Source organism: Myotis lucifugus, unplaced genomic scaffold (genome assembly GCF_000147115.1).
Source record: "Myotis lucifugus unplaced genomic scaffold, Myoluc2.0 scaffold_689, whole genome shotgun sequence".
NCBI classification, from domain to species: domain Eukaryota; kingdom Metazoa; phylum Chordata; class Mammalia; order Chiroptera; family Vespertilionidae; genus Myotis; species Myotis lucifugus.
In genome coordinates, this window is record NW_005871737.1 from 127,313 (window position 1) to 199,401 (window position 72,089).

The 72,089-nt window shown below is 44.8% G+C and overlaps 1 protein-coding gene across 1 annotated transcript; it reads left to right on the forward strand.

The window, feature by feature from the left end:
- Nucleotides 1-22,029: 22,029 nt before the first annotated feature.
- On the forward strand, nucleotides 22,030-54,715 carry TOX3 (TOX high mobility group box family member 3; the record flags this gene model as incomplete). Its single annotated transcript, XM_023746520.1, is given in 7 exon segments — nucleotides 22,030-22,095; nucleotides 26,965-27,216; nucleotides 40,946-41,215; nucleotides 45,528-45,755; nucleotides 48,276-48,356; nucleotides 52,726-52,866; nucleotides 52,869-54,715. Coding segments are annotated over 7 exon segments (1,644 nt in total), but the record flags the coding sequence as incomplete, so codon positions are not given.
- Between the last annotated feature and the right edge of the window lie 17,374 nt (nucleotides 54,716-72,089).

Consider the following 72,089-nt stretch of genomic DNA (forward strand, 5'->3'; position numbering starts at 1 on the left):
CCAAATGGAGAATCGAGTAACCATAATAGTGGCGTATTTCTTGTTCACCTGTTCAGCTTCAGGTTGGTCTTGTTGGTGAACTCAGGCTGATGGAGGCCCTGTTGTCATCTTGAGGTGCCAACAACCATCTTTACATGCCAACTATAGAAGGTGGGGTGCAGGGAATAGGAGGTGGAGAAGCCACACTTGGGTCTCTGCTTTGGCCCCACAGCGACACACATCTTTTCTGCTCAGGTTGCCTTGGTGAGAACTAGTCATATGGCCCCACCAAGATGCAAGGGGGTTAGAAACAGCCAGTCCCTCTCTCTCCCATGGAAAGAGGAGTGTGACTTTCAGAACATAATTAGCTGTCGCTGCCTCAAAAGACAGAGCAGGTCTGTCTGCCAATATTCAAGGATTCTTTGGGGAGTTGGAAGAACAGGTTATAAAATTCTTCTTAAAGAGTTTGGGTGGAAGGGTTAGAGGGCGTCTTGGATCATCAGTCAGGACATATCTGCTCTCCTAAGATAGAAAACTCAAGTCTCTCCATATGGGCGAAGATAAATGTTTGAAGAGCACATGCCTGCAGGGAGAGGTATACACACTGGGAAGGCATCTGAAGTGTTGGCATTGAGGGTGAGAAGTGTGCCAACGACTGAAGAGCCGTCTGGGTAATTATGCGCTTAAACAGATAGAAGTTTGGGAAATAATTACCACCATTCTTCCAAACAAAGGGCAGGATTTTGTAGGAAAACTGGGCTTTCGAGAGGGGGAAGCAAAGGCCTGGGGCGTTTAAATGAAGAAGTCACATCACAAGCTCTAAACAAGGCACCGTGTCTAAGATTCCGAGATGGATGGGGATGAAAATAAAGAAGATGTTGAGGACATTTTCTTGTCATGAGAGGGGTTGGGAAGGACAAAAGGGTGTTCAGGGTTGTCAAATATTTATAACCGATTGTCTGCCTTTATTCTTGCTGGTAATTCTCTTCAGATGATATTTGGTATACACTGTGCTTTATGGCTTTTCATCGTCCTGGAGTTTACTTATACATCTATTTTTTTAATCTCTCCAAGGAACTCACCATTACTACTTTCATTTTACGGTCCAATTTATGGCTACGCTGCACTTCAATAAAGAGTGTTGCTCTCCACGTGTCCAACGAGCTGGGTTCTGAGAGGAAGAGGGTTGGCGGACTTGTGGGCGTATGAGTGTGGCTGGCTGGGCGTGTGAGTGTGTGTCCAAGGTTAAATATTTCTTAACGCTGCCTTCCATTGACGTCTCCCTCTCACGTGATGCTGCACAAGCCCTTTGGAGTCCTGCTCCCTTTGCCCCAGTTATGTCACTGGTTTCAGATGCCTATTTTGTAGGACAGGAGTCCTCAGCAGGGGTGAGGATGGAGCAGGCGGAGGGAAGCGCCGTTCTGTCCACGGGCCCTGTGCTCAGTGGAAGCACAAAGTACATGTTTGTTCCACGTGTAAGTAGAAAGGGGGAAACCCCACCTGTTTTGCCTTCAGAAATATCCTTTTGATCTCAGAACAAAAGCCAGCGTGGGCTATTTTGTTTTTTTGGTGTTTTTTTTTTCCCCCAGTTGGGTTGTCTGATGTACCTTGTGCCTCTCATGAAAACAGAATTGGGAGTTGAAAGAGTCTACACTTGAGGGGGAGGAGGGGAAAGCAAAGATGCTTTTCATCATCTTGCAAATCCGAAGCAAAGATAAGGCCTTTCATTTTTCTTGTCATACCCGACAGCACCGGTAATACGAGGGGCCCTGACTGGGTTGGGAAGGGGGAAAGCGACTTAGTTTTGATTGGCCGTCTGTCTCAGGTCCCCGATACAGTACGTGGAAATTCAGTTTCTCCTGAATGTTCCACATCCTAATGTGAAGGATTTTTATAGATTTAAAAGTGATGGACAGCAAGTGCTCCATTCCAAAGTTTTCAAAATATTGTCCAAGTCATTTGATACCTAAATTCATCCTACAGGTCCATTTTGAGAACTAAATCTAATTTACAAAGCTAGGAGTGAGTGAGGGAGTAACATTTCAGAGTCAGCCTTTGTCATGTCATGGGGGCCTAGCAGAGCTGTTGGGGTTGGTGTCCTTCAAAAGCCAAAATTCCTACCGCCCCAGGCTGCGTGGCCTATGGCCCTGAGCGTGGTGTGACATATGGCTGCGGGCCCTTTTTTTTTTTTTTTTTTCACGAGAGACAAGAAACCTTGATAAAACTTACTACAGGGCATTGAAAAGTACTGACAATGTCATCTTCTGATTACTTTTTTTAATCCTTACCTGAGGGTATGTTTTGATATTTTTAGAGAGAGACAAAAGGAGAGGGAGAGAGAGAGAGAAGCATTGATGTGAGAGAGAAACATCCATCAGTTGCTTCCGATATGCACCCTGACTAGGGATCAAACCTGCAACCTGGGCATGTGCCCTGACTGGGAATAGAACCGCAACCTTTTGGTGTATGGGATGGTGTTCCAACCCACTGAACAACCCAGCCAGGGCATGATCTTCTGATTTTTGATGTGAAACACCAACCAAAGTGCTTGTGCTCCAGTCTCCACTCTCAGAAGGCGGAGCTAATACTGTCATTGACCTCACAGGGTCATTTATTCATTTACGCAGGAAGACTTATTTAGTGCCTGCCCCCTCCCACAGAGCGCGTTCAGTACTCAGAACGAAATAGTGAGCAAAAAGAGATGCAATTCCATTGTGACATTTACAGTCCGAGGGGCTGGCAAACACGTCAATCAAATGATTCCCCAAATACATGAAAGTTGTAACCAAAGCTCCAACATCATACGTGGCACATACTTAGTATTTAATGAATGTGAGCTCTTGTTTGCAAGTAGTATGCAGTAAGTCCTAAACTGGCAACGCACCCAAATAAAAACCATTGTTTTAATTTATTTGACACAAATTTGAAAGGCTGCTCTGAGTCTTTTTTAAAAAATGTTATTTTCCATTACAGTTGACATTCAGTATTTGTATTAGTTTCAGGTGTACAGCATAGTGGTCAGACAGTCCTATACTTTACAATGTTCCCCTCGATTTTTTTCAGTACCCACCTGGCACCATACAGAGTTATCACAGTATTAACGACGGTATTCCCTGTGCCATGTTTTAGATCCCCATGCCTGTTCTGTAGCTAGCAACGCGTACTTCTCAAACCCTCACCCTTTCCACTCGATACCCCAACCCCCCTCCCGTCTGCAACCATCCGTCTGCTCTCTGAGTCTCTTTCGATTCGGTTTATTTATTTTGTTGTTTGGATTCCACATAGAAATGAAATCATATGGTATTTTGTCTTTTTCTGACTTAGTTTCACTTAGCAGATGACACTCTAGGTCGGGGTCCTCAAACTTTTTAAACAGGGGGCCAGTTCACTGTCCCTCAGACCGCTGGAGGGCCGGACTATAGTTTAAAAAAAAAAAGAACTATGAACAAATTCCTATGCACACTGCACATATCTTATTTTGAAGTAAAAAAACAAAACGGGAACAAATACAATATTTGTATTTGCATGTGGCCCGCGGGCCGTAGTTTGAGGACCCCTGCTCTAGGTCCATCCGTGTTGCATGAGTGGTAAGATGTCCTTCACTTTTTTATGACCGAGGAATATTCCGAGGCTTTCGATGTGGCGTGTCTCCCGGAGGGGCTCACGGGGGACTGAGGGAGGAGGAGGAAGGAACCGGGCACATGCAGGGTGTGAGACAGCGTGGGCATCCCCGCAGCACGGGGCAGGGAGAACCAAGGCATGAATGATGGGGGGCGCCAGAGGCCTGAGGTTGACAGCTGAAGAGGAAGGAAAGGAATGAGGCTGGAGGGATGCGGGGTGTGGACTGGTGTCTGTTTTCCCTGCTGAAGAAAGGACTTGGTAATCAGTAAGCTGTGGGCATCGCAGGAGGACTCCAAGCCTGACAGGAACATGCTTCATCAGATTTCCATTTTGCGAGGCTGACCCCACTGAGGCCCGAGGAAGTCAGTCATGCTCTCCACGCCTTGGCAGACTGTGTGACTATGAGAAACCCCATCTTAGAAAGTGATGGCGAGGAAAATGGTGGGGGAGTATCTTTTTCCATTTAAAAAGTGTGTTAAATGTATATACTTAAAAAAATAATGTACTGAAAATGTTACCTAGCAGATCACTGGAAAGAATAACTGCAGACACAGTATGGAGGGTGGAGGAGAGGGGAGAAAGTGGAATCTGAGGGTTGGCTAGGATGGGCGGTGCCCTGAGAAGTGATGGGAAAGGTATGTGTAGTTGGAAAAGCTGAATGACCTTACGTGGAGGATGAGAGAGGATCAAAGGGGATGTTTGGGTGGGAACCCTACCAGATAGTCCTGGGTTCCTGGAGGGAGCACGTTGGAGGTCGGTAGAGATCAGGCCTGCAGCGGGGTGTGTGGGATGTGAGCGGTTGGCGAGGCACCCCTGCACATGCAGCAGGAGCTGGGAATTGGGAGCTCACTACCGGACAGATGTTTGGACTGGAGAGTGTTGGTGGTGGCTGAGGCACCCCACGTGAGGAATGATCGGAGCACATGTTAAGAAACTGAGAAGTCTTCCGGGGGCTGAAAGCGACTATTTCCGAATGAAAATACTCTTTCAAAACAGGGACTGGCTGAGCGTGTCAGAGGAGAGAGACTCCGGGGAACTGCCTGTGGGATTTGGAAATGACGCGTCTACGGTAGACATAAGGACAGCGGATGATTACATAGAGGGAGACAGCTAGCAGGAGGGTTAGGAGAGAATGAGAGAGCAAGGTGTGGAGATGGGAACTGGGTTAGTGGGATGAGGGGCGAGATTAATTTGAGAGGGGCTCTGTGGTCTGGGCTTCCCCCCCCCCCCGCCCCCGCCCCGAGGATGAATGGGATTTGAACATTTTCGTAAGTTGAGGGAGGAAGCAGTGGAGTGGGAAAAGTTAGAGATCCCATGAGAGGTGAATTGATGAAGCCAAGTCTAGAGGGGAACAGGATTTCGAGTAGAGGGTGGGAAGGGGTGACAGTTGAAGAATTCCTTGCCTGATGGTCCTTTTTCTTGGTAAGGCACACATTTCTTTTTTTTTTTATATATTTTATTGATTTTTTACAGGGAGGAGGGAAGAGGGATAGAGAATTAGAAACATTGATGAGAGAGAAACATCGATCAGCCGCCTCCTGCACACTCCCTACTGGGGATGTGCCCGCAACCAAGGTACGTGCCCTTGACCGGAATCGAACCTGGGACCCTTGAGTCCTCAGGCCGACGCTCTATCCACTGAGCCAAACCGGTTAGGGCAAGGCACACATTTCTTTAGTGGAGGGGTGACTGAGGATTGGAGCAGAGAACTGATGAGAGGGGCAGGGGTTCACAGAACTGCTGTGGGAAATGGATAGGAAGAGTTACAAGGGATTGCTGAGATCCGAAACCTAATTATGAAGACATCGTGCCTATTGGTGGAAGGCGGGTGAGATAGGGGAAGGGGCTTAAGAGGCACAAACTTCCAGTTATAACATACCTAAGCTTGGGGCCTATAGTCAATAATAATTACGTTGTATGGTGACAGGTGGTAACTAGACTTAAACTGTGGTGATCAGTTTGTAATGTAAATATCCAATCACTGTGATGTCCACCTGAAATTAATAGGATGTTGTATGCCAGTTGTATTTTAATTAAAAAATCATGGATATTGGGATATACATATTTTGGTGTTCATGTATCCAAGGTTTATTAATCCTTTGTGTGTGTGTGTGTGTGTGTGTGTGTCTATATATATGTGCATGTGTATGTGTATTCCATAATGAAGGCTCCTGCACATCTGTTGCATAAATGAGTTGTAGATTTTTGCAGGCAATTGTTTTTTGGGGGGCGTTGATTTTCTGGGATGCAAGTAATATAATGTCAAGATTTGAATCCCTTTTCCTGTGTCTTACTTACTTTTGTAAGACCTTTTTCCCCCCTCTTCAGTGGATGTTTCCTCTTCCACCAAAAAATAAAATTCGTGTGAGCCCAACCGGCCTGGTTCAGTGTTTGAGTGTCGACACGTATGAACCAGGAGGTCATGGCTTGATGCCCAGTCAGGGCACATACCCAGGTTGTGGGCTTGATCCCCAGTGGGGGCTGTGCAGGAGGCATCCAGTCAATGATTCTCTCTCATCATTGATGTTTCTCTCTCTTCCTCTCTGAAATAAAAAAATATTTTTAAAAATATTTTAAAAATAGTTCATGTGACAATGAAAAATTAAACCCAAATGATTACTGTGTTCCTTCCATGGATAAAGCGTTGCACACAGCTAACCCTGCAAAAGCCGATTAATCATTCATTTGATTTTTGTTTCCCCAAATTGCAGACTCGTAGGAATTCCCATGGCTCCGTAGACAAATCTGCCCATTGAAAAGTGCCCCAACCTCAACATTTATGAAGACCAAATTGCTTTTTCGAGAAATGGTTCCCGATTTTCTTAGAATTTTCCCGTTCATATTTCATGCATGACCTTGAAGTATAAAATCTACTGGGATTCTCTTGTTTTATTTAAAAACAGTATTGAGGGACCATGGTAGTTTCAGGCTCATCGCTTCTTCTTGTCAAGGTCATTTTCTTCTGAACACATCTGGATAATTCCTCACACTTACAGGGTGTGGGTCAATAAAATTGGAGACAGGAGGTATTTCTTGCTCAATGCATGTATGTTTAATCTTGAACCATCCCTCCTTGCATGTTAAAATTAAGTCTTGAGGTGAAATCAGTCTATAGCACCTTTAAATATATGACATTTCCTAGCAGGGAAAGGGCATTGGCAAAGCTCATTTTCCCCCCGTGTCACACGAATGATGAAGGCGATGTCTCTTTTTCTTTTTTGTCACTTGTGACTCAGCTGCTTCCTTGGCTCTAGAGCTGATGGTGATGGGCATGGACTGGCCCTGTGCTTATCACCGCCAGAGCCACAGTTTATGGGGCATCTGGTGCTTATCATTCATTGGCAAATGAGGCCTTCTCACCAAGTAATGCACCTTGTACTTTATTATAAGAGAGTCCCTTTCATTCATTTGTTCTAAGGAATTCTGCTTTATGGAAATCTTCGGACCCTGCTTATCTATTGAGGGATAACCATTTCTTCGGACCCTGCGTATCTTTTGAGGGCTTACTGTTTTTCTCCCATGTTAACCAAGACCACAGGATGGGTGTTCACTGCGTTTTTTTTCTGTGTGTAGTTCTTCCTTAGCGCAGCCTTCTCTCTTCCTCCTCCACGTCTCTCCTCCCACCTACACTGGAGCTGAGTACTTGAGTTTCTCTGGGTGTGGTTCTGAGTCGGCGCTTGTCTGTCCGACTTGTCTTCACAGCTCCTTGAGGGCAGCTGGTACCCTCCCTGCCTTGTGTCTGGAGGCTGTGCCTGATCCCTCTCTCTTACTGAGGTCCCCTGTTGACGCCAGGAATGTCACTCTTTCCAGGCTGCCCTTCTAAAACTCTTGCCAGCCATTCACAGGCTACATGATGGGATCAGTGTCCCTGTCATTCAACAATGGAGTTTCTCAAGGTCCTACTATAGGTCATCCTTCCGGTTCTCCCTTCCCAAATCTCCTTCACGTTGATGGCTTTATTGAACATCCGCACCCATGCATCTGACAAAAAGAGTCTCCCTATTCCAGACCTTTCACGTAAACCATAGACATCACTTGGTGCGTCAGTCCCAGTACATTTAAAATGCACCCACGTTCAGCCCACCGCCCATCCCCAAGACTGATTCTGTTCAACTTCCCCCGTGCCCATGAATGGCATTGCCACCTATTCAGTTGCACCAGCCCCAGACCTAGCCGACCTCCTCGGCAGCCCCCGCTCCCTCACCTCTCTGAACCCATCATTGCCCTGGAATCACCCACTTCTCAGCTTTCCCCATCTTCACTCCCCACCTGCCATTGCCACCCTCGTTCATGCTACTGTCACCTCTCATCTGCTCTGCTGCGTATTTTCCTTCTCTACCAGCACTTATTCTCATTCATTCTCTACCCTACGCCCTTCTCCATGGCATACTTTGCAGGTGAAGTTTCACCATGTTGCTATAATCATTTGATTGCTCCCTGATTTCCCTGCCCTAGACTATATGCTCTATGAAGAAATATATATATTTGGCTCATGGTCCAATACCATTGGCTCAGGGTCCAATTTTACGTATTCTCAGTATTTTAGCATACAGCATGGAACATAGATGCTATCAGATGTATTTGTTGTAAGAATGAGTAAATGAATGAACAGTAAACATTGATTATTGCTGTTTTGTTTATTTCCTGGATTTTTATTTACTTATTTGCTGTTAGAGATTAAGGAAATACTTGTTGACACATGTTCCATTGCAAACATTGGTTTGCCTGATTGCAGAACTAGTAGGTGCTAATTTTAGAAAGCATAGAAACATTAAAAAAAATTTTATCCTACTGTCTGTGGTTCTGAATCATGGTTTTTCTATGATCCCATGACCATTTTCCTGTGTCAATAAAACCACTTCAGAATTTTCATAAATAAAAGGGACAAATCTGAAGCACACAGCCTTTCTGGAATGTGTCTATCTGATGCAGTGAGACACCTGGGAAGACCTCGTTTAGTTAATGACATTGCTCTACACCAGCGGTTCTCAACCTGTGGGTCGAGACCCCTTTGGGGGGGTCGAACGACCCTTTCACAGGGGTCGCCTAAGACCATCGGAAAACACATATAGAATTACATACTGTTTTTGTGATTAATAACTATGCTTTAATTATGTTCAGTTTGTCACGATGAAAATACATCCTGCATATCAGATATTTACATGACGATTCATAACAGTAGCAACATGACAGTTATGAAGTAGCAACGAAAATAATGTTATGGTTGGGGGTCACCACAACATGAGGAACTGTATTAAAGAGTCTCGGCGTTAGGAAGGTTGAGAACCACTGCTCTACACTATTGGAGTCCACAAGGTTTGATGAACGTTAGGATCTGTTGAAAAATATATTACACTGTGCTTAGTGTCAGAGGTGGCTTCTGCTTCGTGCTGCTACTTCGTGAAATTCCATGTTATCACCTGGACCTGCCCACGTTCAGATTTCCCAAGAGCAGGGTGAGGATTCCTTGGTCGGCATTTGTCACAAAGCGACCCTTGACCTTCCCCGTGACCACACCAGGCAGCAACTCCAGGCTCTGCCCTGAGAAGTGGAACCTCCTCTCGTTGGTAAAGTTACTTTACTTTGTATTAAAAACTGCCCTGGCTGGTCCAGGAGGCAACCTTCAACATTTCCGCCCAGCGGTGCGTGGGGAGGCCCGGGAGGGTTCCTTCCAGCTCTTGGGCTCAGAGGGGAGTGGGTCCCTGCTCAGTGCTGGGGTGAGGTGAGCTCTTGTTTTCTCAGCTCTTCTCTTCTGATCAGTGGCTAGGGGTCAAGACCTTCGGCAAAATATCTGCTGTTATCGCTCATGGATTTATTTTCTCACGGAGGAATCTGATCTTTTATACTGCGAGTGTTCCTTGTATATGAACCTTTATTTTTTGTTTTTTTTCCAGTTGAGCCGGAAGATGTTCAGGTTTCCATCTTTATGATCATATTAACATCATTAAACACGAAAGAGAGAGGTTGGGTGACATGGTCGTGCTGGAGGGCTCGGTCTCCTGGGAGCTCCTAGTTTGGGGAGGGAGTGTTCAGAGGGAACAGTGGGGAAGGGAGCGGCCTGCGGCCCGTGCCAGATGGCCATCCCTCACGGAATCTGTTACTTGTCCCCGGGGCCCTGTTATCCCCGGTTTATTTTCAATATTAATCTTGATATGAAGGCAGCTGCAGTTCTTAAAAAAATTCATACCTCGAACGTATTTTTATTATGGCCAAAGTAATTTATAGATAGGCTTTCTGATGGATCTTACTCAGTTATTAACCAGCACTGCGGGATGTGGGGTAATTTTTCCTTTGTGCCATATATATTCTTCCGCTGGTAGCAATGAGTAAAGAAAAGCTCTTTCTAGGAAAAGATGGAGTCAGTATAGGTTGGTAATATGTGCATCTTATATGAGTCCTTGTAAATAAGGTGCTAACATTTTACTTTAAAGCCAGGCAAATAGTTTGCTTTTTTTTTTATGTTTCTAAGCCAATCCCCGCCCCCCCCCTCCCCCCTTAACTGGCATGTGGAGAAGGTTAGTGAGTTTTTAGATTGTATTCACATACTGTCTTTAGCTTAAAATGCAGCCTCACCGATGTCCTTTTGTGGTTCTTTTAAGGTTTTTGCATCTGTTTTACTGCCTTTTCGGTCACTTTTGCATTTACACCTCGATATAATTTGCCTTCATATAGTTGAGTCGCTCTTCTGCAGTAGAATTTGTTTTTTGCTGGAGTGTGTGAAAGTTGATATATGATTTAAGAGTAGCTGCTTACAAGTGGCTGTCTATAATCACATCTTCTAAAATTCACGTCAGGGAATGCTAAGGTCATCTTGAGTGTATTAGTATACAATGGCTGTTTGGGATTCTAAGAATAAAATGCTTCTCTAATTTAGGAACTAGAGGCCCGCTGCACAAAATTCATGCAAGAGTAGGCCTTCCTTCCCCCGGCTGCTGGCACCGGCTTCCCTCCGGCCCTGGCTTCGTCCAGAATGACGTCCAGTCTAATTAGCATATTACCCTTTTATTATTATAGATACTTAAATTCATGGTTATTTTATATAAAATGCTATGATATGTTTGAGTTGTACACCAGATTAGGGTTGACATCTTGACTGAATGCTACCGTTTGCCTTTAGGATGAAAGCCAAGGGCCCTTACTTTGAAGAGATTTTATTTTATGGTTACGATTAAGAAAACATTAGCCTCAAACTAATTAAAATATAGGTCTGGGGGGACCGCTCTTTTTAAATAAATATAAGATATAAATTCTTAAGTTACAAATTTCTGTATAGTGGGTTGGGAGGAATGTGATTTCTCTCCCTCTTGCCCCAAGACCTTATCCGAAGTGGGATTTCATCTCCTGTGATCCTTTCCTAGCAAAAGACTTTAGATAAACAAATGAACATAACGGGTAAGAGACAGAGAAGTAATGAAAGCTATGCAATCACCCATCTGGTGAAAAGTTGTCCCTACAGAGTTCAAGCCATCATAAAATCGCAGAAAAATGTCTGTAATCAAGATATTCTTGCAGTGTGAGCAGAAGCCCTCTGGCCCTGGCATGTTTCAGTGGCCAGACCAGCGCCAGTATTCTCAGGTCTTAAGTCTCATAATTCCTTATCAAGTATCAGAGACTTGCTCGTAAATGTTTGGAATGGAAAGCTATGGCTTAATAGACATGAATAGACCTCATGTGCGATCCTGTTTGATTGAAATGATTACATATTCTGTGTGCTTAGGAGCTTCTTACCATTGATGATTTTTGAGTTAAGCAGGTTTCCAGTATTGGGTTACCCAAAATGATGGAGGCTGATAGGGAATACAGTTCATAATATTGTAGTAATGACGTACAGTGCCAGGTAAATACTAGACTTATTGGGGGATCACTTTGTAAATTTTATAAATGTCTAACCGCCGTGTTGTACATCTGAAACTAATATAAAATAATATTGAATGTCAACTGTAATTAAAAAAGGAAAAAAAGCAACTAAATAAAAATAATTGAGGCTTGAAAATAAGCACATTAAGTCACTCAATCCTTCAGAGAGAATTTATAGTTTATTGATCTTCTTAAAATGTTAGCCTGAGAAAAACATGTTCATCTATTTCTGTTTCTGGACTTACTCACAGCAGGGGGGAAAAAGTACAACTGACTATTTATGGAAATGGGAAGCTTCCTAGCTGACACCAACTAGTGATACATGTTGGAAATTCATTTATATGGATAAAAGCCTAATATGCAAAGTGTCCCCTTGGGAGTTCAACCAACCATGAGTTGATCACTCGCTTGCTATGACGTGTGCTGACCACCAGGGGGCGGTGCGGAATGAAGGAAGGCCCTGGCTGGCAGCCGGCAGCTGCTAGGGACCCTACCTGCACAAATGTCGAGCACTGGGCCTCTAGTTTAACATAATTCTTGATTGCACTCAATGATCTTACCAATAGATCTAGCCAAAGTCTGCAGAATGCCCACTTGAAGAAGGAATGCCAATTGCGTTTGGATCTAGTAGAAGCGATAATCCTGTAATGTTTTTGTTAAAACATTTTATCTTTTGTTTCTGTTTAATGTATGGATTGATCTAGATTAGAGTGTCTCAGCCTCAGTGCTATTGACATTTTAGGCAGGGTAATTCTTTGTTGTGGGAGCCGCTCTGTGCCTTGTAGGGTGTTTAGCAATATCCCTGGCCTGAGTCATTGACAGTGAAATCCTTAGACATTTTCAAATGTCCCCATGGGGCAGAAAAATTGCCCCTAGTTGAGAATACCTGTTCTATACACCTATCCTATATAATAAAAGGCTAATATGCAAATCGACTGAACAGCGGAATGACGCACACTGACCACCAGGGGGCAGATTCCCCCCTCTCCCCTAATGCATGAATGTCATGCACTGGGCCTCTAGTATATTTATATCTGTGTATCTATAACTTTATGTGCATCTATACGTTAGCCTATTGGTTTTAGGCACCTGAACACGATGTGGTTTAACAGCATAAAATTTTAAACTTTAGCGATCAAGGAATGGAAAATAATACAGGAACTCATTAATGTTGTGATGGAATTCATACGAAATCATAATTAGAGGGATCGAAATTGGAGAACGTGTTTGTGTTGCCATTGGTTAGTAGAGCTTGGTTACTGAACCGAAAGAAATGTTATAATGAGTTAAGATGTTTTTATTTAAAAATACTGAGGGACATTTTTCTTAGATTGTTGCTCCCTTTTTACATTTGAAATGTCATGTGGTTGTGCAGGAAGCAAGGCCCAGGAGACTTACGAAGAGCCGAAAGTCTCTCAGGTCCTTAGACATTTGGTTGCAACATGAGCTATAACGTCTGGCAGGACCAGGAAAATAACTCAGGTTTCGTCTTCTATGACTTTCCATTTCTATTTTGTTTTAAGGCTTGGTTGCTGGGCCCATCCCAAAGATTGCTCCATTTTTTTTTTATTTTTTTTTTTTTTTGCGAAAAAGAAAATGTGATTTGGGAAGCTTAGAATCCTCTCCTCGACTTACATTTGTTTCTGATATTAAACAAGTGCAGTTTTTTTTTTTTAATTTCTCCTGGCCACTTGTAACTAGTCCAGATGGTCCTGCAATTCACAGACTCCAATGTGTCCAGATCATGGCCATCCAGAGGCCTCCCTGTGCGGGGAATGCCCATATGTTTAGGCCTTGCTGCTCCTTCTCTGGGCCACAGGACTTGCTGAGAAATCTGACAGTGGAGCATGCCTTCCCTCCGTGGTCCAGCCTAGGATCCTCCCGTCTTCCCTCCTGGCCACGAGGGTGCCGAGGGGGCCGATGGTCGCCTCCCAAGTGGATACATGTTCCTGCAGCAGCGCCTGCTACCTCAGCATTTCAGTGGGCTCCTCCTCAGCTAGATGGAGAGGTTTATTTACAAAAGGAAACCTCCACCACAGTAGTCGGAAGCGAACGAGGCTAGTACTTTTCAAGTAGGAGTGTGTTTTAGAGTTCCCGAGGAGCTGGTTAGAAATAACAGATTTTTAGGGCCCTACCACGTAGAGATTCTGCTATGGTCAATCCTGGGTGCGGCCGGGTAACCTGCATTTCCTGCAGGCAGTGCTGGCCCTGTGCTTCCTAGCGCCACACTTTGAGAATATTTTTAATAAATTAAAAAAAATAAGTCATCAAATTGAATACTCAAATTCTTGCCCCTTGATGTTAGGTGGTTGGCCTTGTCTCCTCTCAGTTCTTTGCTTGCAGGCCAGACCTGTGTTGTTCATCAGAGCTTGTTTTCAACCACCTAAGGCCCCACCCAGCCTGGACACTCCAGCCCCACCTGCCTTGGCCTCCATATCTTTTCTATAAAAGGGTTCGCTCATTTTCTAGAACAAAGCATATTTTTTTCAAGCTTAAGTATCTCTAGCCTTTAAGATGTTAATTTTATTAGGATATGTAACCGTTCCTATCACCACTCCCCCCCTCCCCCGCCCTCCATGGGTGTGGTTGGTGAGGGACCCAGGGTGGGTACTTGGTGTTTCCCCTTTGCACTTGGATTCCAGGTGCTTCTACTGTGCCCTGCTTGGCCTGGAGAACAATTCTACGTAGCATCAGTTCACATCTAGAAATTAAGTCGATGGAGATGTATTGAATGCCTGCTGTCTATCAAACATTCCTTCTTAGCACTGGGACATCTGTGCAAACAATGGACAAGACATCCATATCATTAGGTTTGCAGTCTAGTGGCGAGGGGAGAAAGACAATAAACACATTGGAAAGTGTTATGGAAACAAATCGACTAGGGGGAGAGGGATAGAAAGTGCTGGAGGTGGAGGACCGCAAAGGAATTGTATAGGGGCGTCAGAGAGAAGGTGGCATGTGAGGAAGGACACAGAGGAGGGGGAGTGAGCAAACCATGGGGACACTTGGAGGGATGACATTCTGGGCAGAGGAAAGAGCCATGGAAAGGCCCTGAGGTGTGTATGTGTGTGTATGTGTGTGTGTGTGGGGGGGGGGTGTCCGGGGTCCTGAAGGAAGAGCAAGGAGGCCCGCAGGCCAGAACAACATGAGCAGGAGGGAGAACATTGGCCAAAGGCCAGAGAAGAAGCCAAGGCCCATGTAAGGCTTTGGGCTTCTTCCCTGAGTGGATAGAAAGGCACTGGGAAGCTCTGAGACGAGTGATGGGATCTGGCTTAAATTTTCAGAGGATGCTTTTGGCTGTGTGCCGAGCATGCACTGGGCAGGGGATGGGGGGGGAGGGGGGAAGGGGGTGGCGTGGCCAGGCTGCGGCCTACGGGGCGGCTGCAGCGGGATGGCATGCATGGCCTGGGCCTGAGTGAGTCCCATGGAGGAGGAGGAGGAGCGGTCAGCTTTGGGTGTAGTTGGAAAGAGAAACCAACAGAAGCTTTTGATGGGAGAAAGTGTGGATTCAAGCCTGATCTTCGGCCCGAGTCATTGGCATTGCGCCAGTTGCCCGTAAAGGCGGTGGGGAAGGCTGTGGGTGGGCAGACGTGGAGGAGATGAGTTCAGTTCTGCTCATGTGATCGAAATGCCTACTGACCCCCAAGTGGAAGTGCTGCGGCCATTACACGGGACCCCGGTGCTCAGCAGATAAATATCTCGGAGTTTTTAGCATGTGGGAAAGGCAAATGATAGTTTTGAAAATTTATTTCCTTTACTGTACCTGTTAATGTACCTGTGCATGTGAATGTATATCTATAATAATAAAAGCGTAATATGCTAGTTAGACCAGACGTCCTTCTGGACGACCTTCCGGACGAAGCTGGGCTACGAAGGAAGCCCGGGTCCTGGGTGTCAGAGGGAAGCTGGTGCCGGCAGCCGGGGGAAGGCAGGCCTACTCTTGCACGAATTTCGTGCATCGGGCCTCTAATAATTATATGTGTGTGTATAATTCTCTCTGTGTAATTGTATACACGTAACCAGCAGAATTGTGTGTGTGTGTGTGTATTCTCAGTGTTCACTGCTTGCATGTCTTTGTTTCTAGATATTACTGGGAACCCCTGCCCTTTGGTCTTTATGCACTGAAGTCATTCTTTGTTTCCTGATGGGCGTGTTCTCGGTCCCCTCCTGATAACCCTTGGTGTTACGTGTTCTCATTGGCCACACTGGGCTTGTGCTCACTCTTTGGGGATCTAGATCTTGGAATGGATTCCATCCCTGCTGACAATGGTCAACCCCTGATCACCTGCGGGAAGTTCTCTCCCACGGGGTCGCTCACAGGGCCCGGGAGAGTGTGTGAACTTCTCGGCACCGCCTTCCCCGCCACGTGACCACGCCCGGCACACTTGACCCACGATGGCACCGTTCATCTGTGTGCGCAGCCTGACAGATGTCCCTACTGAGGCATCCCATTGGAGGGTGTCTGCTAACAAGTCTAATGGGGGAAGGAAGAGAGAGTTCGAAGGATTATCTTTTTTTTAAAGGATTAAATGTATGCCATTTAGCTGTTTGACACCCTGTGGTGAATGCTGCTTTCTTAGAAGCCTGTACGCTTCTTCACATGGCTGTCAAAACAATTTCAGCGAGAATGGTGCTGCGTGGACTCCTCGGGCGGCCGTGTCCGTCCGGGGATTACAGACGGGTTATTGTCTGTGCCGCTCCACGTTCTCCCACGCCTGGTGCTGGCCCGGCTAGACTTTGCCGAAGCCATGCATGTGCCGTGGCGCTTCGCACGGTTAGACAGCCCAAGAACACGGTGATGTTCTGTACATTCGTTAGAAAATCCTGTAGTACTTCTTTTGAATTGATGCCCTTCATCCATGGTATTTGCTGAAGCTGTAAGTACTCGTCAAGCAGAGAAAGGAAACTACCTTCAACTACAAGGAAGATGTTCTTTTGTGCAAGTATGAAGATACGGAAGTAGGCCGAGTACTTTAGCTCTGCCATGTGATGTATCGGCAGGGACTGTATCTGTGGGGACCGCATCCATCAGAGCCTATCAGAGTGGGAAGGACCCCAGCAACGCCCCTGCCTCTCCGTGACCATTGCCCATATATATATATATATATCTATTGCTTTCATAATGTGTTTTTTTAAGAGAGAGTAGAAGAGAGAGAGGGAAGAGGAGAATGAGAGAGAGAAACATCAATGTGAGAGAGACACATCGATTGGTTACCTGCTGCACATGTCCTGACGTGGGCCCAGGGATCAAACCTGCAGCCCAGGTATGTGCCCATGACCCTACGGCCTGTGGGCTGATTCTCTAACCATTGAGCAACACCGTCCAGGGCATCATAATGTTCTCATATACTCTTTGGAGTAGTTAACTCTCCGTTTCACCTGATGCTCATTTAGTTTATTTGAAGTATTTTGTCTTGACTCTTCACGTCTCCTAGAGCAGTGGTCGGCAAACTCATTAGTCCACAGAGCCAAATATCAACAGTACAACGATTGAAATTTCTTTTGAGAGCCAAATTTCTTAAACTTAAACTATATAGGTAGGTACATTGTTATTAACTTAATTAGGGTACTCCTAAGGCTTAGGAAGAGCCACACTCAAAGGGCCAAAGAGCCGCATGTGGCTCCCGAGCCTCAGTTTGCCGACCAAGGTCCTAGAGGAACCTTATACGGTTGAGCAGGAGACGTCTGAAGGAACAACAGTGGGAGTTACCATCTACAAAGGCTGGAAATAAGGCCAAATTAAGGTGACTCACAGCGCTTAATCTAGAAGTGCTTGTTTAGTTGCTTTGCGAAATGCATCACCTTCTTACCGTTGTACAAAACGAAACTCCTCGCTTTCATAAGGCTTCGGGGAAAAGAAAAGCATGTCGCCAGGAAAGCGTTTGGAACAACGTTTCCCAAAGTGTGTTCCCACGGGGTGCTGTGGGGGAAACAAAAGGCAGAAGCGTTCCACAGGGGAAATACTCTGGGTGGGGAGGGCGTTACTGTCTCACACTTTAATGTACGAGCTCCATCCAAGTGGGAACCTCATCATCTCCTTCCCCAGGTTGTCTCCCGTGCCGAGCACAGGACCTGGTGGTGCCGTGAGGAATTAGCTGCAGGACTTCCCAGGGCCTTTAACGTTGTAGCCGGCCTTGGGAGTCATCGGAGCGGGCAGGGGTCTGCAGCCTTGCACACGCACAGGACAGGGGAACCCTCTTCCCGGGCATTTCACCGCACTTGGGCACTTGCAATACCCGCTGGGAAATTCTAGCTTTGGGTGCGATGAGGTGGATAGGCTTCAGAATGGACTTGATCGGGGAGTGAAATACTCACGTTGCTATGGATACTGGACTCTCAGCGAGACAGATTGTGAGGCAGGATGGACGCCCCGCTTCTGTGCTGGTCTCCCATTTGGGGCCCGTAGGCTGACCCTCAGAAGCCTCAGTTTGTTCACTGATAAAATGGGGAGAGGAATGATGTGCATCTGACTGGTGGTTGGGGGAAATAAACTACATTTCGTTGCACTTAGGAAAGTTCAATAATGTGTGGAGCAAAGGCTTTACTGGGCAAACACATCATGTTTACTGGTCATCATCATCATGATCATCACTCTCATTATGAGGCACTGAAGTGAAAGTAGGGTTTCTCTCTCCCTCTCTCCCTCCCTCCAGTACATTGTGGGGTGTGTTGAGTATGCCAGGCATTGTTGTTCTGGGGGAGCCAGTGGTGAGCGCAGTGAGGGGCCCGTCCTCCCTCAGGGGCCCTGGATTCTTTGTGATATAATGTGTTTACCACTGTCACTGTCTCTTAGATCATAAATCTAATTGCACACAATTTAGTTGAAGTTAATTTTCCTGAGGTCATTATATTAAAGGCCTGGCCCCCAGAGGCGCTTTTTCTTGAAGCATCAGATCTGTTCTTACACAAACAAGACAAGTAGGATCCATAGGTCGTATATAAAAATAAGATAAATAAAACTACACTAGCATCACTAGGTCAGGTAGGTCACACGGGGAGTGACAGTCCTTCCTGCCTCAGCAGGTCACCTCCATCCCACAGTAGGGTGGTCAGATTTCACAAATAAAAATACACAATACCCAGTTAAGTCTGATACTAAAAAGAGAGAATCAAATTTTTAGTATAAATATATCCCAAATAGTGTATGGGACATACTTATACTTTTTTTTTTTAAAAAAAGGTTGTTAATTTGAAAGTCAAGTTTAACTGGGTGTCCTGTTTTGTTTTCTTTTCATTTTTTAAGAAAATCTTTTAAATATTTTTTTATTTCAAAGGGGAAGGAAGAGGGAGAGGGAGAGAGAGTTGGAAACATCAATGATGAGAGAACCATTGACTGGCTGCCTCCTGCACGCCCCCTACTGGGGATCGAGCCCACAACCCCGGCATGTGCCCTTGACCTGGATCGAACCCGGGATCCTTCAGTCCTCAGGCTGACGCTCTATCCGCTGAGCCAAACCGGCCAGGGCATCCTGTTGTGTGTTTTTTTAATCTTCAGTGATGAGAGAGAATCATGGATGGCTGCCTCCCACACACCCCCTACTGGGGATCGAGCCCGAAACCTGGGCATGTGCCCTGACCGGGAATTGAACCCTGAACTCCTGGTTCAATAGGTCGATGCTCAACCACTGAGCCACACCGGCCGGGCTGGGTGTCCTCTGTTTTGTCTGACGACCCTCCCGCCCTGCACCCGCAGCCCGGCCACCTAGGCAGGAGGAAGACCGTTGCCTGTCACCTGTCAGCCTTTGAAGCCATCTTTGTGAAGGAGATACCGTTACTCCAAACAGCGTAGAGACCTTTGCTTCGGTATGAAATGATTGATGAGTGTTCCTGCCGGATGGGCAAGTGTTTCCAAATTAAAAGCCACTGATGGAGGCCTTGCATAGGCGCAGAAGCTACGCGGGGTGTGCCCTGTGGTCTAGGCGGTGCTTCAGGTGCCAGCTTTGCCAGTTACCTGGGCCACGGAGCCACTGCTCGACTCAAGGACTCCAGGCAGCGCCACCATCCCGTGCCTCATCCTCCGTGGAGGTGCTGGCCTGGTTGCCGGGCTTCCTCATTTCTCCGGGGCAGATGCTAATTAATGGAGACAATTCACAGCTGATTAGCTGTAGTTCCTGCAGTAATTACATTCGCTTGCTAACTGTTCAGGGGAGGATTTCTAACCCAGTTCTTATTTCACTCAGAGCTTAATTTGTTTTTTGAATTGTTTGGGCCCTTCGTTTAATAGCCATTTTATTTTTTTTTCTGTGTTGTTTTAGGTGCTATTAGATAATAAGTGAGTTTAATCTTTAAAAAAATACTCTGCGATAATGAGCTGTTTGCTGTAAATGGATTTCTAATGCCCCAACAAAACCTTCATTTAAATAACGTGAAAGTGGGTTCTATAGGCTGTTTGGGGAGCCAGGATTGGTGCGTGGAAGACACCCATTGTGACCCAAGTTCTCGTAAATATTTATATAAAGAACATGCGGAATGGGGACCCAAGATTTTAATTCTGAGATCATTGATGCATCAAGAATTCCAATGCAGAAACTATACCTTTTCTTGCATATTTTTAACATCCTAGAAACATGGGGAAAGTATGTTTGTGTGTGTGTGTGGGTGTGTGTGTATGCACCCACTCATGTGCTTTTCTACCCCAAAACTTTTAAATTATTTGAAGCCGTTTTATTGAGGTATGATGGACGTACCAAAAAACCCCTGCCTACTGAACGTATACACCTTGAATGTTGGAAGATCCGTCTGCGTTTATTTCTGGTGTCCCCAGCCTTCCGAGAGGCCAGATAAAGGCCTTTCTGAAGCGCAAACACATACATCTTGTGGGAAAATCCTTGTAAAGATATTTGTCCAAATGGACCCGAGGGCTCGTTGTGTGAGTGAGTATGGAGGTGTCCCTTCGCAGGGTGCATTGTGCACCCGGGGACCCTAGCAGCGCTCCGGAACCATGAGGGTCTTTGGTATAAATCCTGCTTAGTTCGTGGATCCCAGACGTGATAAAGTGCAGCCTGCCAGTCCCTTCTGAGCAGGAGTCACGGGCTCAGAGTCAGGGGCTGAGAGCCCCCCTGGAGAAAAGTGTTAGTGGGTGTATGGAGAGGATTTATGTGGGTCTTCCATTTCTATGTTCTATTTATTCCCTCCCTCCCTCCCCCTTCCCTCTCCTTGGGAAAATTGTGCCTTCTGCTTTAAATAATTACTAGCTCTGTTTACATTAGAGCAGCGGTTCTCAACCTGTGGGTTGCGACCCCTTTGGGGGTCGAACGACCCTTTCACAGGGGTCGCCTAAGACCATCGGAAAACACATATATAATTACGTATTATTTTTGTGATGAATCACTATGCTTTCATTATGTTCAATTTGTAACCATGAAAATACATCCTGCATATCAGATATTTACATGACGATTCGTAACAGTAGCAACATTACAGTGATGAAGTAGCAACGGAAATAATTTTATGGTTGGGGGTCACCACACCATGAGGAACTGTATTAAAGGGTCGCGGCATTAGGAAGGTTGAGAACCACTGCTTCAGAGAATGGAAGGGATATACACATTTCACCCTTTGGAGACCAAACCCCCGTGTTAATTAATGCATGAAAGGAAGGAAATCATATACTTTGTAAGAAGGAGGGCATCCTTTCACCATTTAAAAATCACAAAAATAATATAACGGCGGCGAATCATGCCCACAGGCTCTTTCCACCTCGCCGGGCCAGTAACAGGATGTTTAAGGCCACCAGACGCCCCGCTTACACCACCCGGACCCGAAAACCCATTTCTGCCCCAATCCAACTTTTTTACATTTTGATAACAGGTCTGGAGAAGTAAAGAGCTTACGTCTGAAATGCGGATACCGTCTTATTTGTGATGGTCTGAATGGGCCATTGTGTGAGGGAATTAAAGAAAAATTGCTGTGTTCATGGGATCCCGCTTATTTTTTAAACCTCTTTGCACTTAATGTTACATTGAGAGATTAAATATCACCCTTTTCAACAGCTCCGATGGCTGGAGATAGGGCTTGAAACCCTGGAGATTTAAAAAAAAATAAAGTCTTTGGTCTGATTGTTTATTGATATTCACACCACACCCCATTCGCTAGAAAATAGAATTTTGAGTCCTGGGAATTGGATTCTTTTAATTCACATCTTAGCCTACCCACACTTGTGACATCTGTTCTGGAAAAGTAAAGCTGTGAAATCCCCACGTGTTTTAAAAATGTGTCAAGGTGTTTTTTTGGGGGGAGGAACACTCTTTGCCTTCTAACCTCTGACAAAGGCCCCTGCCGGTGGGGGAGGGTGTGTGAGGGCCTCCCTTTGCGATGAGTCTCGATGAGAAACAGGGCGCTTTTCTGGGGAGGGTCAAGTTCGCGGGACTCTGTGCTTTATTTTCCTGCGGGAGCCAGCTGCCAGGGTACCACCCGGCTCCCCTTCACCCCGAGGAAACCCCCTCTGTCCTCTCCTAACCCCGGCATCGTATTCTTCCCAAATCCGCCCCCCCCCGACCCCCGGCATTAAGGGCACCACCAGCGTCCGCTGTCCGGCTGCGTACTAACCTCAAACAATCTGCTCTCTTCCAGTTTGGGAATAACAGTAACTACATGAACATGGCCGAGGCAAGCAACGCTTTCTTTGCGGCCAGCGAGGTAGGTGTCTGCTTTCGTGTGTCTGTCCACGGTGTGTGCGTGCCCTTTGGACCATGTAAGAGGCTGGAAGGGGAAAGTGAAGGAGTGAATTTATCTCTCTCTCTCTCACGTGGCACGAGGCAGCGGCGTAGGAGGAGAAATGAGAAAACCCTATCAGAGAAGAAAATAGCCTGACAGGTCTCTCTCACTTGTCCAAGGCTGTTGAGATCGTGCGCCACGCACACACATCTCCTGATGAAAAGAAATACAGATGCAGACAAAAGGAGATATGTGAGGAAGGATGTGAAAGCTAGCTGTGCACCCTGTGTTGATACCTAAGCAGACAAGTGGTTATTTTGGAAACTAGGATGGAAGTGACTTTTGATAGACAATGTGTTAACCTGGCCGGTGTGGTTCAGTGGTTGAGCGTCCACCTATGAGCCAAGAGGTTGCTGGTTCGATTCCTGGTCAGGGCATAGACCTGGGGTTGTAGGCTCGATCTCCAGTAGGGGGCGTGCAGGAGGCAGCTGATCAATGTTTCTCTCTCATGGATGTTTCTATCTCTCCATCTCTATCCCTCTCCCTTCCTCTTTCTCTAAAAATCAATGAAAAACATGTTTAAAATGAAAGTATTTCAACTTCACATAGCTCTGAGGATGACTTCATTAAGTTGCCATGTTCTGGGAAAGGATGTGGCAGACAGTATGGTTGTTTCTTGGGTCTTCGGTGGGAGGGATGTGAAATGAGTGTGTTGGTTTTTTGTCAGATCCCCACTGCCTAGCACAGTGCCTGGTGCGTAGTAGGCGCTCAATAAATATTGATGGTATGAATGAATGGATGGGCAAGCTCCAGACTTGGCCAAAGCCAGGAAAGCTGAAGGATGGAATGTACAGGCAGCAGCACATGGACTGTGGGTTTGCGTAGGGTTTACTAGTGCAAATGGAACACACACCTTCTTGTTGCTATTGTTATCGAATTGCTATCTTACTGACTTATGGCTGCTGTCTGGTCCCATTGGTCTGCCCTCCAGAAAAACCTCCATCTTGATTAGGTCAAGGAAATAGTGTCCTAAAAATGGTAGGCAGTGAGATTTAAGATTTTATTTTATTTGTTTTAGCTACATCTTTATCATTGAAAGTATTACGTAGGCCCCCCTTTCCCCCCATTGACCCCTTCTAGCCTGCCCCCTCCCCCCCAGCTCAGGCCTTTACCACCCCATTGTGTGAGTCCATGGGTGATGCATATACGCACACAAGTTCTTTGGTTGATCTCTTCCCACCCATCCAGCCAGCACCCCCATTTCCTCTGAGATTCCGCACTCTGTTCCATGCTCCCATGTCTCTGGATCTATTTTGTGTATCAGTTTATTTTCTTCATTAGATTCCACATGTAAGTGGGATCATGTGATATTGGTCTTTCTCTGACTGGCTTATTTCGCTTAGCATCATATTCTCCAGGTCCCTCCCTGCTGTCTCAAAGGGTAAGAGATCCTTCTTTTTTATAGCAGCATAGTATTCCACGGTGTAAATGTACCACAGCTTTTTATCCACTCGTCTACTGATGGGCACTTGGGCGATTTCCAGATCTTAGCTCATGTAAATGAGCTAAAACAGTGAAATTGGTCCAAATGGAGCCACTTGGCAGTTCCTGCAATAAAAAGTCTTCATCTTCCAAGTATATTCAAATATAGGAAACGGAACGAGCTTCACCGCTTCCCCCCAGAGGATGAAAAACATAATGGCTTCGCCAGGAATCTGGGTCCAGGGAAGCACCTGGCATGAAAGAAGCGAACCTGGAGAAATGATTAGGGAAAAAAAACGGGGAACCCAGATTTAAGGGTGATTGTAGACGAGTCCCTTTTTAGGGTGACCATCCTCTCTCTCGCCCAGAAGACAACCCCGATGAGGGAATAGCGTTTGGCACTGGCTGCCGGGTTGTTTGTGATAATGAACACAAGCCCCATCTGTACGGACAACACGAAGCTTCATTCTGTAGGATTTTTTTCCGTCCATTTGAATCAAACATTGATGAAAGCGCCACTGGCAGCAGCTGCGCGGAGACAATTTAATTCCAGCTGTGATAATTCACCGTGTCAGACATCGGCTGTTATGTGTTGATACAACAGTTCTCTAGATTTGCATTTTTATCAAAAGGAACAAATGTTTTGAGCATTTCAGTACAGATGGTATTTAACCATGTACGCACTCCTTAAACATGTTCAAGGTAAACACTGAAAAGTCAATATCTCTAAGAAGTCATCATCGAAACTCCGATATGATTAATCTGATCTCGGGCAGAAGGCAGAGTGTCCCAAAGTCAGTAACTTTGTGTGTGTGTGTGTGTGTGTATGTGTGTGGTACATGGTTACTTTTATAATCTCAGATAACCAGTTTTTTGTTATGTTTTTCTCTAAGGGATGCTCACCACTGTATTTAATGTATTGCTTCTCTTTAAAAGAGGTGGAAGATTCTAGCATTTTCTTGGTTGTGCACTGTAATATAATTTTATCGTATGGTTTTATTAGGTTTATGATATAGTAAGTCGTATACTACATTCTACCTTAAAATTATCTTGTCTTTTGTAAAATTATACTGTAAGGACATTATATATATACTAGTATATATGACATCTCGTATTCCTTAGCAAAAAGAAAAATGAAAACCTACTTAATTTTGACTGCCTAGCATAAGATGTGCTTATGTTAGAGTTTAAGAGGCAATCTTAGGTAATGATTTCCCAGAACATCTTTCTTTTTTTTTTTTGGAACAAAAAATAAAGCTGGAGTAAATGTTAACGCACTACATTATAGCCTGTGCCTCATTTCCCCATCACTACATTAAAAGTAAATTTATTTGTCTTTGTTGTTGTTTTTTACATTTTAATGAGCGCAGACTAATTCAGGAAGCCTTTAGGTTTGGTGCGGTCAAGTCCAAACTGTGCCCCCAACCAACCCCCAGAGCTAATCCCGGGGGGACCAGGATGCCCTGAGTGTGAAATTCACACGTCGGCTGCGTGTGTTCTGTCTGTGTCATGCTTACCCTGACCATGTTTAAAGTACTTTAAATATTTATTGAAATAATATTTCAAGTGTTAATTACAGTGGTAATGAAAACAGCCAAATGCCACATATCAAGAATGAGTGTTTATCCGTATTGTTAATGTGATGTGTTAGATTTCATTAAGCAGTAATGGGGTAGCAAATGAGTCACAAATTACAGTTGCATCTGTTACTGCACCACATTAGTGCCAAAATAACAGCAAAGGCAGCCATAGGGCGACATTCATCAGCCAACCACATTCTCGGCCAACGCATCCCTTTGTGTTTGAGAACTCAGGGTACCAGCGTAAGCAATCAACCTCTTTGCGGGGTCATTATTCGAACAAATATGTCAGAAAATCTAATAGTCTCATCCTAGCTTTCAAATGTGTTACTATGCAATAAAGTTTTGCATCTATTGAATCTACAAAGGACCTCGAGATATGCGATGGTCTGCTATGAAACTTCCTTGTCTTGTAACCTATTTGTTTCTGGTGAGATTAAAAATCACAGTTGACTGGTTCTGTATGCAAGGAACGTGGTGCTCCCCCCCACAACCCCCTTGATTTTGTTTCTGTTTTCTCTCAAGTGGCTGTTAAATTATATTATCAATTCCTAGTTTGAATAATGGTGATTTTCAGCTCTAAATGAGTTCTCTTAACCAATTAGGGCAGATTCAAACGATCTTGCATCAGTTCACTCTTCAAAAATGTTATTAATAATAAATAGACTGTAAATTGGACCCTCTGAGCTGAGGATTAAAAAAATCGGAGTGGCCACACGACCTCTTCACACTCTAGCCAAAATAACCTTCTAACCTGGACCACCCTCCTTTCCCCCAATCCAAGTTCAAGTTTAAGAAAGGTGGTTCGTCCTGATTTACATCCAAAGGCCGTAGTTTACAACACCGTCTTTAAGAATCTAAGTAGCAAGGAAGAAGGCAGTGCAGTATTTACTCTTAGGTCTTGAGAAATAACACTCCCCTAAGTCAGCAACCCCAATGGAAATAGTATATCTCTAATCCATATATCGCTATGTTCATTCTGTAGATGGCTTTTAAAAGTAGAAGACTGGCAGAAAATGTTCTGATAAGTAATTGTCAAAATCTTCATAGCAAAAGGAATAACTCTCCGTAGAGTTTAAATAAAAGCACAGGAACATTTTAATAGATGATCTGAAGAAAGTCCTTAATGTAAAACGTTGTAGGACAAAACAGTAACAATTTCCATAGAAGCATTTGTGTGTGTGTGTGTGTGTGTGTGTGTGTTTGGGGTTTTTTTGCCCTTGGGAATATATCAATAAGGAAGTTGAAAAAGCAAACCACAGATTTAATACGACTTGTTTTATATGTTGTGACAGGGAGTAAGTATGTGTAATGTTCACTGCTGGATTCGTGTGGTGTGTGTGTGTGTGTGCACCACAAAATCGTCAGCGTTTTACGAAGCGTGTGTGTAATGGGAGCACGAAGCGTGTGTGTAATGGGAGCGGTGTGAGCTGTTTCACTAACATATCAATAAAGTGGCAATTTGTTATATAGCCAAACCTAATGTCGCTGCTGCTCCAACTAACAACAAAGACAGATGCTGCTAATTAAGTACGCATTAAAAAACTGTTAATACGGATACTCCATTAAAACCATATGATAATGAGACTTAAATCTTTAATCAGAATGATCAGCAAAACTTTCTATGTGGAAATCTGTGCTTAAGATGTTTCCATTGGAGAAATAAATATTTGGCCTCGCCGTGGAGTTGTTTTCATGCACAAACCTTGCTGCTTCTCTCCAGGGAGAAGTGAAGATGGTAAGAACAGAGTGTGAAAATATCTGTGTCTTGTTTCCTTTTGTTTTGCAGACATTCCACACACCAAGTCTTGGGGATGAGGAGTTTGAGATCCCCCCAATCACGCCTCCCCCAGAGTCGGACCCCGCCCTGGGCATCCCGGATGTGCTCCTGCCCTTTCAAGGCCTCAGCGACCCCTTGCCCTCCCAGGGCAGCGAATTCACACCCCAGTTCCCCCCTCAGAGCCTGGATCTCCCGTCCATCACCATCTCAAGAAATCTCGTGGAACAAGACGGCGTGCTCCACAGCAGTGGGTCCCACATGGTAGGCAGCAAGCTGATTGCTTGCAAGTTTTTTTTATCCTCTGTGCTTCTCCTGGCGAAGCTCTGAGATCCACGTTCTGTCTTCTGGGGGGACACGTGGATTGTTTTTCCTTCCGCCGTGTGAACACCGATACCAGATCCATCTCTGGTATTGGCAAGAGGGCACGGGGTTGGTTGATCGTCACATAGGAAAGAGGGCGTTCCCACAAGATCTTTCTGATTTGAAAGGATGTTTTAAAAGTCAGGTCCATGGATTTGGAAGCAGGCCGTCTTCCCCGGCCTTGGGTTTAGCAGAGAGATGGACTTGAGTTGCAAGGTTGCCCAGGCGAGAGTTGAGAAATGGTAGCCCTTACCGAGTGCCCAGGTCTTTTGCGTTCGGTGGGTTTATCACATCACGTTTATGATACACGATCTGCTCCTACCTCAAATGAAATATCCAACCGAGATACAGAGAAAGGGGGAAAGAATCATCGCTTCTAACCAGCAGAGGAAATTATAGATTCGGTTATTGTGGGAAATATACCTAATTGTGTTATTTATTGTCATAAACATGGCATAAGGCACTCCGGAGAGCGGAGATTGCTAATGCAATCGCTTTGGTTCTATTTTTCTTAGTGAGCAATTATAGTCGGCAATCGCCAGAGGAAAATCTCCTTAAGTATTTTAAACTCTTCTGCTGGGATTTAAATTTTTTTTTCCTTCTTCACCATAGGACATAAAGCATTTGTGTCTGTCTAGGTGAGGTACTAAGCAGGCATTTTAAAACAAGATGAATCGTTTAGAAGGCCTTTTTTTAAAAAACCCTGATAAAATGAAACAGATGTGTTGGTATAACAAAGACACAGATCCTCGTGCCTGTTGACATATTTCTCTGCACGCCAGGACCCTGGCCGGTGATGTTTACCGGGTTCCTGGTTAATTCCCCAGATGACAACAGACAATTGCAAAATACGGAGTGGATTAGGGTGCGGAGAATCAGAAATATAAGAAATATAAGATTACTTTCCCAAATAGGATTGCGGCCGCATAATTTTCTTTGCCTGTGATCTTTTGTGCTTGAGCTGAACATCAGGGTTTTGTCTGTTTTTTTTTAATTTTTACTTTTTTTTTTGTCGGAAAAGAACGTAGCCAACAGTCTGGAAAGGGTCATTAACTATTCATAAACGTTCCTCGCCATCGCAAAGAATTGTTTCCTGTGGACTTCCTGACATTTATGTCCCTTTGACCCAGGAAGAGGGTCCCGGATGTCTCTTCCTCCACAGTCAGGTTTGCCATGTTGAGCCTGGGAAGGAATGAAGAGGGTGCTTGGTCCCCAAGGGAGTTAGCCAGGGCTCCCCATTATTCATAGATGCTCAGCGAGGCTCATTCAAGTCTCGGAAATAGTTACAAGACCCTATAGTGCGTGCTACCATGTGTACTCTATTAAATTGGTAAATATTGATTATTAATAATCGAAGAATCTGCCTTTACGTGAAACATCTGATGAATTACCTTCCCTTAAAGCCACAATCCTGTTATTGCTGCTATAAAAAAAGTGTAAAGGAGGCATTTTGACTATGAAATTTCATTTCATGGTCAATCGCATTTACCGTATGGGGAAGAACTAAAGATGGAATCATAAAATAATTATGATACTCGCATCCACTTGGAGAGCGGTGCTTTCGTGGGCTGGCGTCGGGAGAGGGGACTCAATTTTTAATGCTGCTTTCGTGATGTATTGCTAATCACTGACGCAGCTGAATTATGCCATTGATTTTTAAAAGGATAAGTACATTAGCTGAGGGCGGGCTGCTGTCGTGGCGTTTGCACGGACCTCATCCCGTTCGCCGGCGCCTGTCTGAAGTTTTTGCTGCAGCCCGGTGATATTTATTTGGGCTGGAAACAAACTCATCTCGTTGAAAAGTCGAGTAGAATTTCACCTTGAAGAAATGTCATGGCGTTTTAAATCACCAATCTTGGGGGAGGGGGTGGAGGTGGTGGGAAAAAATGTACCCAGACAAAATGATGATGAATACAACGTGTCGTTGGCTTTGTTCTATGTATGACTTGACATGCTCACCTATAAACTCGGATCTGGGATCGCCGGAGGCATGGCGAAAAACAGGTTGTGTCAAGGTTCGCCCGTCTCTCTCCGGGCACCCAGTTGGCCGGCGACACCATCATGGTCTGCGGCAGCTCCTGCGAGATTTCCCTCAGGAAGGTCACCGGGAAAATGACACGTCATACCGTCTCCATCACGCATGCGGCGTCCCTGGGTGCATGGATAGTTCATACCTGGTGCACGGCAGACGTGTTAGTATCCCCACGAAGCGGCTGTCTGTTGAGGATGGCGGGGGTGAGGGAAGACCATCCTACAGGAGGCAAAGCCCGCTTCTTGATGTTGCGTGACACCAGCTTTTGTTCAGGAAACCATTGGTTTCCCTTTCAAGAGAGTGACGTTTTGTCACAGGACTGATCGGCTGCGCTTTTGTTGGCAACAAACACAACAGGTTTGTCTTCCTGGAATGTCTGCCGTTATATTTTAAAACAGAGAGCAGGAGCAAGAGGGGGCGATGGGAATGACTCCAAGGAAGCAGACTCAGATACAGAGAACAGACGGACAGCTGTCAGAGAGGAGAGGGGTTGGAGGCTGGGTGGAAAAGGTGAGGGGATTAAGCAAAAAAAAAACAACAAAAAAAAAACAAGACCCCACAAAAATCAAACACAACATACACAACAAAACTCATAGACCAGACAACAGTTTGGGGATTACCAGAGGGGAAGGGGGGCCGAGGGAGGTAGAAGAGGGTACAGGGGGGATAAATGGTCATGGCAGGAGACTTGACTTGGGGTGACGAACACACAATACAATCTGCAGAGGATGCATTATAGAATTGTACACCTGAAACCTATGTAATTGTATTCACCAATGTCACCCCAATAAATTCAATACAAAGTCAAAATAAATAAAAAAAGACAAAACTTAAAAAAACACACACCATGAGTCTAATAATCAGCATTCGCATTTCGGAATATGCAAATGATGCTCCGGTATTCAAAAGCGAATTGTGGAAAAAATGGAAAGTCGGTGCCTGTGTGACTTCAAAGAAAAACCTCCATTTGCTTGCGGTGGATACGTGTATTCCAAAGCAGCGTGCGGTTGACGAGTAGAAATCAACAGTACGTTTTGGTTAAAAAAAAAAAAATCCTTACCTCTACTCATTATTGCCAGTTCAGATGACCATCTGGAAATTATTTTAATCTGCAAAAGATTGCAATCTGCAAAATCTACAAGCAGCACGCCAAAGGGCTTTTGTGGGTTTTTTTTAACACCTCTCTATAATCTGCCGGCCTGCCGAGTAGCATCGACATCAGTAGTACATCAATTTCAGAAAGTGGATTATTTTTACTAGACAGCTATTGTGACATATTGGGTCAGTCATAAATGAAAGATATTCATGCAAGCATGCAATACTTGTAATGAAGTCTCACTCTGACCTTCTGTATGATTGATTCTGTAATTTAGTTTTCTCAGGCAGTGCCTGAAATGAAATGAAATCATGTTGAACAAGTTTTGAATACCCACAGTGCACCAGGAGAAGAAAAATCTACAGCCCTAGAGGCTTGAGAGAGAGCCGCTGAACGATTTATCTCTATGCTATTATAGCCTTTGCCAGCATTCAACATTCTTTTTTTTCTCTCCCCTTTCCCTTATTTGGCTTAAGTACTTAATTCTGCAGGTAGCTGTAAATGGGAAAATAAAATGCTGTTCAGATTTAAAATGACAGGACAGGAGTATGTGCAGGGAACTGATAAAATATCTTGAATAGAACTGACCTTTCATGTAGCTGAAAGTTACTGGGGGATTCATCCTCATAATTACCATATAGATTATTTTTATTTCTTCCCTGCAATGAAACATTTCAGAGAGCAGGAGTGCTGATTGAATGAAAATTGAACTTGTTAACATTCTTTTCAGCTTAGCCTGTTGTACATAACAGAAGGTTAGCTTTGATGAATTTCAAAATTCCCTTTGATAGCCGAGGAACAGACAGTAAAATAATTGTCTCTTGTCTGATGTTTTGTAGGCCCCGCCCCAAAAGAGAATTTATAAAACACACTGATAATTCCCGGGCGTTTTCTTCATGCATTATAGTTCCTGTTTGGAGGACTGACATTTTCTGTGGGGCATGGGCTCTGGATTTAATTGTGGTAGCACATGTTTATAGAAAAATGCCACACGGGTGCCCTTGTAATATCAAACATAGTATTAGAAAATTGAAAAAGATGGAAGTGAAGGGGGGTATATTTGAGTATGGCCGCTTTGTGTCTGTTAAGGAAAGAAAGAGAGAGAAAAGTCCTGTAGGAGACGAGCATGCAGAGGAGAAAATGATAAGCTTTTAAAATATTCATAAGACACTTAAGTCATAATCTAAACAGATGTCATTTTTGACGACCAGAAGAAAATGGAAATATACCAAAGTAAGACATCTGAAATGATCAGGCTTATGTTAGATATTTTTATGTTTCAGACAGTCGTTTGGTGTAAGGCTCTGATTTTGAAGTGGAATTATATTTTGTTTCTACAAAATGACTGGCTTGCCATTTCTAGACTCGGAAAAGTCTCCCTTTAAGAGAAATAGCAGACTTTCAATTAATACCTTGTTTTAGCAATGTTGCTTAATGTGTTACAGATAACACAGTTATTTCATGGGTCATTAATGTGTTTAATGCGTGGAACGTTCTATTAAAACAAGCCCTGATGATTGTTATGAACATGTGCGTTGCCATCGTCAATAGAGTCTGCAGAACGAAATTCCACAGGATGATTACAGAGCCATGGGGGTGCCAGGGGGGCGACCAACAATTTCTCAAACAAATTGAATGATCATTTCAGTAACATTTATTTTTGGTCAAGTCATGGTCAAAATATTTTTACTGTAAGTTACCAGTAGCAAACGCATGACTTACGTAATTTGAATGGACTAGGACCCATCTGTTCAAAGTCTAAATTATAAATTATAAAATTGAAAAACTGTATCAACTTCCAGAAAATATTTGCTGAGCACCTACTAAGTGCTATCCATTGTTTGGATAGACTGATTATACTATTTATAAAATTGTTTCCTTGCCCTAACTAGTTTGGCTCAGTGGATAGAGCGCCGGCCTGCGGACTGAAAGGTCCCAGGTTCGATTCCAGTCAAGGGCATGTACGTCAAGGGCATGTACCTTGGTTGCAGGCACATACCCAGTGGGAGGTGTGCAGGAGGCAGCTGATTGATGTTTCTCTCTCATTGATGTTTCTAACTCTCTCTCTTTCTCCCTTCCTCTCTGTAAAAAATCAATAAAATAAATTTTAAAAAAATTGTTTCCTTGATCACCCACCAGTGTCTCTTTCATGTACTACAAAAATTCACAGTCTGTTTCCTGCTTTAAAGATGCTTATCATCAAAAGTCAACTTGAATGCAACTGCTACTGTACCTTGACAAGGCCACAGACATTTTTACAAGCTACCTTTCTTCTTCCTTTTTTTTTTTTTTTAAAAAAAAGGTATGTTTTTATTGATTTTAGAGAGAGAGGAAGGGAGAGGGAAAGAGAGAGAGAAACATCGATGTAAGAAAGAAACACCAATCAGTTGCCTCCCATACGCACCCCTATTGGGGATTGAACCTGCAACCTGGATATGTGTCCTGACCGGGAATCCAACTCGAGACCATTTGGAGCACAGACCTTTCAGTGCACAGGACAATACTCAACCAACTGAGCCACACCGACCAGGGCCTTTCTTCTTTCTTTGTAGAGCAAATAACCTTCTACCATACATAGCTTAAAATAAATACCATGTTTTTTCCATGTATAAGATGCCCCCATGTATAAGACGTCCCCCACTTTTCTAATGCAAAATTAAGAAATCAATATTTTAAACATTTTCCTGGTTTTCCTCTTAAGGCCTTCTTCTTTTTTGGCATCTTAAGGAGTTGTTCTTCCTGTTTTCTTCACTGTCTGATCATACACTCAGTGGGAGGAGGTCCAAATTGTCTCTCTGCAGCTCTGTTTCCATGCTCTTCTGCAGAGCTGATTGCATTCAGTTTGAATTTTGCAGAATAAGACCATTGCTTACCAGTATTTATCTTTTTACTTTTTGACATCTTTATGGGCTCAAAACGCTACGGTCCCTGTTGCATCTGTGCTCTCTCCACCTCCAATTACGGCATCAGCTGACGTCAGTAACAATAAGGCTCGTGATTGGAGGAAGCCTGTTTGACCAGGTATGGGCAGCTATGCACCGCGTGGCTCCCTCCTCGGCTGATTTCTGTGTATAAGAGGCCCCTCAATGTTCAGTCTAATGATTTTAGAAAAAAATAGCGTTCTATACATGGAGAAATATGGTATTCTTTATTCTCAGCCTATAAATACTTACTGACCCTGAACATACAAGTGTTGTCTTTAAGTTGAGTTACATTAGGCCCATCTATTAAAAGAGGAGTGTGCTCTGAACTTCTAAACCCAATTAGATGTTGTGAAGTGTGATTATTTGTGCTCGGGGTATAACATGCAAGGAAAAGTGTTATTGGGAAGTGATTCATTTCCCTGGACCTTGTTGGTAACATAGATAATCTATAGTTATCTACTCTCTATCTATATAAAAGGCTAATATAATATGCAAACTGTCCCCTCAGGAGTTCAACCGGGAGAACGGGAGTTTGATTGCTCACTATGATGTGTGCTGACCACCAGGGGGTAGCACAGAACATGGTGACCAGCAGCGGCGGGGCGCTGAGGGAGCGAGGGAAGGAGGAGGCGGGGAGGTGAGGGAAACTGTGAACCATCCAGTGGCAGCGCACTGGTGGCGAGGGAAGGAGGAGGCAAGGAGAAGGGGAGGTGGGAAGGCAGGGAACCTAATTGTCCCTGATAGCTGACCAGGCCTAGGGACCTACCCGTGCATGAATTTCGTGCACCGGGCCTCTAGTACTATAATATCGCCAGTACTCCCTGCTGGTTCAGGGAGAGTAGACGCACTGTTTGCCGTCACGCAGATTCCCGAGTGAACCTGGCCTGGTGGCTCCGACAGTTCTTCAGGGATGAGGGTTACTCTCCATACCTTTGCCCCATTTTCTTTTGTTCACAGCACTTGCCACCCTTTGAAATGGTCTCTCTTGCCTGTCCTATCCCTTACCTGTCTCATTTGCTGCTGTCCATCCTCAGGCCTGGAAGATTGCCTGGGTCGGAATACACTACTGTCAGGCTCACAATAAATATTCTATTTGTTGAATATATGAATGAATGAAGGGGTGATGAGAGAATATTTCATTTGTTTCAGGAACCTACCTTGACTACTAAATTAAACTGGGGGGAAAAGGGGTTTTAGGTAGAAACAGCTGTAATAATGGAAATCCTCTTTAAAATTTTAATTTAGGACTGAATAAAATAAGCACGGAGCTGACTTCTTGGTAAAACAAAGGAGTTACAGGAATATAGGAGCAAAATGCCACTAAGTGTTTTATGATAAACTCTTGAAATCTCCATTTTGCTAAGAAACTATTAATTAACTTTTAGGAAGACTCTGTCGGTATGTTTGATTATAACCCTGGGAGTAGTTATTAAGTAAAAATTATCTATTTCGGAGCAGAGATTTTGACGAAGTTACACTCTGTGGTATGTAGGGTCTGTAATTATCATTGGTGTGCTTTTGGCATAACTGTATTTGTTCCAAGGTCTATTTGGGTTAGAAAATACAGTATTTTTGCATAACTATCGATTGTTGTTAATTTGGAAATAAAGTTTTAACAATTGCTGTCAGACAGAACTAAGTAATTGAGCACAAAATTACTAGCCTGAATTTCATATTTGTAGTTCTCTGGTATTTGTTAATATAATGCAAGGTTTGTTTGTGGTTTTTTTACTGATCATTGTCTAATTACTTCATTTTTCACCAAGTATTGATTAAAAAACTAGCACAGTGAACATGTATTTAGTCACACTCTCTAATATGTTTGGGTTATTTGCTTCTTAATTAGATATTATCTTCCATTATGAAAACCTATCATTGGATCATTATTTGTAAAAGGAGATGGAACGTACACTAAACACAGTTGTCTATTAGATTTTACACATTTTTTAATGATAAAATCAACCCAGATGGAAGTAAGCACCGTTGTAATGAGTAAAAAAAAAGAATAGAATAATAATGGGGAATATTTAAATGTTTAAAAATAAAATTGAAAGCTTATATCTTCCCTTTGTCTAGGAAAGTTGTTTGCAAACCAGGGGGAGTTTACCCCCCAGGAGACATTTGCCAAATGTCTGGACAGTTTGTGTTTGTCACAGCCTGGTGGGGGAGGGGAGAAGTACTAACAAAGCTGCTTCCCAAACAAAGAATGACAATGGACAACATGAAAATGTCAATATATTGTGGAACTTGAGAGACTTTACCTAATACTAGAGGCCTGGTGCATGAAAATTTGTGCACTCGCAGGGGGGGTCCCTCAGCCTGGCCTGCACCCTCTTGCTGTGTCTGGAACTCCTCGGGGGATGTCCACCTGTCAGCTTAGGCCCACTCCCTGGGGGATCGGGCCTAACCTGGCAGTCAGACCTCCCTCTGGCAGCCCAGGAGCCATCGGGGGATGTCTGACTGATGGCTTAGGCCCACTTTCTGTGGGGAGTGGGCCTAAGCCATCAGTCGGGCATTCTTAGTGCTGCTGAGGAGCCATCAGCCTGGCTTGTGGCTGAGCAGAGCTCCCCCTGTGGGAGTGCATTGACCACCAGGGGCAGCTCTTGCGTTGAGCGTCTGCCCCTTGGTGGTCAGTGCGCATCATAGCGATCAGTTGTTTCAGTCGTAATGCCGTTAGGGTCAATTTGCATATTACCCTTTTATTATATAGGATCACTGGACAGAGGATGGAGTGAGACCATGAAGAGAGAATGAGGTTTTCCCAAACGGTGAACTTTTTAGAAAACGATGCAATGAACCTGACATATAAAATCTAATTGTGAAAAGAAGTAGAAAAAGGCCGTGAGGGTTCAACCCTTGTTGTTGGGTAGGAGAGGGATGTCCTCTTATAATTCACTACTTGCTTTGCCTTTCCGTGATCATTGGTCATTTTTTTCAGGATTGAATTTTAATAACTGAGAGGTAATGATTTATAAAAAAGCATTACATGTCTGAGGTTTTATCCTAAGAATGAGTAAGAAATGTGTATCCATGGTTATCCATGTCCTTATCGTGTCATTACTAGTAGGAAAAACGGTGAGCTATTTTGAAGGAGTACGTATGAATTATTCTTGCCTACACATTGTCATAGTAAATTTATTAGTCCGTTCTAAATTACGTTTCATTAGAGTAATGTTGAAACGAATGACAAGGTCATTTTCAAAGACAGGAGGATCGATATATTGGGTTCTGTGGCCTGGCACATAGTAGGTGCTTAATAAATATCTTTAAACCGAGCTGACATCTTTCTCGTTTTAACTGGAAATCTAAGATCAAAGGGAACGTCTCTCCAGGGTTACTTTTTTAAGGAAAACGATTGGCGCTCTGAAGGATGGCCAAGTTCCCCAAGGCTGCTGTTAATAATCCGTGGCCCTAAAGGAACTTGGATCTCTGAAGAGGCATTTTCACCATGAATTGGAAAACACGTATATAATTACATATTGTTTTTGTGATGAATCACTATGCTTTCATTATGTTCAACTTGTAACAATGAAAATATCGGAAAACACGTATATAATTACATATTGTTTTTGTGATGAATCACTATGCTTTAATTATGTTCAACTTGTAACAATGAAATTGGGGGTCACCACCACATGAGGAACTGTTTTAAAGGGTTGCGGCATTAGGAAGGTTGAGAACCACTGTCTTAGACTGTAATCTTCACACATGGGAAGTATTATCTGATAACGGTGGGCCATGCGAAACACTAGCAGATTGTGATGTGTCGATTATGTGGTTCAGAGGTTACTAGGAAATATTTTAGATGCCCTGTGGGCAATAAGAAAGATAGGGCCAGCGTATATTTTCATTTGTGTTTTTTGGTTTTTTTTGCATTTGAAAGCTACATGGATATCTCTATGTTTTGGCAAAGCCGTGGCCTCATCACCAGTATTTTTCAGGGGTGATTTTTCACTCTGTCTCCGCTGTAGAGGGACCCCATTTTTTGTAGTGAAATGTTATGACCATCTCAATGTATAAAACCAATGACAATGGAGTTCCTTTTGTTAAAGGGAGGTTGTGGCCATGGAGAGCCCACAGATCCATTCTTCCCTCTCTTTGCCTCCACCATCGAGGCACCATGCTGCTTGGAGCAGTTTCTCCGTGGGTGTCCGTGGGTAGCTGTGTGGCCCGGAGAATCACAATGATCTAAGAAGGGGTATAATAGCGCCTAATTCTGGAGGCTTTTTAGAGGGTTGACTCGGAGAATGCATGTGAGGCTTAGCACAAACCCTGGCACATAACGTCCAGTCAGTGTTCCTTTTTGGCTCCGTGCACCCTGGCCATGGGTCAGCAGCAGCTCCCAAGCAGTCAGGTCCACAGGAAAGGCATACGTTGCAGGTGAACCTCAGGGAGCGCTGGCTGGGGAAGCCAAGAAAGCTGACTGCTTGGCCTTCTGTTTGACCTTGAGATCCATCCAAAGTGCTCTAGGTGTGGGATGAGTCCATCAAGTATCGGTACGTGCTGATTTTCATAGGCATTGGGGTTAGAGAGCAGAATAACTCCTCTCTTAATGAGAGAGTGTGTACATCATACTGTCCAGTTTAATGCCAGGCCCATTAAACTACCTTATTATTATACAATCAGAATTTAAATACTTAACTTAAATGTACTCTGGACATTGTTTGTAGATATCTGAAACATTTAGATTGCAATACGTCGGAAAGGACTTTTCAAAAACGTTCTAAGAGGTGAACATGGAGAGTAAAATTAAGAATGAGATACCTTCATTCCCCATAGTTGGGGCACGGAAGTGACGTAAGCAAGCAAAGGTAGAACTTTAACAGAATGTGGAAGAGTGGACAGACAGCTCATGATTTCCAAGAGAAATAGCTAAATGTGTAGGAGAATGCTAAGAAAAAATTGGGACAAATTGATGATGTGAAATCCACTTCTGTGAGACCAGTCCGCAGAGGGACGCACGCCAATAGAAGGTAGTATTTTAGGAACAGTGGAAGGGAATGTTGTCAGTGAGGCCGAGAAGCATGGGATTGTTCTGATACATGTGACTCATTTCTCTGGGATTCCACAGGAACTTGATAACTCAAATTATTAAGAAAAGGAAAAATTGTATATTTTACTATTCAACCTTAGCAATGAGCTACAGACTATTTTAACTACTTGTAGATCTTTTTTTGTTGTTGTTTGTTTTAGGTCTTTCACACTCAAGTATTTTAGTTTATTTATTTTGTTTCGTGTTTTTGTAAATGGAAAATGTTAAACTGCTCCCCTCCTTCCTCCGGTCCTAGTCCTTGTAATGTAACCATTGTTAAGCGTTTGGATGTACACTTTCCCCCCCCTTTTTAAACAAAAAAGGGGTCTATCCTCTATAATTATTTTACAACTTGCTTTTTCACTTGCTATCTCTGAGATATCAGTCTAGGTCAGTGGTTTTGACTAAGAGCAATTTTGCTCCATGCTGGGTGGGCACTATTTGGAGACATTTAAAAATATATGTGTGTTTTTTTAATTGATTTCAGAGAGGGAGAGAGAGAGAAACATCAATGATAAGACAGAATCATGGACGGGCTGCCTCCTGCATGCCCCACACTGGGGATCGAGCCCGGAACCTGGGCATGTGCCGTGACCGGGAATCAAACTGTGACCTCCTGGTTCATAGGTCGACGCTGAACCACTGAGCAATGGCCGGGCTAGAGACGTGTGTTTTTTTTGTGTGTTTTTTTTTGAGAGGTTTTTGACTGTCATGACTGGTGGGGAGAGGGAGGGAGGTTGCTGCTGGCATCAGGGAGGTAGAGGCCAGCGTTGCTATAAACATCCGATAATGCAAAAGACAGCCCCCCAACAAAGACGTCCCTTGTCCAATATGTTAAGGGTCAAGATTGAGGAGCTCTGCCAATACATGCAAACCTCGTTTCTTCTACTAGTTTCCTGTTGATAGCTATGGCTTCTTATTTAGTGGCCTTTCATGGACTTAATATTCCAAAACCCAATGCTCCCGTTTAGTTATTTACAATAATCTGTTTCTGTATAGAACAGAAAGCTAGCCTTCTCCAGAAACGATTCCAAAGAGGCGCAGCTCAGCCTTCCCAGGCTGGGGTGTACAATTAGATTGTGGTCACTGTGCATCTAGAGAATTCGGTTTCAATAAAATCACAGGCCCACTTTAAATGACAGGTTTTCAAGTAAGTCATCTGAAAAGCATGTCTTCATTTTTTGACTCTTTGGAATTAAAAAAAAAAAGAAGAAGAAAGCAACCACTCTTACAGCCTCCGTATGACTGCCGAACACAGAAGGCTGGCTCTGAAGCAACTGCAGTGACTTTCTGAGAAGCAGATTCTGAAGATCTGGGCCTCCTTGTTGTACATGCTTCTAAACACCCATTAGTACAGGAAATCATGGCGGGCGGAACAAGAGAAAACAAAGCAGGTTGAAGAAAGAAAAGAAAAAGGGATATCCAATCCGAAAGGCGTGGAATGCCTTCCAGATGCCCGGGGCATTGTAACTCCGAATGGGAATGACCCTCTGGCCAACCACAGGGGTTTTTGCAGAAAGGGTGCCCTCAGGCAAACATGTTCGCTGGGTGCTGGTCCAGCCGCGCTCTCCACATGTCCGGTGCGTTCCTGGGAGGACTGGACAGAGAAGGAATTCTCCTCTCGGAACTGGGTCACGTGCAATGGAACCAGAGCCATGTGTGTGAGGAGGGTGGCAAGCCCACTGGTGAGCTGAAGTGGGGGGACCGCGGCTTCACCCCTTTCCGTGTCATCCGTTTCCTCAGCAAGAAGCAAGAGTTCTAAGCCAATCTGAGAAAGACAATTATCCCATGACCTCACTTATTTGTGGAATCTAATGAACAAAATGAATTGACCCACAAAATAAGACCCGAAGCAGGGAGGCATGGAGCAGACTGACATACCTCCATGTGGGGATGAGGGGACGAGAAGAGATAAACCAGAGAACTTCTATACTGACATGCACAGCCCATGGACACGGGCAATAGGGTGGTGAAGACCTGGGGGGGTGGGTAGGGGCTGGGAGAACGGGGGTCAATGGGGGTAAAGTGGAGATACCTGTATACCATCAACAATAAAAAGTGTACATAAAAAAAGAAGCACGAGTTGGAAGTTTATTACTCCTGTGCTAATAGTCTATTTTAAATTATTCTTTTAAGTCATCCAGTGACACCTCTATAGTGACATAGACTCGGCTGGATAATTTGGGCTTTGTGCTTTTGACTTTTCAACTTTTTTAGCCTGAGTCCTTATAGTTAATATATTAATAGAGACCATCATCCTGGGATAAGTCAGACCCATCAAAATTACAACTGGTTAAATCTTTCTAGGGAATTGCAAACATTACACATTCAAGGTATAATTGACATATATCATTAGATGCAATGCAGTATTATTAACTAGAGTCCCCACACGCTGTTCATTCCATCCTGATGACTTACTTGCTTTATTACTGGAATTGGTACCTTTTTCCCCCCCTTCACCCATTTCGCCCACCTTCTCCTCCCCAGAAGTGCACTGACATTTGGGAAAACTAAAAGAGTTTCCTCCGTTGCTGTTGCCTTTTCAGGATCAGAGCCACACCCAGGTATCCCAGTACCGCCAGGATCCAACCTTGATCATGAGGTCCATCGTCCACATGACGGATGCCGCCCGCTCTGGGATCATGCCTCCCGCCCAGCTCACCACCATCAACCAGTCTCAGCTCAGTGCCCAGTTGGGGTTGAACTTGGGAGGAGCCAGTTTGCCCCACACGTCTCCTTCACCTCCAGCGAGCAAATCGGCCACCCCCTCCCCTTCCAGCTCCATCAATGAAGAGGACGGGGATGACTCCAGCAGGGTAAGTTCACTGCTAAGTACAGAACCACCCAGGGAATTTGAGATCCCGCCCCCCCCCCCACCCGCTTCCTCATGTCTTTCAACTTCGTTCACGGTTTCACCTTCTTTCTCTTCATGGATTTGTGTTGGCAGTTAAATGAATGATGATTACTTTTTTCACTCTTTCACTTATTTCCTGTGTAACATGGATTCGACCAGAAGTTGGGAGCTCTGGCTTCTCCTACTAGTTGCAGGGCATTGAGCAGGTTCATTTAACTCCGGTAGGCCTGATGTTCTGAGTATGCTAAAGGGAGGGCTCGCAGTACACTTGTATGCTAAACATGCTTTGGTTCTAGTTTAATGTTCATGTGGGGGAGTTTCATCCAGTTAGTTGGCTGAGCTGCCACCCCATCTGATAGCCTTACACCTTGGATGGTGTTTATCATTCATGAAGTTCTCATTGTCTTACACCTTTGCTTTTGTCCTGGGAAGTGTATATTATTTAAATATACATAGTTTGAAGTAAAAGCTTAGTTGCAGGCGTGGTTTTTCTGAATGCCTAGAAAAGTGTTCCATGTCATTAAATTGGCTTATTCTAGGCCCACAATTACTCCTTCCTTATTCATGAGTTAGAGGTTGTACACCTACTGTGTGCTTGGTATTTTACTTGGTTCTGGTGAGATAAAGATTTGTAAGAGCTACTGCCCACGGGACTCCCCACTGGGGAGGAAGAGCCACGTTGAAAAGGAGCTGCAGATGTGATTAGCGTTGTAATTGATGTACCTGGTGCCCTGACATTGTAATCCATTCTGCTTGGCCTGAGGATCACTTTATTGGGGAGCTGATATTTGAATTAGGTCTAAGAGGATACATAAAAGTTTGTGAGGCAGAGGAGAGAGGCCAGCACCCGGTAGACGGAGTAGTGGAAGCACATTGGAATTTATGGCCATCATGAACAGTGTGATATGAAGGAGGAAAGATAGGAGTTGGAGAAAGAAATGGTTCAAATGTGGTAGCCTTTCTCTTGTGGGTAGTTGAGGGCTGATTAATTATTTGCAGAGTGGGATGGTAAAAGCAAATCCAGGCTTTAGAAAGATAACTCTGGCTATATATAGAATGCATCACAGAGGGCGGGACTTGAGCAAAGGAAACCAATGAGAAGACGCTTTCTATGCAGTGTTTCATGTTAGCGAAGGAAGGAGTGGACTGGAGGTGCCAGATCAGTGAGACACTGCAGAGGGAGAATCATCGGGGTTTGGTGACCCACAGGAGTTTGAAGGAAGAAGAAGAAAAATTGGGTTTTAGTGTAAGAGCCACCATGCATGTCAGTAAATGAGAGGGTCACCCAAGAAACTCAGGCCTGTTGTTTTTTCCCCCCTGATGGGGAAGGTGAGAGTTTGGCATGTGATGGGTTGAACGGTTGAACTTGAGACGCATATTGTTGAGTCTAGAACTCAGCTCATTGGAAGTGCAACTACAGACTTGGGACCCTCAGCACAGAAACATGAAGACATGGGAGTAATCAAGAATTCCTACAAGTGTCCAAGGAGCAAGTCAAGGCCAGAACCCCGAGCCTCATTTATGTTTAAGTAGCAAATGGAAGAAGAGAAGTTAGAGAAGACGGAGAGGATGAGAACAAGGTGCAGGGAGAGTCCTGTTGTAGGGATTTCAAGAGGGAGGGTTTGGTCGATGGCATCCTGTTAGCACCCATTGGACACAGGGCAGGCAAATGCTCTAACAGTCTCTGCTCACACAAGGACTTCAGTGAGGTGAAGTCAGAAATAACGAGGAAAGAAACCAAGGGGTGTGAAGGTACAGCTCAGTGATAGATGGTCATTACACAAGCCAGATGGACACCTTTCACTTCACTCCTGTTTCTGCTGATGTTCATACTTACCTCCGTGCCAGGCTGAAATTGTCTTGTCTCCAGAGAAATTTTTCTGTGACTCCTAAGCTTGCTCCATTTTAAGCGACCGTCTATGTTTTGTGTAAAGACCAGGAAAAAATCCAGTTTCCATTTTAAGCAACTTAGCTGGGAAAGGAAGATTAACTTTATCGTTGATTATGCCTTTGGGGTAAAGCTATTTCTTCACCTTTCCCAACCCTTTTGAATCAACTACAAAAAAAGTTTCTTTAGGAGAGTTCATTCTGAGCTTTTATTTAAGTGGGTGAGATCCTTCATTTCTCGTTTGTTCTTAAAAGGGAATGGCGATCAGGGCAAGTCAAGTTTATCCAAGAAAGATGCGAAAAATTGTCAACATTTGAATGTTGTTTTTCAAAGAATGAAATTGGACGCCTCTTATTTGGAAAAAGCTGCCCTAGAAATTAATTAAATCTTGCCATTGGTCAGAGTATTATTGTTGGCACAAACAGTGCTACATGCCCCCCCGCCCCCAGGAAAAGAATACAGAAGCCTGACTCAATTAGAAATATCACACACACACACACTAAAGTAATATTTTTTCATTGAAGGAAAACTTGGCTTTAATTGAAGTTCTGTCTAAAAAGCATCTGACTCCTTTGCAAGTTCAGATTCATTAACTAGAGCTAAACAAGTCTCACTTCCTCTGAGAATTTAGAAAAAAAGACTATGAGGCCTATAAACTTTTGCTGGGTTAATTGTGTGAGTTACCAAGCTGGCCTTTTGGGGGAAAGGTGAAATACGGCTTACCGCCATCTGAAGTATGTGCGGTGCTTGCGTAAAGCGTGGACGTTGTTACCTCTCAAATAGTGCCAACAGGAAGTTCACCTGGAAGTAGACTAGCGATTTCCCAACGGCTTGGGGATTCCACACTCTCACAGACACGCTACGTACCCTGTTTCCTTCCCAAGAATTTTAGTAGTTGGGTTAAGTTCCAAATGCCCCTCATCCAGAAAGTAATGATGCTCTTGGAAAATCTGAATTAAGGTTTAAGACCCAAGGCCATGAAAAGCCAATCTGTTTGTAGCTTGAATCTATCTCTGCTGATCTTGCCCCAGGCTGGCTTTTAAGACAGCTTTTGGTCAAACGTGTCCACATTCTTGATGAAGTAGCTGCAAAATGATCCCCAGTATAGTCACATGATAATCTAAGGGGATGAAACAAGGTTGATCCATCATTTTGCCTGCTTCTCTGATGAGTATAGATTTAGAATATTTGGAATCAGGTGGTGGTAGCAGTGGAATCTGGAAGTCCGTGGTTTATATGGTTGCCGGGCTGTATCCATATCATTTCTAGGAGCTCATATTGGGAATCTGTGTGAGCATCTGTGTGGCAGTATTATTCTGGGCAAGCTTATTTACCATCTATATATATAAAAGCCTAAGCGACCGAACGACCGGTTGACCAGTCGCTATGACGTGTACTGACCACCAAGGGACAGATGCTCAATGCATAGGATCGGGCTCTCTCCTGTCGGGATGGGGCCTGTGGGGATGGGGCTGAAACTGGCTATCTGACATCCCCCGAGGGGTCCCGGATTGTGAGAGGGCGCAAGCCAGGCCGAAGGACCCCACCAGTGCACGAATCCATGCACCAGGCCTCTAGTATATAATAAAAATCTTCTTCTTGGTCTTCTTTTTAGCCTTGGTGAGTTTAAGATCAACTATTGCTCTATCACAGTTTTTTAATTCTGAGAAGGGTATCAGTTTCCTTTCTATTTCCCATTAAAGGAGTTTTGACATGCATTTCTCATTCTCCTCTTCTTTAGAAAGTTAATGTTTTAGAAAATAAAGATGACCTTATCCTTATTGTACAATCTTAGGGGTTGTAGCTAATTTCTAGTTGAGTTTCCGGAGACCCGTTAATAAAGTAACACTCTGACAAAATAAAAAAATCAGCCTCCAAAAAAAAAAAAATCAATTCAGACCCATCCTACATATGGCATGTGACTATGGCAAGGGACCTCATTTAAAATATCTGAATAGGATTGACATCCTGAATGTTATTTAGGTTTACTTTTAAAACCCCTGAAAAAGTGAAATATTTTGTTTATGTATATATGTGTAGCCTTAGTGTGTGTGTGTATGTGTGTGTGTGTACGGAGGGAGAGAGAGAGAGGGAGAGAGAGCGAGCATTGCCTGGTATGGAGGGTTATTTTTCATTACTCATAACTGCTATTTAGAGCGTATGTTGTAACTAGATTGGAGATACCTCTGGATCTCATTAATCAAAGTTCTAAATGCTAATCCCTGCTGTCCAGTGAACTCTAAGCAAATCCGCCCCTCCCCCGCTCTGCCTGGTGGCTCATCTGTGGACGATGCTTCCCAGAACCTTAAAAGAACAATTGCGGACCCGAGTAGTAGGTCCTGCTGCAGAGACCTGCCAGGCAGTGAATGTTCTTCGTGCTTTGCAGGCCATCGGGGAGAAAAGAGCGGCTCCGGATTCTGGCAAGAAGCCCAAGACTCCAAAGAAGAAGAAAAAGAAAGATCCCAACGAGCCCCAGAAGCCAGTGTCCGCATACGCCCTGTTTTTCAGGGACACACAGGCTGCCATTAAAGGCCAGAACCCCAACGCCACCTTTGGAGAGGTCTCAAAAATCGTGGCCTCCATGTGGGACAGCCTTGGAGAGGAACAAAAGCAGGTAAGACAGAGCTCCGTGGGGGCCACAGTGCTAACATGCGGCCGGGGTGTTCCTTACATCTTTAATTTTAAAAAAAATCCTCACCTGAGGATGTTTTTATTTTTAATTTTTATTGATTTTAGGGGGGGGGGAGAAAGAGCAGACATCAACTAGTTGCCTCCTGTACATGCCCTGACCAGAGATCGAACCTGAAACCTGGGTATGTGCCCTGAGGGAATCAAACCTGCAACCTATTGGTGTATAGGACGATGCTCCAACCAACTGAGCCACCCAGCCAGGGTTCCTTACATCTTTTTTTTTTAAATAATACTTTTTACTGATTTTTTAGAGAAAGAGGAAGGGAGTGGGAGAGAGAGAGACATTGTTGTGATTGCGTAACATCAACTATCTGCCTCCTGCACGACCCCTACCAGAGACCAAGCCCGTAACCTTTGCATGTGGCCTGACTGGGAATCGAACCAGGGACCTGTCGGTGCATCGGACGATGATGCTCCAACCAACTGAGCTGCACCTCCAGGGCAATATCTTTTCTGAGTGAATATGTTCATTTAATGTGATCACTTCCACAAAATCCTTTCTAAACTATGGAATGGAAAACACACACACACACACACACACACACACAAATATATATGAATATATGAACACAACCCATGCTCCAGTTATATGGATTTCTCAGTTCCTATAAGGATGTGTGATCTGAACCCATTCAGAGGAGAGTTGGAGGAAATCCAGGCAGTACCCTGCAAGCATACACTTTTGATTTTAATCTCTTCATTTTGAATAATGTGGACTGTTTTCCCCCTTAATTCAAAAAGGGCGCCACAAAGCCACGGGGTCCATCCCAGTTGCCTTTTCTGTGATCATCTTTCTGAACTCGCATGCTATCCTAGTGGGTTTTCAAACTTTGAAGCTGTCCCTGCGTGTCTCATTATTTTCCCCAGGCATTTGAAATGTTATGCCAGGTTCATTTGAAAGCTCGGCAGTGTGAGAGGTATTGGGAGATTAGCCAGGCTGGTGGGAGATACTTCCTTCAGGCCTGGTCTCTCCTCCTCCTCCCTGCAACTCCTCCACACAGCGCAGAAAAGAAAGGCTTCCCTGGGGGTCATTCCTCCCCTGGCTCCTTGCGATGAAACTCCCATGACCATTAATAGAAGTTAACTGGAAGAATAGACCCCTATTCGTAAGAAAATAGAATAATTGTTTCAGGGTTGGAGAGTGGAAAACCCTTGATTTTTTCCTTTCTTGACAAATCATGATATCATTTTTACCAGCTGGTTTTGTTGGGAGGGTGCGGTTGCAGAAGTTGCCTGTGTGTATGCCGTGTGTAGCAGACTGATTTTCTACCCCAGACATGTAACCTGAAGGGTCTGGCTAACGGCTGCACCCAACTTTTCAACTCCAGAGAGAAAGATAGGCTTTGGTCTAATACTTAGCCATCAGGTCATTGTTAGGAAAAGAAGCCCAAATCATATGTGATATGCTGGGAAGTGTTTATGTGACTCATGCATCTCACTAATGGAAATCTCCCAACTTTCACTATGTATGGCTTTTCTTCTCTGCAAAAGAAAACCAAGGTCCAAAGGCCTCTATCCTTTCTGTCTTCACACACTCTACCTGTTGTTGGTGTTTTATTTTGTTTTGTTTTGATTTAAATATACTTTTATTGATTTCAGAGAGGAAGGGAGAGGGAGAGAGAGATAGAAACATTAATGATGAGAGAGAATTATTGATTGGCTGCCTCCTGCACACCCACTACTGGGGAACGAGCCTGTAACCCAGGCATGTGCCCTTGACCGGAATCGAACCAGGACCCTTCAGTCCACAGGCCGACGCTCTATCCACTGGGCCAAACCAGTCAGGGCCAGTTGGTGTTTTAATTCTCTGATTTATAAATGTGTGTGAGGAAAGAAGACATTGATGGAGAAATTCGTTACTTTAAAATATATATATATATATATATATATATATATATATATATATATGTAATGATTTCAGAGAGTAAGGGAGAGGGAGAGAGATAGAAACATCAATGATGAGAAAGAATCATTGATTGGCTGTCTCCTGCATGCCCCCTACTGGGGATCAAACCCCGCAACCTGGGCATGTGACCACGAATTGAACCGTGACCTACTGGTTCATAGGTCAACTATCAACCACTGAGCCACACTGGCTGGGAAAACTTGTTACTTTTTATAATTTCAACCATTTGCAGCAAATGTTATTCTTCTTACTTCCTTAGTTACTGCCTGCGCATGAGACCCTCCTCTGTTACTCTCAAAGAGTCTGCGCTACACCCTGAAATCTTTTTCTCATTTGCCACAGTAAACATCAAAATTGTGTTCCAGTGAGGGTGGCTGGGTTTTGTTTTGAGGTGTGTGTGTGTGTTTACACTGATCAAAGCCAGGGAGACCAGCTTTTTATGTGAGTTAATGTGATTAGGTCACATTGTGACCTACATTGTCCAACAGTTATTTCATGGTTTCAGAACGGGTGGTGCTAATTGTGGCCTTTCGGCAGGTGTATAAAAGGAAGACGGAAGCTGCCAAAAAGGAGTACCTGAAGGCCCTGGCCGCATACAGGGCCAGCCTCGTGTCTAAGGTAAGCCTGTGCCGGGTGGCCGGTCTCTGAGAGGTACAAGGTTGAAAACAGCACCCCACCCCCCCAGCATTGAACACATAAATGCACCTCGCCTCAGATCTGACCGAAAAAGCCTCTTGAACAACTCACGCATTTATTTGTTTCCATTAAGGAGTCCTGGCATGATGGCATGAAAAATGCGATAAATTCCAGTAATTTCAGCTGCTGAATCAAAATTGTTGCCAAAGGATTCACTGGTCTCTAGATGTGTGGCGAAGCTATTTAGACAAATTTGAAATGGCCTCTTATTCTTTCGTTGAAGTCAGAGACGGAGCTCTGTGTCGGTGTCCCCTGTTTAAGCTGGGAGGCTGGTCTGTCTTGCATTGTTGGACATCATGTCATAAGTCCGCCAATGAGTTCATTATTGCAAGAGGGGAGGTTGCATTTTTTGACCAAACTGTTCCATATCATGTAAATAAACCTCATGATTATTTAAAGTAAAACTACGCTCCCGGCACTGAAAAATAAAGACATGTGTATGTATTATACACCGAGTATACAATGGACCCTGATGTATTAGAAAGTGCCCCAACATCCCAAAGCAAATGTCACTCTAGATTATTATTACCTTGATCCAAAAGGAGCCTGAGCTATTACATTATATGATTTTAACATTTAATTAACTTTGTCTTCAGCCTCCCTAGAATTTAGAGAGGCTTTGGGGAGATTAAATTGAGCTAAGGGTTTTTATCTTGATGTATGTCCCCTGGCAAGCAGGGCTTCCACTTCTTGTCATTGGTTTTGCCTACAGTCCCACTCGGGGCCTCAGGGCGTGGTAGGTTGCAAGGCTGTTTGGAAGGGTGTATCCTGTTTTTTCTCTTCGCGTTGTCTCTCCTTTTATGTTAAAATCTATCATGCTCGGCTGCTCAGAATCAGAGCAAGAGCGGTCCTCCTGCCTGGGACAGCTGGGGGGACACTTGCCACTTTGTTAGAAGGAGGAAAGGCAGTCTAGGTCAATAGCCAAACCTTTTTTCCTGGAAGATACACACTGAAAGATAGGACACCCACGTGATCTCACTCCTGTGCGGAATCTAAGCAACAAAATACACTGATGAACGGAGTGGATCCAGAGACATAGAAGCGTGGAACAGAGTGCAGAATTTCGTAGGGAAGGCGGTGGAGGGTGGGGGAGTGGGAAGAGAGCAACCAAAGACCTTATATGCATCTATGCATCACCCATGGACACAGACAATAGGGTGGTGAAGGCCTGGGGGGTGGGGGCGGGCTGGAGGAGATCAATGGGGGGAAAAGGGGACATATGTAATACTTTTAACAATAAATCATTATTTAAAAAAGAAAGAAAGCTAGGGTACCTGTTCTGGCCTCAGATTTGTCATTTGCAGAAAACAGCTGAATGTGGGCCGTCGCTATTCAGAATTGAGTGCGGTCCACGGCCGTTAGGTGGAGGGAAGTGAGTAGGGATGTGCACACACTTGCTCAGGGGGGCATTTGTTCACGCACTCACCCCGAAGCAGGGAGCGCTGATCTTTGTGCTTGAGAGCGTGAGTCACTGACCGCAGGTGCCTATCAGCCCAGAGCCAGTGACTCACTCAAAGGCACTAAGGAAATCGCGGCCATGCTTGCGCTCATCAACTCTGCGGCTGGCTTAGAAGGGAAACGTTAAATGTGACTCATTGGATGCTAGAAACTAGCTTCAGAAATATATATATATTAACGGGATTCAGTATCTCTGAAAAGTCAATCAGATGGGAAGTTAAAAGAATCAATCTAGAATATTGTTTGTTGGTGCGGTTTCAGGGGTTCCTAAATTTACATTCAGAGACCTGGCGGGCGGCTACAATAGTCCTTGAGATGTAAGTTCAGAATAACTTCAACCTGGGCAGCACTTGTAAAACGGGCCAAAATGCTGATCTCACATAGTAGGAAGCAGCGTCTCATTGTACAGCGTGGTGATCAGCCCGCCCCTGAAGAACTGGTTCTGTTTCGGGGACCCCACAATTTAAAGAGGAATGGCGATCAGTTGAAGGCTGCCCAGAGGGGGACTGAAAACTAAGTCATTGAAAGACACAGGGAAGCAGATGATGGTAGTCTTCAGATGTGAAGGCCATCATGTGACGGAGGCCGGAGTTTCATCTCTGAGTCTGACATAGAACTCGTCCAAGGAGTGAGGTTATGGGGAGCATGAGTTCAGCCTCCCCGTGAGCCATGACAAGGAGGGTGGCGTCATATGTGCATATAACTTGTGTCTCTACCTTTGGAGCCCAGGATTCACTCTCTTATGATGTGACTACTGTCACTTTCAGTTTCCACAGCAGCCAGGACATTAATGGAGGCTTACTGTTCAGTGATACCATGAATTCAAACAGAAGCATCAGCGATGGCTTTTCCTACACTGAGTGACTGTCTATACCAGCGATTTCCAACCAGTGTGCCGTGGCACACTGGTGTGCCGCAAGAATTTTTAAAACACGCAATACTTGGCTTTTATTCAGGGCCACCAACCTCTTTTCTCTTAGACTGTCAAATAAAAAAAATGACAACAGCCCTAGTTGGGTTGCTAAGTGGTTAGAGCATCAGCCTGCAGACTGAAGGGTCATGGATTCGATTCTGGTCAAGGGTACGTACCTCGGTTGCAGGCTCAATCCCTGGCCCCAGCCGGGGCATGTGCAAGAGGCAACCTATCGATGTGTCTCTCTCACATCGATGTTTCTCTCTCTTTGTCTCTCCGCCTCCCTTCCACACTTTCTAAAAAAAAAAAAAAATCCTTGGAAAAAATATCCTCAGGTGAGGATTAACAAAAAAAAGAAAAAGAAAAAAATGACAGCCAACACAATAATAGCCATCCAGTGTGAATGAATCAAAATTGTACCTTTTTTTTTTGTCAGATCAGCAAAAACTATAGTTTTTGGTGTGCCAAGACTTTTAGTAATAGTTTTTGTGTGCCAGGAGATGAAAAAGATTGAAAATTGCTAGTCTGTACCTGTAAGGTCACTTGTCAGGTTCCTTCTAATAGTAGATTTTATAAATCCAAGCGATAAAAATCCAGAAGTAAACATTCAAAATCATTTAAAGAGAGTGGGTATCAGCTCGATGGCTCCATGGTGACCCCACCACCCTGTCTCCCAAACCTTCTGGTTCTGTGAAGGATAAGGAGGAAATATAGTCTTTAAGAGGAATCACTCCAATCCCTGTTGCATCAGTAAAATATATATTTTTGAGGCGGTAATTCTGTGTGTTCGGTGCAGAATATAATAGGTAGTTTCTCTCTAGGCTGAGCCCCAGCTGGTTGTTTATAACAGGTTATCCAGTCACAGAGTTTTAAACATCCTTCCCTCATCCGTGGCTGCTTTGGTAAATTCCAGAACTCTTTGCAAATACTTGGTAAACTAAACCACTTCTCACACTGTAAAGCACTTCAATGGAGTACCTCTAAGGAATTCAGTTATGTTGTTCTTATATCCAAGTGAGCACTGTTCTACAATAATCACGCACATACCTGGCTTTGGTGTTTTCTGGTAGCTGTGGTTGTTAATAAAAGCTGCTAACATTTACTCAACGCTTCCCGTGGGCCAGGCACTGTTCTAAAATGCCTCACGCATATGATTTCATTCTCACGACCTCTACACAAGGCAGATACCATTTTATAGACAAGGACAATGAGGAACAGCCGGATGAATTAATTTGCCCCAAATCACAGAGCTCTGAAGTCATAGAGGTAGATTGGTACTCAGGCAGTCTGTACTCCATGTCAATATTTGGTGGGGAGGTTAGTGCCGACTTACATGCTGAAGAATCGTTGCTCTTCAATATGTGTATCAGTCATCTGTCCCTACAGCATAGCTGCGTAACAAGCAGCTACAAAGCCAGGGACTTCAGAAGATAAGGGTTGATCTCAGAGAGTGCCAGTTAGCTGGTTGGTTCTTCAGATTGAGGGCATGGTGGGCAGGATCACCTAGTTCTGCTCATCTGTTGACAATGCCTGTGGAGGTGCAGGGTCAGGGTGAGGGGGGAATGGACTCATTCCCATAGGTGGCAGGCAGTTGGCGGGCTCTTGAGTGGGGTAACTGGGCCATGCACGTGTCATCGCACTTGGCAGTGGTAGTTCTGAGAGGTAGTGTGTGTGGACGGGTACAAGGCCCCTTGAGACCTCGCTTCCACCACGTTCCGTCCAGCAGAGCAGAGGCACAAGGCCGGCCCCAGACAAGAGGGGGGAAATTTGATTCTATCCCGGGGACCAGCTAAAAAGCCACAGGGCCAAGGGCTTGGGGACAGGGGAGCATGCATCGTGGTGGCCATCCTGAAAAGAATGCTTAACTCTGTTAACTCCGCGTGCATTTTCATACTTGGGACTTTCCCTCCCGGAATGCAGGCGGCCGCTGAGTCGGCGGAAGCCCAGACCATTCGTTCCGTTCAGCAGACCCTGGCGCCCACCAATCTGACATCCTCCCTCTTCCTCAACCCTCCGCTGCCTCCTCACGGGGCGGTGTCGGCGGCGCCCGCCCAGACCCTGCACAACAGTCGCTCCCCCGCTCATCGCCCCAAGCCCTTACCATGAGACTGCCCATGAACCAGATCGTCACGTCGGTCACCATTGCGGCCAGCATGCCGTCGAACCTTGGGGCGCCGCTGATCAGCTCCCTGGGCGCGGGCCTGGTGGGCTCGGCGTCCGCCACGCAGGTGAGCCCGTCCGTGCAGACCCCGCAGCAGCAGCAGCAGCAGCAGCAGCAGCAGCAGCTGCAGCAGCTCCAGCAGCAGCAGACCCAGCAGCAGCAGCTGCAGCTGCAGCAGATGCACCAGCAGCTCCAGCAGCAGATGCAGCAGCAGCATTTCCAGCAGCACCTGCAGCAGCAGCTCAGCCAGCAGCAGCTGCAGCAGCAGCTCAGCCAACAGCAGCTCAGCCAGCAGCAGCTCCAGCAGCAGCTCCAACAGCAGCTGCAGCTGCAGCAGCTGCAGCACATGCAGCACCCGTCGCAGCCTTCGCCGCGCCAGCACTCGCCGGGCAGCGCCCCTCAGATGACGTCCCCCGTCCCCGCCATCGGGAGCCCCCAGCCGGCCTCCCAGCCGCAGATACAGTCCCAGACACAGACTCCAGTGCTGCCACAGGTCAGTATTTTCTGAAGTCGCGCAGCCAGCGGCAGGCGGACGGACAGACGGTCGGGCGCGCGGAGGCCGGCGGAGGGTCCGCTATCCGCGGCGGAGACTGGGCAGTCGGTGTCGGCCCTGCAGACACGCATCACAGATCCCATGGTCCTCTGAAGTGTCTATTAGATAGGCAATAAGAACGACAGCGTAGCTGAGCATCCTCCTCTAGCTGACTCGAAAAGCCACTGGGGTTTCCCACAAGAAAAGCTGTGCTCTGTTATGTGATGCCTTTTTTTAATTTATTCAGGCTGTACCTACGATATGTGAATCAAACCGTTTCATGAATCCTGGGACCTACCAAGGACGACACAGGGGCCTCTCTGAGTCACAGGACATGGCCTTATGTCTCCATTTAAGTGACTGGACCGCACTTCCAGGCGACGGGAACTCATGAACCCCCTCCCCCCCAAATTAAAAGCACAGTTGTAACTACCTGAATAGGAAGATATTCCCGTGTCATACAAACATGTGTATGACATGAATAGTCGATGGCATTTTTTTGTCATAAAAAAATAATAACAATGTAAATCATAGACTTTTGCCAAAGGTCTTATTTTTTTTTCCTAACTATCTCCAGAAAAAGAAAAAAAAAAGCAAGTGATTAGATTCAAGTATTGACTCGTTTCCACTTTTTACCCACGACTTCTCCAAATCGAACAATATCTATGACCACTGTTAGCCCCATTATATCCATTCCAATTAGAGGGAAAGAATGTGAATATTATATTCTGTGTTTTGAGTGACAAGTTTCGAAAAATAAAAACACTGTATTTTTAAAAGGGAAATGAACTTAAATGAAAGCAGTTATTACAAAAGTTAAGATTTAAAAAAAAAAAAGCGAGAGTTTTTATTATGATGTCATACCGGTAGAATATTTAACAGGCGCACCGCATCTGAATAATCAATGTAAATATTTTCTTTCCAAGTTGTACGTTTTCCTATCATGTGTTGTAAAGTTTTCATACACGAGGCTTTAACGTAAACACTGGTGACACAAACCATTCATTGCTACGTTGCTTATTGTGTTTTTACGCTGTTTTATACTTTTTTATGAGTTACGATAGCAGCAATTGAGTTGTTTGTATTTTGCTTAACTAAAACAAAAAAAATGCTTTTATCTTGCTATAGAATAAACACATTTCAGTAAAGACCGTGGGCTGTATTTTGATGCAACAACCCGGAAACTGTTCACTTTTCAAATAAAATGATCTGTCACGTTTCCCTTTTGGTTCCTTGAATACGTGTCGCAGGGGGAAGTAGGCCACGTACCAACTTGTATTGGAGCTCAAGATCGTCTCCCATTTTCAACCGGAAATGGGATATCAGAGGGAAGGATGTGGATGGCCTGGCCCCAGACCAGGGCCCTTGAAAAAAAACAAAGCAACAAAACATACTTTGGAAAGGGTTTTGTGATGATCTTTGTGTTAAGGGGCAAGGGTGGAAGGTAGGTAGAGAGGAAAAAGCACGCGTCTTCTATGAGGGGGCGAGAGCGGGCTGGCCTGGTGTGGCGATTGCTCTTAAAACCCATGCTAATTCTTCAGCCAAAATAATGATTTCAGTGCCCACGTCGTCCCCCCTCTCCTCGCTCCTGATGGCTCCTCTTGGAGAACACTGTGACCACGATCCCCAGTTGTCTTGCATGATTAATTACAGCATCTGTCGTGTCAGAAGCTATAATGAAGAGGTCTTGATAAAAATTGCAAATTACCACTGGCAACAGTCTTCCACTGCTTATGATAAAATGAAAATTAAAAAACAGCAAGTGTCAAGCCTGACCAGACCCTCATCTGGAGGGAAAAAAAAACAAACACACACACAAACGAGGGTGTGAGGAGCCGGGTCCATAGTTACCGGGTGCGAAGCACTCAAAAAATAATGGACTCTGGATGCCTCCAAGTTGTTGCCTCTCAAAGAATATTTACTGTATGTTGTGGGCAATGAATAATGAATCCGGCTTTTAATATTTCATAATCCTCTCCTCTGTAGAATGTACAAATATTGAACAGCAAGCGATTCTAATTATAAATTTATAGATTTCTTGCTGTAGAGAAATGTATGTCTAAATGGAAGCTTTTCCTAAGATGCATGAGTTGACAGGTATCAGTGTGCGGGTTTCGGACGACGCCTCATCCCATCTACGAGGGGACAGTGCGCCCCACACAGAAGGGATCTGCTCCCATCAGATCCATCAGAAGCAGAACCGACGGGCGGAAGGTTCTCTGAGGATCGAGACGAACGTTACAGAACAATAAGAGCCATTTTATATTCTGTTGTGAAACCTTTAGACAAATGTCTTCAGAATTAATTGGCGGACTCCATGTGACAGTAATTGTGTATTAGTTCTGTAATTGTCATTTTGAAAACCCATGAAGTATTGCTGGGGGGAAAAAAATGTCACTAGTGATAAGGCTTAATTGCAAGTGAAGTCTGTGTTCGACTGTTTGCAGTTAGAAGCAGGTGCTGTAACATCTATTAAATGACTTTCTAAATCTTGGGTTTTATCACATTTGATGAAATGCTGCGAAGCCACTGATGGCCCATGTCAAGGGGGGAAAACATAGTTCCGTCCCCTCCAGTTTCAAAAATTATTCATCAGGCAAAACTATCTGTTATAAAACACCCAAAGGCTTGAATCATGACTTGGGACCGAATAATTCTTCTCAGGACTCACTGAGACTATGGTGCATCAACTTGGATTTCTATTTGTACATGTGTTTCTGGTGCCTTGAAAGTAAGAAGGCGGTGGACTGTTTGTTGTTGTTACGGGTCGGAAAGTAATCGGGCTGCTGAGAAGTAGGCCTGAGAAATGTGGAAGCTGATTAGTGGGGTGCCTCAGTGGCCTTCAAGCCTTCCCCCTTAAGTGTCCACAATCATGAACAAGGCCCTCCCGCCCCCTCCACCTCCATCACACACCTTCTCTGTCCCCCCTGCCGTGGGCACATCATTTTATTACTCTGCCTAAACATGTTCTCTCTCTTGCATTAACCTGGATGCCGTAGGATGAAATAACCGACGGAGGTTTCCTTTGTAGCTGACACGGGGTCATTAGTTCCTGACTTCCAAGAACAAAAGCTTAAATGCCTTTGTGGCGGCATCATTTCTGCGGCCGGCTACCACCTGACGGGAGTTGGAAGGCCTTGGCGACAAATGGATTCCTAGCTCAAGGGTGAGCAGAAGTCCTCTGCCGTGTGCATTCAGTGGGCTTCAGGTCTCTCTCCCCTTTCTCACTTCATGGAGCTCTTTTTTTTTGTCTTCTCAGCACTGGACTTCAATCTAACCTTCCCCCCCCCCACTCTCCCTACCCCCACCGCCTTTGTTTGGCTTTTGTCTTGCAACAGCTGTTATTATCGTTTTTTTGGTCAGCTGTGATTGCTGGAGGCAAAATAGGACCAGATGGTGTTTTGCTATGCATGAATGGGGAGTTAGAGGGCTTGCGATTGAATAGGCCAAGTTTGAATGGTGTCTGTGCACCACCTGCCTGCCTGGGCCTCGGCTCACACATCACAGGAGCATGATCCGCCGCAGACCCACCAGCGTCGGATGGGAAAGTGGGGTGGTTTCCCCCATATTTATTGATCTTCCATGCGCTAACCGAATAATCCAGGCAATCTGAGTTAATTGGATATGACGCAGCTTGGGCATGCAGTCTCTCACTCTAGAATTCCTGGTTTGCTTTAAGGATTTCATTTTTCTCCAAAGTAGACACATACACACACGATAGTGAAAGTTACTAGGCTAAGTAGGCAGTGACTAATATAAAATTATGTATGTTTCAGGGGCATCATTCTATACTACATCATCTGTATGTTGTATTGTGCGTTCACCACCCCAAGTCAAGTTTATTATCCAATGTCACCCCAATCGAGTCAATAAAAAATACATTTTAAAAAGTCTAAGATGATAGACTTTAAGAGTCTAAGGCTGAGGTGTTAGGAAGGTAAGGACATCTCCATGATATTCGTATTAGCTAATAATAGAAGGTAAAGAAAAACGAATTCTGAGATGTAGCCTCATCTTTGTAGAGTTTACCCATCCAAAAATGCATGTTTATAAGAAATGTGCCTTACTGGGGACACCACACACATATGCACACCAGATTAGAATCTTCTTAGAAAATATTAACGCTGCCTTTTCCTCCTCATTCCTGGAACTGTAGCTAGTGTTGCTGACTAGCTGAAGTGGTAGCCCCGAGGACAGAAGCTAGCCCTGAATCTCAAAGCTGGTGAATGGGTTCGACTCTTGTTGATCGGGATCCTACAGGTGTGTGTGTGTGTGTGTGTGTGTGTGTGTGTGTGTGTGTTGCTCAGTGACCTTAAGGAGCCTTGATTTTTCTTTATTGCAGTGGAGACATGTACCCACCAGACAAAATGATTCATGTGTCAACAAAAGACAGAAAACAAATGGGGAGTGGTTGTGTTTTGTGTGTGTGTGTGTGTGTGTGTGTGTGTGTGTGTTTAATATAATTTAAGAAAATTGAAATGTATTCGGAAAGGGAAGAGATTGCAATTGGGTAGGAGTGTTGGGGGAAGTTGCATGGGATTCCTGGCCTTTAAGATGTGCCCGGAGGGGTGGGTAGGATTTCAGTAGGAGAGGAAGTCCTATCTTGGTAGAACTAGGAACTATCTCCAGACAGAGCAGAGCAGGAGAGAAAATATTCACGTTGAAAGTAGGGGCACCATCCCACCACCGTAGAGAACATAGCAAATGGACCGGGGTGAGCAAATGCAGAGAGGATTTTAACTTACTTCCAACAAGGGAGGCTCCCCTGGGCACTACAGGCTGAAAGAAAAAATGGAACAGGATTCTCATTTGAAAATGTACCTTTTTGCTCTTGCTGGTTTGGCTCAGTGGAAAGAGCCTCAGACTGCGGACAGAAGGGTCCGGGATTTGACTCCGGTCAAGGGCATGCGCCTGGGTTGCAGACTCAAAGGGAACCCATCTACGTGTCTCTCTCACGTCGCTGTTTCTCTCTCTGTCTCTCTCCCTTCTATTCTCTCTCTAAAAATCAATGGAAAAATATCCTCAGGTGAAAATTATTTTTTTAAGGTTAAGAAAAAAAAGAAAATACTGATTTTCATGATTCACAGGCATAACTAAAGCTTTGGCTTCATGCTCTCTCTCTCTCTCTCACCGCTTCCCTCGTCCTGGTGCAAGAACAGGCCACCGACAGCCGATCAAGGCCCTTTTGGGTACCAACTGTAGAGCCAGCCTCACCCTCCCATCAGCGTGGCGAGGGAGATGGTTTTCTGTGTTTCTGTGCAGTGAGGGCAGCTCTGCTCACCGCTGGTGAAAAGTACCTCTGGGTGCTTGAACTCGATGCGATGGATGATGAAAAGAAGCCCTGGCTTTGCTGCGGAGTGAACCTCAGGCCGCCCTGGGAGGGTGTCGGCTATGGTCTCAATTTAATTTCAAAGCAGAACCTTCACAGGCAGGAAGGTGGGCGCGATGCACACGTCTTAGCAAAGGAATAATGCTCTTTTGTAAAACGCCTCGTTATCCCTCTCGTCTGTGCGGTGCTCTGTCCTCTTCCCAAGCCGTTTTCTGCCGATAACCTCACTCGGTTCCCGCGCGAGAGTGGGCAGGAGGTCACCTCCTGTGACACTTTGGGAAACTGAGGCACAGAGAGCGTGGGGCCTGGCTCCAGCATCTCTGTGGAGGAGAGGCGCCGTCGGAACTGGAAGGGAACTCTTCCCACTCTAGGTCTCCTGGGAGGTCATGGACCTCAAATTGGCACATGTATGACATCCCTATACATTTGAAAGCGTGACATCGGTCCTGTGTTCGCCTATAGGATGGATCAATCAATACGTGTGTGAGAGAGGTAGGTGACACGCAGGCGTAGGTGACAGCAGTCCATCGCAATGGCAAAGACCGTCATTAATCCACGCTTTCCCCATGGCCGGCCAGGCGCTGAGCCCCGCCAAGGCCGTCAATGGGCGGAATCCACACGGCGCTTCCTTCCGGTGTGAGCACCTCCAGCTGTGGCTCCTCCGACACGGCCTCTCTGTAATGATGTTGTATTCGGGCGAACAGCTTTGACTTGTGTTCAACGCGTCGGACTGGAGGTGCCACAAACGTGCCAACGTGTAATAGTGCTCACATGTTTGTTTGTTTGTTTTTAAGGAAAAGCAGGTTTGCAGGAAGATCGAGATGGGTGAGCGCCAGGTAGGTGTGCCTCCTTTGCATGATTTAAGAGTCCGGTGAATCCACGTGGTGGACAGGGGATCAATGAAAGGATGGGGGATGCATCTCCCTAAGCCCGTGGTCGGCAAACTTCAGCTCGAGAGCCATATGCGGCTCTTTGGCCTAAGCTTTAGGAGTACCCTAATTAAGTTAATAACAATGTACCTACCTATATAGTTTAAGTTTAAAAAAATTTGACTCTCAAAAGAAATTTCAGTCGTTGTACTGTTGATATTTGGCTCTGTGGATTAATGAGTTTGCCGACCACTGCCCTAAGCGATGACGCAGGAGCCACCCTGGTACTGCTTCCCGAGGTCCCACTCCATCTCCAAGGCCACACCCCTTGCTAAGGGGGCTGTGTGCTTCCACGGGCCGCCACATGTCAAAGGAAATGCAGCCGTGAGGACCTCTACTCCTTCATCTTCTGTCCACAAGATTTTATTATTGTCTTTATTATTATTTTTAGAATATATTTTTATTGATTTCAGAGGGAGGAAGGGAGAGGGAGACAGAAACATCAATGATGAGAGAGAATCATTGATTAGCTGCCTCCTGCATGCCCCCCACTGGGGATCAAGCCCACAACCTGGGCATGTGCTCTGACCGGGAATCAAACCATAACCTTCTGGTTCATAGATTGAAACTCAACCACTGAGCCACGCCGGTCTGGCTGTCTTGACGTTAAATGAACAGACCGCTGACGCTCCCTTGCAAAGAGTCACTTGCTAAGACTGAATAGAAAGGATTAGCAATTCTACCATATTCACCCAGGGCACCAGGCATGAGCAGTCTAGTGAACGAATCCTCGGAGCAAGTTTTCCTTGACAAGGTGCTTGAGTGACTAATCGAGAGTCAACAGAGTCCTAGTTAATGTGCGATCCAGGTCTCAGGTTTATTTTCAGACTCGTGGGGCCTACTTTGGGTTTCTGGCCAGTTTGCCTTGCATCCAAGGATATATTACCAATTAGGATTCTTTCGGTACCATTCCTCCTCATATGTCATCCCTGTGACATGTAGAGAGGGCCTGAATTTTCAGTTTGACACAACGAGGGAAAGTGATGCCAAGTTCGAAACCTGTCTTAATTGGTCATTTGCGAAGTTGACGCAAGATCTTAGTCTGGATCATTCAGGCCTGCTGGTCCACCCTCGACCTTTCTGCCCATGTGTAGTCCTCTCCTCTATCATTGGTATTGAGTATGTGGACTCCCGGGGGACAAATAATAGCATGGGAGGAAATGACCTCCATAGAGTCTGGCCTCTGGTGGGCTTTTTCGGGATGCCAAATTAAGACATCCATTTGGCTGTTTGGACAGTTACCTGGGAAGAATGGCACCATTTTCTCCATAATAACATTTTTATAAATTGTGCCCAAATGCTGGCATTCCTAGTGTGCGACTTTATAATGATCGGAATACTTCGGCCCAACAAATGCGAGTCCAGCTATAGTTCTTTGGGAAGTAGAACGTAATTCCGTGGAGGAGATGCGTGATTCTTTTGCATGTAGAAAACAACTCATTGTTGCCTATGTTATTTGGAGGTAGCAATTTCTTACCAAAAAAAGTGTGTCTTCTCATAGTTTATATCTTAAAATCTTGGTTAGCCAGGAGATCGGGACTATTGTCAGGGGAAATCTTCAAGATTTAAATATACTGAAAAGGTGGCAATAATACGTGCCTCTAGATCTTCAAAATCCCTGAAATGTGCTTCTGGGGCTCAACCAGCTGCTAGACACAAGCAACCAGTCAAAACGGATGCCCTTTTAGAATGGACACCGATTCTCTTTCTTGGGTTGGCTTCATTCCTCTGAGGAAATTTCTATTTATTTGTAGGCAAGTGTGTTTCTTGCTGAAGAACAATTTATTTGTCTGTTGGGAACAAAATATGTACTGTGATCATATTGGGAATATGTGACTAATCGAGAGTGGGAATGTCGGATTCTTGAATAGTTTAGATAATTGTGTATAGAGGTTTAAATTCTTGAACCCCAAACTTCAGAGATCAGTGATCTTTTTTTAAGTTGTTCTTTTTTAAAATATATATATATATATTTTTTATTGATTTAAGAGAAAAAGGGAGCAGGAGAGAGACATAGAAACATCAATGATGAGAAAGAATCATTGATCAGCTGCCCCCTGCACTCCTCCTACTGAGGATCAAGCCTGCAACCCAGGCATGTTTCCTGACCAGGAATCAAACCGTGACCTCCTGGTTCATAGGTCAACACTCAACCACTGAGCAACACGGGCTAGGCAAGTTGCTCTTCTCTTTAATTGTTAAAACCTTTTACATAAGTGAGAGATCTCATCAGTGAGAAAGCTTCCTGTGAGGTTTTCTGGAGGAAAAGCCTGGGACCCACACGCCCCTGGAGCATATAACCAAAGGAAATTCAGGAGGCTCCACTCTTGGCCAAGTTCAGGTGCTGAAGTCATCGCTGCACATAGAACAATTGAACAGAACGCAGCAGGGCCATTGCACCTGCTCAGCGCTAAACTAAAGCTCTGCAGAAGCGTTTCCGAGGTCTGGGCACGTGGTCCCCGATTCCTGCAATGCGCCTGAGCACACAGGTGACTAGGCCTCAGGTCCAAGAAGCCAGAACATAGCCTGTGAAGGAGGAGATCCCTGGACTCGTGCCGTTTGGGGGCCCAGCGTCAGCCGTGAAACAGCTCGGCCCCAGAACAAATAAGCTCCATTTTGTCAGAGCCTGTGTTCTGAGAACAACCCAGAGTTTTATGTCTGATGCAGATGGTGTTTATATAGAGTCTATGAGCTCAGCGTGCGAAGTCGTCATAAAACAGAATGGGGTTTGGTATAATTATTCACAATTACTATTGTATAATTGGATGCCATAACTATTGTATAAAAAATATTTGAAGGAGTAGACTCCACTCCTACTCGCACAAGAGTTCTCAACAATAAGAGACATATGCTGTGAACATCGCAACATGGTTTATGGTGTTTACAAACTTACTGGAGGTTTTGGCGACGTTGCAAGCGTACAAGGCCAGGTTCTGCTTCTTGCATGCTTAGGTAGACCAGTTGTCCTTGCTTAGCTCCACTGGCAAGCACACCTTCTACTCACCCAGCAGATTTCACGAGCCAATGGCACAAGGCCATGCAAATGAGCAGCTGGACATGGATAACAATGTTTTAGCAGTTAATCCAAGAGAGAGGGAGAGGACCCACTTTTTTTCAACTTTCTCCAAGCCAGCAAAGGAAAGTTCTGTTGGGTCAACTTGTGGCAATTGGCACATGGAAACAATGCTTATTTTAATTTAATGTTTCTGGGTGGGATGAGTCAATCTATAGACATCTGTCATTATAGAGGGTTTCCCCAAAAATGTATACACACACTTTGACCAGTATATTGCAACTGTTTCTTTTTTTAAAAAAAACAAACGTTTTTTATTGATTTCAGAGAGAGGAAGGGAGAGGGAGAGAGAGATAGAAACATCAAACATGAGAGAGAATCATTGATTGGCTGCCTTCTGCACACCCTACACTGGGGATCGAGCCCACAACCCCGGGCATGTGCCCTGACCGGGAATCGAAATATGACCTCATGGTTCATATGTTGGCACTCAACCACTGAACCACACCAGCTGGACACAACTCTTTCTTTAAGAATGAATGATGATACCCCTTTTGACCAACCTGGCTTATGCTATGGTACAAGCAACCCAAGGAACTGTTAATAAAAGAGAACAGTTGTTCTTTCTGCTGGGAAGAGCTTAGGGTTTTCTTTCCTACACCCTAGCTTTTATGAAGAGCTCACTGTGAATGTCTTACTTATTAATCATTCCCACTTTTTTATGTTTACAAATTTTTTGATTTTTCTCTGAGCTTTATGAAATAGAGTATCTATTTATTTGACCTCCTATGCTTTATCTTATGTCACTGGCTCACATGTAGGGATAATATTAATAATAATCATGTTGAGTCAATCACTTATGCATTTATTCAGCAAATATTTATGTGGCACCTTCTCTTTCATAGAGTTATATTCTGATAGGGATATGGTTTTATTAATTCAGTGAGTATCTAGGCACCTACTAAATGGATAAAAAAAGAAGCAGGAAAGGGGGGTAGGGACAGTGTTGAACTACAGGTTTGAGCAAAGTAGCCAAGAAGACGTCACTGGGGATGACAGTGGGCGAGGGAAGGAACTGTGTGTCCATGTGAGAATCCAGCCAGAGAGAACGGTGTGTGCAAAGGCTCCAGGAAGCCAGTGTGCTGGGGACACTGTGGGAAGCCAGTGCGACTGTTGGGGGAACGAGCGTGGGAAAGAGCAGATGAGGTCCAAGTGGAAAGAGGAGAGGCAGGCTGTGTCGGGTGGTGGTTCTTTATCATCACAGTGGATCACAATAGCTGTTAATTTCTTTCCTTAGGTTGATACTATTGTGGTTATGTGTTTTGTTTTGTTTTTAAATTCCTTAACTTTTCCAGCTGCATACTGAACTATTTATGGCTGGAATGAGATGCTGTTTGGGATTTGCTGCATAGCAGTGCATGATGCGGACAGTGGATGGGGCTGCGGAGGGAGCAGTGTGGCCGTGGGTTGAGCGATGTGGGGGGTGGGTTATGGGTACACGGAGGTCAATGTGTTATTTTGTCTAAGTTCAAAACTTGCCATAATAATCACATAAAAAAGAATCACCTGGGGAACCTTTAAAAAATAAAGAATAGCTTCAGTGATTGGTCTATGGTTTGGGGTGTAGCAGGAGACACTGTTTCTTGTTTGTTTTAAGCCTCCCTGGATTGTGTTAATTTCCTGTTCATGTGAGAACCATTGGTATAGGGTCTTCTAGGCCATTACTAGGATTTGGGTTTTTACATTGAGTGACAGAGGGAGTAAGAATGTTGGGCAGAGGATGACACAATCGGACTTCTATTTGAAACACATCATTCTGGCTTCTGGGTTGAGAATAAACTCTAGAAACAAGGAGATCCAAGCAATTATAGACAAAAGTGATGACAAACAGTTCGGTGAGGGCTGCGACAGACTGTGGGGCACATAGAAAAGTAGACTGAGCATATACAGTCTCACTCTGGGCAGAGGGACATCCCACAACCTGTGAGGATGGTGGACTGTGAAAGGTATTGGTGTTTTAAGTCTTGGGCAGAAGATAGAATGTGAAAGAGTAGGATGACCCAATAAGAATCCCACAGCAGGAGAAAGTCACTTGCCCTTTAAGACTTTTGACTTCCTTTACCTGGAGCAATTATATTGCAGCCACTTGTCTGATTTCTGATTTTTCTTGAGCAGGGCAAGGCCAGGAAGGTTACAGAGAAGCAATGCATTCAGGGCCCAACATGCAGAAACTTTGCATCCCTTAAGCAGTCTTCCACCCACTTGTGAAGTCCCCCCAAACCTATCGAACCCATTTTTCAGTGACACGGCTGGCATGTTGTCCCATTTGGTGGGATCTTACAAGTAGAAGCGGACCATCCCCCATCGTCCTGGTTTATATCTTCCAAGTAGCACTCCCAGACACTTGGTTCAGGAAACCGGGTTGAATCCACTACTATACATTGCGTGTGCCTCTCCGTAAGGGGCTGGACTGGACTTGGTGGGAACAAACTGACCAGGATGCAAAGCGTGTCTTTAGCATGGCCTTCCATTCTGACCGCCCGCTCTTCTTCCAGCCCCTATTGCACTTTAGCTGATACACAAAGAAGTACTGAGGGATTATCTAATTTGTTGTGTAGGTCACTGTGGATTTTAAAGCTCATGAAATACAGGGTCCACACCTTATACATGAACATTCAAACTCTAGGAGGCTTAAAGATGTTGGTTGATGGCTTTCTAGGTCATTTTCATGTGAAATTGATAAGACATTGAGTGTAAGTGCATTTTCTAAAGTTATTGCAGGAGGCTGGCCATGTGCCCAGCTGATCTGACCCCCAGAGCACTGGGAGAGCCCCCCAAATCCAACTCACCAAAGAGCCCGTGAGAAGGGCAGCTGGATTGGTTAGATTTCTCAGGGCACCGAAGAGGATCTCCAAGTTGGCCAAGGTTCTTAGTGCTCTTTTAAGCTTCAACCCTCTAGCCAAGGCCCATCATGCTAAGGGCGAAGACATGCCAGATCTAACACGGACCCAGCTGGCCTCACCTCCAAGAAAACCCTACCTCTGCCTTCCACTTTGAGTTTTCTCTTTACATCACCTCAACCCTTTTGGGTATCATTTAATAGGCAAAACTCAAGCATTTTATTGCTTTAAGTAGACGTGATTCTGTGCCATGTACATGTATGAACGCCGTCTCGTCTCCCCCTTTCGCGACTAAGTGACGCTTGGTGGAAGGACCGTGCCTTCTGCTTCTGCAGAAGCCCACGGCAGGTGCTCAAAAAATAGTTCATAAAGAAATAGAATGAACCAAATGCATTGTTCTGTTGATTTCTGTTTTAATTAGAACTCTCAGTTGCAGGAGATAAAAACCCAAATCAAATTGGCTTAGGGAAGATAAGGGAATTTGTTTGCTCGTGCAACTGAAAAGTCCAGGGACAGGACTGCCTTCCAGCACAGCTGCTGCCAAGAGCACAAACAAGTCATCAAGGCTCATTTTCTCTGTCTTTGCTCTACCCTCTACTGTGTCATGTGCACCCACAGGTTCTACTCACTGACTCTTGGAACTACCAGCTCACACTACGTTTATTGCTGGCCTTCCCAGCAGAGAAAAAAAGAATGTACTCCTCTCCCCATCCCAGGAAATCTCACTGTGTTAAGTTGGTTCTGATGGAGTCTTGTGACCAAGCATAAGCCAATCACTGTGGAGCAGCGCAATGTCCTGCTCGGATTGGCTAGGCTCCAGTCACCTGGAGAGGATGGATCCATCTCCACTAGAAGTACGTGGACCAAGAATGGGGAGATATGGTTCCCTCGTGGAAAACCGTGTACCAGTGCCAGAAGAAGAGCGAGGGGAAGCTGGGTGGCATTAACAGCGCACATAAAATACTTTCTGCAAAGGAAACTTTCAAACAGTTGGCTGCTGTAAAGAATGTATATTAGTTCACACAAACACGCCATCCATGCTTTTGTTCCGGCCCTCTGGTCCAGTTTAAGAACCCATTGTGGCCCTCGCGTCAAAAAGTTTGCCCACCCCTGGCCTAGAGTCAACTCCAATGTCTGTCCCTCCAAGTGAAACCAGGTGACCTGTCTGTTGTTCCGATTGCCTGCCCTTGGTTTGATGTATATAACAGAGAGAGAAATTCTTCTGTACGACACCCACCCAAACACACAGACCTCACTTGCCCCCTCTTTTTAGGTTCCCCGTGTGGCTGTTGAATAAATGATTGACTATGGGCCGAAACCGGTTTGGCTCAGTGGATAGAGTGTTGGCCTGCGGACTGAAAGGTCCCAGGTTCGATTCCGGTCAAGGGCATGTACCTGGGTTGCGGGCACATCCCCAGTAGGAGATGTGCAGGAGGCAGCTGATCAATGTTTCTCTCTCATCGATGTTTCTAACTCTCTATCCCTCTCCCTTCCTCTCTGTAAAAAATCAATAAAATATATTTTAAAAAAAATGATTGACTATGGGACGGCACTTAATCTTCCTAACAAAGGCCTTCCAAACAGCTAACGCTGTCAGATGCTTTTCTGGCATTGGGAAGTATGCCTGCAGCGAAACCACCCATTGAATTTCACTGTGACTCAGACCTTGTGGACAAAGAAGACTATCTGTAGAGCTGCCATCATTTGGTAAAATCAGTCATTATAGGGCCTCTGGGGCGGGGGGTGGGGGGGTGGGGGGGGAAGAGCAGGAGACGACCCTTCAAATCCAGCAGAGAGCGAGGTGCCAGGGCTTCCCCCAGCTTGGACATGGACTTGATGCTTTACCTGGAGCGCAAAAGGGGTGGGTTCCAATTTGGAGAGCCGTCAGGGTATAAGCCTGAGCGCTGGGGAGAGGGGTTGGCCCTCCATAGCATAAGTGATGTCCCAGATGTTGGTTTTGTGACTGTGAGGCTCAGTGTCTTGGATTCTTCCTACCTGAAATGCAGAGAAAATTGTACTCTTCCTGGATTTAAAAAGTGAAGACGTTGACTTCTCTCACATCGTAAGAGGACTGGAGGCCAGTGGTTCCACGGTTAGCTTAGTGGCTTAACAACACCTCTAGCTCTTTCTCTTCACCCATCCCACCAGCTACAGTTTCTTGGTTTTCAGACTTGTCACCTCAAATTCTCATGGTGAGTCTTGTACCCTAAGTATCAAATCCTCACGAGAGAAAATCCAAGGAAGGAGGAAAAAAATCAATGTCTCTCACATCAGATCTGGATCATAGGACCATGACCAACTCCAGGGAACATGGGAGGAGAGGGATCATTTGTAGCATCTGCCAAGGGAATGGCTAAGGCGTTGACAATGCCTGTTGAAAGGCAACCTGTAGTGTGAGCAAAAGTAGGTGCTCATTAAACATGTATTGAGTGGATGAATGCATGGTAGTTCTTGGTGTGCACGTCTTCCAGTCCGTGTTATTTACAGGATCCCCATTCTAGAGGAAGACGTGCCAACTGCTCCCCAGTTATTTGTTCTTTAGTGAGTTGTTTGCTTAATTTCCTGTCATTGAAACAGCATGTGAGTAATATCTAACTGGTACCAGTAAAAGAGTCAGAGGTAACAATGGGAAAGCTGATGGAGTTTTCAGAGTTGTAATGTCCCCCCTCACCGAGTGCTATATCACTCTCTTCTTTTGTGTCTGTGCAGGCTTCTTTATTTTCTCACTATTGGAAACATCTCACACGACTCAGTTATTACCTGGTTATTATTTGCCTGATTATTTTTCACAAATGTTCACTGAGTCCTGTTCCTATGCTAGTGTTATACTATGGGCTTAGCATGTATGATCACATTTCATCTTTGCTTTAACCTCATTAAGGAGGTAAGATTAATAATAAATATTTCCCCTCGAGGCCATTACAATGCAGATCTAGCATTTGAACCAAGATCTGTCAGACGTCAAAGATCGTTTTCCCAACCAGAAGCGTACACTGCTTCCCATGAGAGAACCTCTTATGCACTCTTTTTTTCCTCTGTCAAAACGTATCTGCCTCGTGTTCCAAACCATTCTCTCGTATCAACGGTGCTGACTTCCACTTCTGACCACGACAGTAATTGCCACCTAACTTCCCCTTCACCGTGGTCTCAGGTATTGGATCACAGAAAGCACAAGTTCTCTGCGAGAGGGGAGACAAAGGAAGTGAGCAACCAAACTTCCTGCCTCAGGTCTTTTATGGTTTACAGCACACAGCGAGGCAGCCAATGAAAGCAAAGTACCCTCACCGAGTTGAGGAGAAAGAGAGTGGAGATTGGGGAGGCCTACTTAGCTGGAATCTGTTGAACAGAATACAGGAGAAGACGGAGTCTGCTTAGAGAAAGCTCCCAAACTTGGCATAGGTGTTCCCTTGAGTCTATAGCTAAATACTAAGCTCCACGTACGTAAAACTTATGAGACCGGATACAGAAAAACTACTTGAGACCTTGATCTTTTACTTCTCAGCTTTGGTTCTTTCTTCCCAAACCTTGGTTGCTTGGTAAGCTCCTAGAGGACCGGTCCTCTGTGTCATTCATGTTTTGCAGCTTTTCTTCTAGTGCTTTTGACCATAATCCGTGCTTTTAAAAATGTTAATTTATAATTGATGTGGGGAAATTGACGGATCATTCTTGCTATGTATTCTGTTCTGCTTTTACCAGGTAAGGATTTGGGGTATTGTGTTTTATCTTAATTTACTTGTGGTTCATAAAACTTTCATGATGATGATGATCATGGTGATGAATGGGATATTTAGCACATATATCTCCCCCCCCCCCAAGACATGGTAACAAGGGAGGACCAAAAGCACGGTGGAAAGCTTTCGTGGGGAAGTAACTGGTGTTATTAGGACCCAGGACATGCCTCCCCTGGAGTCTAAGCTCCCTAAGGAGAGGGATCTTTGCAGTTTTGTTTACTGTTGTTTCCCGAGTATTTACAACCATGGTGGCCACTCAGTCCATTGTCGAGTGAGTGAATGAGTGCACAGCTGTGTGATAGCACCTGCCCATCAGGGGCTTCTTCTCAGGTCAGCCAGCAAGGTATTCCCCAGGGAGAATTCGTCAGAAGTAGCTTCCAGCAATTATCAAGCAAAAACAAACAAACAAAAAATGCACAATACATTTGATATAGACTTCACGAATTATCCCACTCTCCACTATTGATATGCATTTGGTAAAATTGAGGCCTTTGTGACGATTTGAACAAACATAAGGTAAATTGGTCTCAGTTTTCTGCGGAAATTTGAGTTGTAATATGGAGAGTTTGGAGATGCCCAAAGGATTAAACTGAAAGCTCTGTGGATCACTGACACAATGGAATACTACGTGGCTGTACCAAAGAAGGAAATCTTACTTTTCCTGATAGCAAGGGAGGGACCTGGAGAGCACCATGCTGAGTGAAATAAGTCGGTCAGAGAAAGACAAGCACCATATGATCTCACTCATATGTGGAAGCTAATGAACAAAATAAACTAACAAAATAGAAACAGACTCATAGGTACAGAGAACAGACTGACAGCTGTCAGAGGGGAAGGGATAGGGGGGCTGGGTGAAAAAGGTGAAGGTATTTTTTAAAAAAACCTCATAGACACAGACAACAGTATGGTGATTACTAAAGGGAAAGGGGGTGGGGGAGGTAGAAGGAGATTTGGCTTGGGGTGGTGAACACACAATACAATACACAGATGATGTGTGATAGAATTCTACCCCTGAATCTATATCATTTTATTAACCAATGCCACCCCAATACATCCAATTAAAAAAACAAATGAAAGAGAGAGGCATGCTATAAAGAAAAGTCTTGAAAAAAAATCCCCCAATTTTTTTTTCTCCCCTAAAGTATCGTGGCTGATTTTCAGTTTACTTCAGGATCCCTTTTCAGCATTCGGGTTTTTCCTCCATCATCAATCATTGTCAATTTGAAAAAGTACAATACTTAGGGTCATTTATCTAGACCTAGTGGAGTCTAAAATTATGCAGCTTCAGTCAAATCTATGTGAATAAAGACTGTCACTTCTGATTAATGACATGTGACTCGACTGTCTCACAAAATCGCCTGCGCCGTCCACGCTTTACAGAAAGGTTCTTGTGTCAGGTCTTCCCCTCCTGGTTCTGCTTCTCCCTCTAAGAGACCCAGAGGCTCCAGTTTCTCTGTAGGAGGGAAAGAAAGCAAGTGTTTAAGGATTTCCGTTGTAATTGTTACTCAGGTTCTTGGTTTGCTGGCCCCAGAGTGTTTTCAAGTTGAACATCTCTTCCACTGGGTGGTTAGGCCGGCTTAGGATGTTGCTGTTTTGCCGTTTTTGTTGCCAACATAGCCTTCCCTATTATTGAAAAACTAATCCATGTAAGACACTAATCTTACTCAGTTGATGCAGAAAAAAAAAAATAGTGAAACACGTGCCAATTCGTTGTCAATTACACTTCCCGTGAGTCATCCACTGTCTTCTTGGAGCGTAAAATTCCACTCCAGCCTCGTCCCAGAAACACGGAGAAGAAGAGACTTTGACAGCAAATTCCGAAGGAGAAAGAGCCGGGGCTGAAATAATGAACGAAGAGGACATTTCCGTGTACAGTCACACTGGGTCTGCCTCTCGCCCCAGCCCACGTCCACCAAATCTCTTCCATCGCTGGGAATGGAAGGGGAGAGCATTGAGGGCCAGCCGTCCGTCACATGCCCCTTGGGGTGCCTGAGGTAAGTGGGTAGGAGAACGTACTGAGGGATGGGACCGTTTCGCCCCTGTCCCTGGTTTCCCTTCAAGGTGGAGGGAACTCCTCTGATGTGGCACTCTGGTCTTCCCCTCTTCACCCATGCCTGGGGGCGGGGGAGGGCCCCACTGATGGTAAATATGAGGGGAATTACAGGGTATAGTAGGCTCTGGTCTGAATTTATCCCTCCGGGGAGTGAGCTGTCCACAGGGAGCTTAATTTCTCTGCTTCTCCTTCCCCTGTGGGGAAGCTTGTCCAGTGCTAAGACTAGACACTTAACTCTTCCCGACATGGGCATGAGGATGAGCAAACTCACGTGACTGCCGTTCCCGGTGGGTCTCCCACCTTGGTCTCTATTAACTTAATAAGAGTGATGTTTTGGGCCTGTTTTTCTTCTTCTTTGTTTCTTCAGTTCACGTGGAATCCTACAGGCTGAGCTTGTGTTGGAAATTCGGCTTAATCTGTACAGAGTAACGGCTACCCTGGAACTTGCCTTTCCTCCCTGTCCCGTGAGTGAGTCCCTGAGAGTCACGTGTGCTCTCGTGTTTGAACAACTTACTTAGTATTTCCTTTTTAAATTGGTCTCTTCCCTTTTCAGAAGAAGCGAATGGAAAGAAAAATCTCTATCACTATCATATAATGAAAACTTGTCCTATCGTGTGAGATAAGTAGCAACCTATA